Source organism: Chenopodium quinoa, unplaced genomic scaffold (genome assembly GCF_001683475.1).
Source record: "Chenopodium quinoa cultivar QQ74 unplaced genomic scaffold, ASM168347v1, whole genome shotgun sequence".
Lineage (NCBI taxonomy): Eukaryota > Viridiplantae > Streptophyta > Magnoliopsida > Caryophyllales > Amaranthaceae > Chenopodium > Chenopodium quinoa.
The window spans coordinates 19712139-19779029 of NW_018742204.1; the positions used below are offsets into that span (position 1 = coordinate 19712139).

General features: G+C 37.3%; 6 protein-coding genes and 1 non-coding gene across 9 annotated transcripts; 3 read left to right on the forward strand and 4 right to left on the reverse strand.

Annotated features, from left to right (window-relative positions):
* The first annotated feature begins 3852 nt into the window (after positions 1-3852).
* LOC110721755 (ubiquinone biosynthesis protein COQ4 homolog, mitochondrial-like) lies at positions 3853-7284 on the forward strand. Its single transcript, XM_021900948.1, has 4 exons — positions 3853-3998; positions 4503-4723; positions 5745-6239; positions 6783-7284. The coding sequence occupies exons 2-4, from the start codon at positions 4541-4543 to the stop codon at positions 6807-6809; spliced, it is 705 nt and encodes a 234-aa protein (XP_021756640.1). The 5' UTR covers positions 3853-3998; positions 4503-4540; the 3' UTR covers positions 6810-7284.
* A 440-nt stretch (positions 7285-7724) lies between these two features.
* On the reverse strand, positions 7725-10571 carry LOC110721764 (protein SPIRAL1-like 2). Its single transcript, XM_021900956.1, has 3 exons — positions 10448-10571; positions 8703-8973; positions 7725-8078 (listed from the first exon to the last, which is right to left on the reverse strand). Exons 2-3 carry the CDS (start codon positions 8958-8960, stop codon positions 7989-7991), a joined length of 348 nt encoding a protein of 115 aa, XP_021756648.1. The 5' UTR covers positions 8961-8973; positions 10448-10571; the 3' UTR covers positions 7725-7988.
* Positions 10572-12938: 2367 nt separating this feature from the next.
* Positions 12939-23741, reverse strand: LOC110721772 (pre-mRNA-splicing factor ATP-dependent RNA helicase DEAH10-like). Its single transcript, XM_021900963.1, has 13 exons — positions 23504-23741; positions 23381-23427; positions 23199-23279; positions 22602-22818; positions 20936-21347; positions 20474-20677; positions 19458-19618; positions 18308-18493; positions 16803-17034; positions 15721-15920; positions 15203-15337; positions 14059-14265; positions 12939-13408 (listed from the first exon to the last, which is right to left on the reverse strand). Exons 1-12 carry the CDS (start codon positions 23566-23568, stop codon positions 14082-14084), a joined length of 2124 nt encoding a protein of 707 aa, XP_021756655.1. The 5' UTR covers positions 23569-23741; the 3' UTR covers positions 12939-13408; positions 14059-14081.
* A 1297-nt stretch (positions 23742-25038) lies between these two features.
* On the reverse strand, positions 25039-33065 carry LOC110721789 (cell division control protein 48 homolog B-like). Its single transcript, XM_021900990.1, has 12 exons — positions 32907-33065; positions 32768-32812; positions 31751-31806; positions 31521-31670; positions 30861-30965; positions 29629-29728; positions 29201-29485; positions 28291-28460; positions 27972-28100; positions 26983-27070; positions 26735-26812; positions 25039-25860 (listed from the first exon to the last, which is right to left on the reverse strand). The coding sequence occupies exons 1-12, from the start codon at positions 33063-33065 to the stop codon at positions 25384-25386; spliced, it is 1842 nt and encodes a 613-aa protein (XP_021756682.1). The 3' UTR covers positions 25039-25383.
* Positions 33066-33765: 700 nt separating this feature from the next.
* Positions 33766-43830, reverse strand: LOC110721780 (asparagine synthetase domain-containing protein 1-like). Of its 2 annotated transcripts, none has more exons than XM_021900981.1 (14): positions 43683-43830; positions 42774-43092; positions 41937-42115; positions 41701-41833; positions 40179-40439; positions 39900-39997; positions 37909-38020; positions 37688-37793; positions 36086-36179; positions 35423-35619; positions 34869-34968; positions 34651-34767; positions 34407-34463; positions 33766-34292 (listed from the first exon to the last, which is right to left on the reverse strand). In XM_021900981.1, exons 1-14 carry the CDS (start codon positions 43776-43778, stop codon positions 34185-34187), a joined length of 1977 nt encoding a protein of 658 aa, XP_021756673.1. In that variant the 5' UTR covers positions 43779-43830; the 3' UTR covers positions 33766-34184. The 2 variants fall into 2 exon arrangements, with proteins under 2 accessions (XP_021756673.1, XP_021756665.1); XM_021900973.1 differs by having other exon boundaries at positions 37909-38023.
* Positions 43831-43933: 103 nt separating this feature from the next.
* On the forward strand, positions 43934-44005 carry TRNAT-CGU. The gene has a single exon. It is a non-coding gene; the product is annotated as a tRNA-Thr (tRNA).
* Positions 44006-45102: 1097 nt separating this feature from the next.
* LOC110721799 (ras GTPase-activating protein-binding protein 1-like) lies at positions 45103-49203 on the forward strand. Of its 2 annotated transcripts, none has more exons than XM_021901006.1 (9): positions 45103-45251; positions 45790-45977; positions 46300-46606; positions 46708-46919; positions 47000-47183; positions 47347-47468; positions 47588-47647; positions 48454-48517; positions 48639-49203. In XM_021901006.1, exons 2-9 carry the CDS (start codon positions 45792-45794, stop codon positions 48863-48865), a joined length of 1362 nt encoding a protein of 453 aa, XP_021756698.1. In that variant the 5' UTR covers positions 45103-45251; positions 45790-45791; the 3' UTR covers positions 48866-49203. The 2 variants fall into 2 exon arrangements, with proteins under 2 accessions (XP_021756698.1, XP_021756691.1); XM_021900999.1 differs by having other exon boundaries at positions 45105-45251; positions 47000-47207.
* Positions 49204-66891: the final 17688 nt, after the last annotated feature.

Below are 66891 nucleotides of genomic sequence, written 5' to 3' on the forward strand. Positions count from 1 at the left end.
AGTTTTGAGTGGTGGTGGTCACTTAAAAAGGAGTTTTTGAGTGGTGGTTGCCGACAGAAAAGGAGGGGAGGAAGGTGGGTCGCATCACTGGCGTCGGGGGAGGGGGGAAACCGGCGTTCGGCGAGGGGAGAAATCGGCGCAAAGGGAAGGGGAGTAGCAGCAGCCGCCGACGGCTAGGTTTGGGTGATCGGATTCTGGGTTAAGTTTTTTTTTTTAATAATGCTTTTAACCAATTAACTCGTGACACATGTCACTTAAAAAAAAAACTCATTCAACCGGTAACCGATATTTGGGAAATTTGGATTGAAACCCTCAAAGTTCGGATTATTGCAATACAATCCAAAGTTAGAGTAATTATTCTACTAAAATTGATGAAAGTTGGGTTTATTATATCTATTTTTTCCAACAATTTATAAAATCTTTGATATTTGAGAAATGGAATGATAAAGAAAACGGATTTTTCACCAAATGCCGCTGATTATTTTTTTATTCACCATATTCCCATGAAAATTTTCAAATTCACCGTATACACTTGAGTTTCACAAAAATGTCACCAAATGCCCTTAATGACTTACGACAGTTAATTCCGTTAGTCATTAAGGTTAATTATACCACGTGACAGCATGTTATTGGTTATTTTTAAATAAATAAATTAATTATTTTAAAAAGACTTAAGATTTTTTTTTTTAAATAACAACAAAAACCACAAGTAACCCCCATACCAGCGAACCACCTTAGCCCAGCCACCTCCCCACAGCCGCCACCTAGACCAATTTCCCTATCGCTGACGCCTACACCACCTCCTCACCACGCCGGCACCGGCAATCCCCTCAACAATACCCTCTCCCTCCACTTCAACCGTAAAAACCCCTTCTCGAGTTCCTACTTTAGCCAAATATCAAGAACCCACCCTGAAACATCATCCCCGGCAGCCAGCTAGTCCCCTCCCCCACGTTTGTCATTCGCCGCGCCGGAGCCCGGAGCCCAGCCCCCTTTCCCCACGTCGTGCAGTCCACCTTAGCCACAAACAGCCACCCCGAAACCCTAAAAATCAAAATCAAGGGTTTTGATTTTGGGGTTTTTTATTTTAGGGTTTTGACAAGGTGGTTCACTGGATGGAGATGGCTAGGGAAGGGGCGGTTTGAGTTTGCCAATGTAGGGATGGTAGTTTGGACGACGGCGATGGGGAGGGGAGGAGTTTTCGAGAGAGAGAGGAAGGGATTTTAAGATTGGGGAATGAGTTATTAGTGGGAAGCCGACTAGTGGTGTGTCGAGTTAGCGATGTCGTCAACGTCGGGCGTGGGAGTTCAGGCGAATTTTGCGTCGGCAAGGGTAGGGTGGCGGCTAGGGTTGGGCTGTGGTGGGTGGGTTTTTTTATTTAATTTATTTTTATTTTTTGATAATTAATTATATTTATTTTAAAATTTAAATATTATAAATGACAGCCAATCATAAGCTGCCACGTGGCAAATTAAGCCTAAATGGGTGGAAAACATTTTTTGTAAATTCAGGGGTATATGATAAATTTGAAAATTTTCATTAGTATATGATGGATTTAAAAAATAACTCAGCATCATTTGGTGAAAATTCCGTAAAGAAAAGTAATACGCCCTGCTCCCCTGCCCATTATTGGACGATTGTATAAAATTCTGTCCATTTATTTATGGAAAAATTGTCATAAAAAATAAAACCTTTGGGCGATTGTTTTTAAACAAGACAACCTTTTGATTGTATCTGAATAATTCAACCTTTGAGGGGTTGTAATTTTAAACAGGTCATAACCGGATATAACCCAATAAACAAGTTACAATGCTACATGTTGTCGTGTGATTGGCTTAAAAATTATTTCAATCATATATTTATTAGTTGAAGAAAAAATAAGAGGAAAAAAAAATTATCCTTCCCCTACCATGGCCACCAGTGTTCTCCTTCCACTACTCAACCATGTCCACCGCACCATCACTCCCCCACACCGCAACACCACCATTGTCTTGCCACCACTTTACCCCACCTAGACTACTTGAAATCCCTCCTCATTCACCCAAAACCCAACCACAAAGACGGTGAGGTGGGTTTGTTATGGCTTCTTGGTTGCGTAGGGATGGTTTTTATATGGTGGTTGACAGGGGCGGCTGGCTATGGGCTAATGTGGGGGTTTCTTGGTGGTGAGATTGATGGTGTGAGGCAAGTGAGGGGAGGGGAGGTGCAGCTTTGACTGATTATGGGGGAGGCGGTGGTACGGTGGTGCCATGAGAAGGGAGGTGAGAAAAATAAGTTTTTAATTGTAATTTTAAAAATCAAAGTTCAATTTTTTTTTTAAAAAAAATTAATTAATGTAGACAAATTATATGGAGACACATGTTATGAGCTACCTGTTTAACAAGTTATAAGTTTTTTAACTTGTTTAAAATACAACCCCTGAAAGTCTGTATTATTCAAGTATAATTAAAAGGTTGTCTTGTTTAAAAACAATCGTCCAAGGTTGTATTATTAATGACAATCTAATATATATACATATATATATATAAGGAAAAATGGAAAAGAAAAATCCAACCTTTGCACTTTTTCCTTACAAAAATCCAACCTTTATACCCCTCATTCCCCAACAGGTCCATTACCTGTTGATGACCGGTTTTTCTAAGCTATATGCCACGCGCAAGCTATTAATAGGTTAATTATTTATTTAATTATTAAAAAAAAATTAAAAGAAAAAAAAAGAGCAAAATCCCTTTTCCACCACCACCACCTTCTCCTGCCACCACTCCCTCTCCCTTTCCCTCACCTGTGCGCCCAACGAAAACACAACACACACCACCACCACCTTCCCCTGCCACCAACACACACACCCAACCACCAACAAAACCGCACATCCACCAACTCCACCGCCCATCCACCAACACACACGCCCAACCACCAACTCCACCGCCCAGCCACCACCTCCAAACCCAAACCCCGCTAACCGCCCAATCGCCAAAAAAAATCCAAAAACCCCCTTTTCCATCACTACACCTCCCTTTTTCCGACACATCAACCACCTAAATCACCCACCTTCGATTCCCTTAACCTTGAAACCCTCCCTACCTGAAATCTAGCCCCTAAAAACCTTCTCGATCTGCCTGAATGTCACCCTTCGCACTTTTTCGATCCGTCACTACCACCACCACCACCTTCTCCTGCCACCAACACACTTGCCCATCCCACCCTTCGCAAATCGCAAGCCCTAACCCCATGGAGGAAGAGGTGAGAGAGAGATAGAGAGGGAGAATGAGAGTGAGGGAGGGGAGGAGAGGTGAAACGGCGGTGATGAGCGGTGGTGGCGGAGGTGGGGTTGGTGGTTTCAGTGTTTGAGGTGAGAGGAGAGAGAAAGAAGAGTGAGATGGAAAATGAGAGAATTAAAAAAAAAAAATCTTTTTTAACCTGTTTATTAGGTCACAGGTAAAATGGACCTGTTGGGAAAGGAGAGGTATAAAGGTTGGATTTTTGAGGAATAAATTGAAGGTTGGATTTTTGTAAAGACTGGATTTTTCTTTTCCATTTTTCCTATATATAAAGGGGAGTTTTTTCCCGAGTTTTTAGAGACCCACATAGGATCTAATTTTTTTCAGCTCGCCATGTAGGATGATAAATTTTAGTGGTAGCTAATTAAATATGAGATTATTAATTTCTTTTAGAATTAAATAATTTAAATGATACGTAAATAAAAGTGGCGAATGAGATTTTCCAATTTAAATTAATTAAATATAAAATATTATCATTTTATATTATGAATTTATCCAAATATATAACAAATTTTAGCATATAAATATATATAAACATATTTTAAAAAATTCAAACAAATCATATAATCCATTATTTATTAGACAGATATAATCCATTTATAACTGTGGCAGGTCATATGCCCCTACGGCCTTACCTCTCTCAACGTTCTCCATTGAAGCGCAGTCGACGTTCTCCGTTGAATCTAATACTTGTGTTCCCCCATTGAAGCAGCTTCTGAGGTAAGTTGTTTGTTTTTGTTATCATCATATCAATTTCTCAATCTAGGGTTTAATCTAATTTAATTTTCAATGCATTAAGTGTAGGGTTCGAAAATCTCAACTATTGATGCTAAATTCCAAGATAACCAGCGATTATTTTACCAGAAAACAAAATTATGAGCCTAAAATTATGTGATTATTTGAGATAATTGAATCAAATTTGGTTGCTAATGTATTGCACAACCCTTTAATGTTAGGATTCAACTATGAAATTATTAGAAGTCACAAACTTATGGGACCTTTATTTTCTTTATCGATTCCAAACCCACATTTCGGAATTTCTGGATACGTCACTGTGAATGACTGAATGGCACGTAGTCAATGAGAACTTATGATCATGGACTGTTGAAGGAACTTATGTTGATTCATGTAATTATTTTGCCCCTTGTGAATCTGAGCAAGCAAAGAATTTTGGTGTTTCAGCTCCTCCTTCGTCGCCTAACAATGGATTCATTTTTATGGTAGGATCACATTTTGGACTTAGCATTAAGTGAGTTGCTGCCATGATAGGAAGTGCCCGTGTTCGGCTTAGTGGTTGGCAGCAGGCTGCAGTTGCTCTTGGTTCAGCTGTTGGTGCACTAGTTGATCCACGAAGAGCTGATCTCATAGCAGCCTTGGGAGAGACTACTGGAAAGCCTGCTTTTGAAAGGGTTCTTGAAAGAATGAAAACAAGTCAAGAGGGTAAAGTAAGTCTTGTGCTCTTTTTTTGAATTTCTATATTTCTATCAAATATGTACCTCTTTTAAAAATCATTATATCTTATATGGGCGAAACCATTAGTTGTGTTTATCGAGTTTTGTTGAATTATATTTATGTATGTACCTTAGTAGTAATACTATTACTTGATTTTTATGATCATAGTTTTTGCATTATAGCTGTATCATGTATGCCTTTGTGTAGACATTACAAACATGTCCTCTTCTTTGTTTGAAGTGTATAATAAGGATCTATTGCAGTTCCATCTTGAACAACTCCTCACGTAAATTGGTTTGCATCATATTCTCTAGATTTTATTTTAGAACAGTATTGGCAAGTAATACTGTAATAGCACCCTCCTTTGAAATTGACAAATTACCAAGCTTTATCGTGCTAAGAATATACTGAATTTTCTGCATGAAACATGCAGCAAAATGTTTTTCCATGGTTTGAACATTTAACTTATTGCTACTTTGAATTACTGTGTAGCACCCTTGTTTGAATTTGACAAATTACCACTATAGAGATAATTTACTAACAATTTTCTGAATGTTATATACTTTTTCTCATATATTTATCGACGTTTGTGTAATATGATTGTAGAAGGTATTAATTTAGTTATCACACATATTTGACGACTTGGCGAGTCCCTAACTTTGTTGTTTTGTGAGTGTCTAACCTACTTGAGCTGTCGGGGGGTTTCTGTTTTCCTGTGTGCTGAAGTTCGGTTCATACTATGCAATTGAAGTATTGGCGGTGTTAGAACATTAAACCTGACAATTATTATATCATAGACCATCACATAGGCTCTGGCACCCAGCATATATCTGACCGTTCAGGCTTCAGCAGTTCAGCCTCATGATAAAATCAATGGTGTAGTAATTAATCCCTCATCTCCCCAACTTCGATGCCTTGGCTTTCATTGGAGGCTTAATAAGAAAGTTTCTATTTATTACTATTGGCAATGTATATGACTTGAACTTAATTTTGTTGATATGATTTTATTTACAGGCAGTTCTCTTGGAAAGGCCACGAGTTATATCTGCAAATGTTGGGCATGCATGGGACCTCCCTGAAAACACATTTGGGGCTGCATATGCCAAGTTCATGGGATCAAGGAATTTTTCACCAGATGATAGACCACCTGTACGGTTTTTGGACACTGAAGAGTTAGCATATGTGGCTATGCGGGCTCGAGAGGTGCATGACTTCTGGCACACTCTCTTTGATCTTCCCACAAACTTATTGGGTGAGTCAGCTCTGAAGGTAATAGAGTTCCAACAAATGCATCTTCCAATGTGCTTCATGTCAGTCATAGGAGGTACAGCAAGATTCAACTCTAAACAGAGATCACTTTTCTTTGAGCATTACTTACCCTGGGCCTTGCGTGCTGGAATGAACTGCACTGATTTGATGTGTATATATTATGAGCGCCACTTCGACGAGGATCTGGATGTTATTCGGAAAAAATGGGGGATCATTCCTGCTCCTCCCCTTGTTGCTAAGGTTTGAAATAATATATGGCCAAGAGTAACTTTTGTTTAAGACTTTTGATTTCCCCTCATATACCTATGTTAAATCCATCGCGCTGACATTGGCACTTGACAGTTGACAATTATTTAGGACCAAACCATGGAACAAACTTGTAATGTGTACCCAATACCCATGTCTGAGTGAATGTGTCCGGGCAAACATAGAAACGGAAAGCATGTGTAGTGTAGTGTTACCCGGAGTATGAATCTGAAGCTCAAAGGTTCATCTTTGGATTTGTAGTCATAGTAAGACAACTAGAAATCTTTGTTTTAGTATACTGAACACAGCAACCTGAGAGTCCAGGAGTGGCCTTTTTCTCCCACTTTGCAGGGTATTATTAGCTACAAGTCCAGGAGACATGCAGTATCCATTTGATTAGCATTATGGATTAGCAGCCGCTTTAGGCCTCAATTTTTCAACAAGTGCTGCTATAAACAGTAAATTGAATTTTTGAGTGTTGTGTTTGTCCAATTTTTCTCTACTAAATTCAGAGTGATATAATTGTTACTTCATCAGGTTAAACGTTCTGCTCCGTTGATCTAAATGATAAGCGGCAAGACATGCCCATGATATTTGTTATTCATTCTTCAACATGTGGTCACCTGGTCAAGAAGGATCGATATGATGCAACTATGCAGGATATGCCAGGAAAAGAAGGTTTAACGGTTGTAGCCTATCTGGTAGATTTTGCCCAATATCTGCTTCTTGATTTGTTGGTCATCCTTTGTAGTTTGTAGGAGGGCCAACATCATGTGTACTTGCTTAGTTGCTTTAGTACGAGGAATTAAGATCTTCGGGATCAATTTAGATGAAATGGTTCACTACCACTTTTCTTTAAAGGATGGTAAGTACCAACTGCCATAATAAGGGTGGAACTTATCAAGGGAAGTTTACTTGTTATGTACTCCAATACTCCCTTAATTGAAGTATAGGAACTACGTATTGTAATTCTTAGGCATCGTGTTGGTTGCAGCAATAAATATATGAAGTAATTTTTTTTTTTTTTTTTTTCATTTTATATCTTTGGAATAATACTTACCACTTTACTAGTGCTAGTCATCAAGTTATTGGAGCAAATCTTTTTTGGAAACAAGTTTTCCATTTTGAATTAAGTACGTACGTACAACGGTACAAGTATGAAATAATACGAAGTACAATGTTAGAATTTGTTCGATTTATTTGGTTAATAATCTTGAATTTAAAAGGCAAAAGCTAATGAACGCCCCCGGAGCGTTAGATAAGAGAATTAAAGTGCAAATATTAGAGTAAAATTACACCGAATGACGCGTGATTTTGTCAAAAATTTCTAACTTAATAACATTTCAACCAATATAATTTATCCTTATCTAACGCCCCGGGGCGCTCATTAGTAAGATCGATTTTAAAAGCAGGCTTTTAATTGTTCATTTTGAAAGTTAGAGTATAAGGTGCGAACTTTTGGAAGATCTACAATTGATAGGCTCACACAAGTCACAAGAGTTGGCAATGTAAAAACCTTTGATTCTTGGCTACAATGAAGAGTAGGAACAGTAATTCCTTCTTTTAAAGCATTAACAGATTTAGTTTTCAATTGAAATTCTCAGAAAACCAGCAATCTCCAGCTTACATTACATATAATCCACATTTAATTTTAGCATCAACACAGCAGAAGAGAATAGCAACATCCTTTGAAGAAAGAACTCAACACTTGGATATCTATATTTGAATTGGCGGTCATTATAGTTACTGTTTACTATCACCAGGTCCACCAAATAGATAACCTAAAGAAGATCCACCACCTGGGGCATTATGAACCTTGGTTGAAGGTCGGTCCTGCATCCAATAAACCAAGATTTCTTAATCACAGCTAATGCTAAGAGTTATGGTAAATTAACAAGATACACACCGCAAGAAAGGCGAATTCCAATCTGACTGTTTTACTCAATGCAAAGGTACTTGGCATTCATCAATCTTAATTTATACAACCAAACAAGTTCATTTCCAAGCTAGTGAGAATTCAGGCTAATTATATATTAAAATGTCCCAAAAACACAAGGCGGCCAATGCTAGTGACAAACAAGTATCTTCCAGTCTTTCCAGCTAATCTTCGAACTATTCAAAGTCTTAAGAAATTAGTTTTTAACAATAGAAAAGCTCTCCAGTACATTATTTCTTTTTCATTGTTTTAACAACCGACAATTCTAAATTAATTTTTTTTTTTTTTTTTATATACATAATCCCTGTTTATATATCCCTAGTATATATGCTTATCATCAACTTTCTGCAGAATGCGCACAATTCAATAACAAAGAGCAAACAAGGTATTCCCTTAACTTTTGGGATCACCAATCATATTCAAAGAGTTAAACAAGTAGATTGATAGTAAATTCCCAAGGCAAGTGGTTATTATATTTGCATAGAATTTTGGAAGGAAAATATCTATTGCAACAGTCATACCGTGATGAAATTGCCAGTATTCTGTCCATCAGCACGGTGGTAATTATTTATGTTACTATTAACTCCAGCAGGAACCTTCTTGACATTGGTAGGCTGGGAGTTAGAAGCAGCAGCAACAGGCTTTGGTGCTTCTTTCACAACCGGTTCTGCGCTAACATTGGCTGGAGCTTTAGCAGCAGCAGCCTTATGAGCCTCTCCATTTCCAAACAGATAACCCAATGAACTCTGTCCACCTCCACTGCTGACACCACGTCCCATTAGAAATGAACTCCTACAGTGACCAATTGTTAACGAGTTAAGAATCAGAGTGGAATAAAATTGCTGCAACGTGATATCACAAGATGATACGTGAACAAATAGGAAAAGAAAACAACTAAACAAGCATAAGTACAGCAATAGAAAACAACAGTGGCTGAAATAGTCCAAATTCATAAACAACAAAAGACCTATGTATTCTTTGTTTTAACTCTACGCATCAGCCTTTAACATTGTGCTTGAAAATTGATAAATAAGTTGACTCTACTTACTGTGCCAAAGCATGTTATATCAAAATTTTGTTCTGAATGATCGACAAGTATGCTCAAATCCTCCAAAGAGTGAAAAGGGTGTCAGTGGACAGGATACTAAAATACTATAGAACACTTGAACACAAATGAGTAGAAGACTATCATATTACTGCCAATTTATAAGACAGTAAAAATTTCCACCTCAATCAATTCTAAAGCACACTAACTCAAATAAGCAATCTATGAGAACAAATTGGTGTGTGATAATGGGTGGCCAGCGATTTAGTCCAAGTCTGAAATCAGCACAAAGCAACGCGTGTTCAAGAATCATTCCATCGTATCTGTGAACGACTCACTCCTCGTAGTTGGGAAAATAAACCAATAGTAGATATCACCCCTTGTCCAAAAGTGAGGCTCTATTTGATTAAAAAGAGTGGCATAGGTAACAAATTAACACTAATAGTTTGAAATAGAAGTCTTTGGGATGATACCATGAACACCCAAATCGCGTCGAATAACACCCTCAATATCAAATATTTCAACCAATCCGAATACCTCACTGCACGCACCATCCACCTTCTCCGGTAACTCTATAGTAATCACTAATCACTAGTTCACTTAGCTAGCTAAGGCTATCACACTCGAGCACACGGTAAAGTATGTCGTACCAAACATCCATGACGGATCTACATTCTAGATCACACAAAACCACAAATGTATACCACAATAACCAAACAATGGTTATAATTAATATTCCAAAAATCAAATCAACTATGCATCGAACAGCAGTTTCATAATTCATTACAATCAAATTATACCAACAAATTAAAATTGCAAATTGATTTTCTTAACACCAACTCAATTCTCTCCAACAAGCAGTAAAAAATATTAAAATGAAATTCGAGATCTGCCCATTTTCTTTGAAATTCTACAGAACAATGGGAATTTCAAGTCATTTTAATTCCATTATACATGAAATTCACTTTAACATATGAGATCAATAGGGTAAATTTTGTAGGTTAAAATCAACAAAAAAAATAAAAATAAATAAATCATACAAATTCAATTATACAAACTGATGACCAATTAAAATGAAATATAAAAATAATAATAAAAAATCCTCGGGAAATCTAAAATGAAGAACACTAACAACATTTCAAACAAAATTCAACAATGAGCATTACAAATCTGAGAAAAAAAGGGGAAATAATTGAAGAATTAGGGTTAGGAATGGAATACCTGAGGCAGATCTGAAATGGAAGGAGGTAAGAGAAAAGAGAGCACTTTGAAAAAAAGAGAAGGTTACCTGAGGCGGCTGAGTCCAAAGATATTCAATTGGGGTTTTATATAACTTTTGTAACTCACCGAACCTAATTTGTCTTTATTAAAGATTTATGGAATAAATTAAAAAGCGATTGTTGTATATACTCGGATGTACGGTACATTTAAGTGTATATTTTTTTTTGTTACTTCATATTAGATGATATAAAATGAGCAATATTTATCGAAATGAGCAAAAAATACTCTTGGGTGTATAAAACAATTTTTATAAATTAAAGATTGACATATAAAATAGGTAAAGACTAGAATAGACCCGGTCTACAATAACTTATTGTAGACCCAACCTTCTAGTATACCATACGAATGTGATTATATCATACGAAATGTGATTATATAACTACAAAAGTGATTATATCATCCAGAAATTGTTATGTAAATGTATCACTCAAAAAGTGAATTTATCATTATAAAAAGTATCAAATAGTAAATTTTATCGTCCTAAAAATAATTATATAATCTCATTAAATGATTTAATATGAGATTATATAATTCAAAATATGACTCACAAAAAGATAATTATATCGTCTAAAAAAGTAATTATATCATCCAGAATGTGATTATATTATTTGAAAGTGTCAAATTTTGGGTCTACAATAATTTATTATAGATCGGGTCCATACAAGACCAATTGTTAAAAATATTCATCTGTTTCAAAATACTTTCTTCGTTTTTAAATACATTCATTACTCTTACTTTGTATAATTTGTAATTAGGTATGGAGTATTATGTTTATTATGATTTATGAGTGCAAATTTAATAACAATAATAACATTACGAAATAAAGGGAAACAGGGAATGTTATTACTCATTAGTATTAGGTCGGGATTCTTATTTGTACTGTCACACATATATTATATGAACATATGTGTTTTTGTATTATTTAAATTGTATTTGTACACTTTGTATGTTAGAAACGTGAAATTAACAAGTGCAATCTTATTAAATATATCTTGATGTGTACATCTCAAAAAATATATATATATATTTTTTTTAAAAAAAAACCCTTGATGTGTACACATACTTTAAAAGTATCAACTTTTTCATACAAAGTAACTATGATTGTAAGATTATTAAAAACATTAATGATATAGACCTTGCATCAACAAATACGAAGTATGAAACTTTAATTGATGTATAAAAAAAACTACTCCGTATAATACATTAATACACATATAATGATAAGAGTGATACAATTAATAACAAAAACTATTATTTTACGCGGTTAATATTTAAAGTACCCATTTAAAAAGAATCAAAATAAAAATGATTGAGGTTGTTCAAAGATATTTTGTTTGTCCCATTTGTTCATTATAATAGAGTAGGGTAAAAAATGAGTCTTTAATAATATATTATTATTATAAAATATGTATATATATACAGATATACTAATATATCGGTACAACCACGTATAATGTACGCCGTATACATCTTGGTGGGTGGGTCCATAAAGTTTATAAAATGATAAAAGTGGGTGGGAAAATAAATAATTTGAATAATTAAAAGAGGAAAATGGAGGTGGAATGAGCAACAAGAACGTGATGGTAGTAACTGTGAATGTATTTTAGTGGTAAATAGCAACTTGTTGTCACGTCAGATGTTGTCAACGACAAATATAAGATGCTCGATTTGGAAAGATATTAGATTTGGAGCTGGATTAAACTGTTGTATTAAGTAAAAATGACACTAAAGAATTGTAATTTATTTTTCAAATATATATAATTTTATTGAAATTTGACCAGATTCTTTTTTAATCTAATACTCAGTAGTTGTTGGTTGGTTTATATAGGAATTATAGGATATTTGATCCACATTAACATTGACAAAACCTTTAAATAACTGTGGGTTAAATGATACAAGAGTTTATATGTACACCCGGGTGTACCGTACACTCGGGGTAATTTGTTCATTCAATCAACAAATAAGTAAATAATATTATTTGTTCATTTATTGATTAAATGAGCTAATAACCCCAGGTGTATATAACAAATTTTAAAATGAGATGGTTTGATTCTTTTTTAGGTTTAAAGTGACTATTATTCAAAAAGAGATATATTCCCATAGTCCCATTCCAACAAAACCAACATAAAGTTCTTCAACCATGATATTTTGTTTTAAATATTACAAATTTAAAATTTAAAAATTCAAAATTGAGTTTATCTAAAGTATGAAGCCACATAATAGTGGCCAACATACTGTCATGTCAAGTAACCTTGGATGTGTCGGCAACAATTCCTTTCAACTCAACGACCAGATGGTGACAATCCATTCAACTCACAATTTGCATTAACATTTGCATTGCATGCATTTTAACTTATATTAATGCTTAAATATTCAGATGCCCATTGCCCTTTAATCATGCACCTTTCAACTAGCACACCGCCAAAAAAACTGAGGAAAAAGACAATGCTCTTATAATTGTATGTATTTAGACCATATTGCATATTGTTACTGCATCATAGTTACAATACAAGGATAATCTTACTAAGTTAACGATTCGTTAATGGTCTCGTCAAGGGAACCTGTAATCCTTCCTGCAGTTTGAATTCTGAAGTCTTTCGTAGAGTGATCCAATTGAATAAATCAATCACTGTCAATATACTGTCCTTTTGATCTGATTTTCCATGTAACTGCACCATTGAACATACCATATGCCCTCAGCCCCTTGCAACAGAAAATAGCTTGAGAAATGTGCGACCTCACACTCCCATTGAGGCATTAACACTTGAACAAATTTGATTTCCACGAGCTATAAGTGAATGGGTCATGCAGTGTCCGACAAGTGCAAAAGCTGGCAAATTCTTGGGCAGAAGATACCTGTTGCCACTCTAGTTGTCTGATGTAGCATAATCCACTGCTTCTCTGTGAGGGGAATGAGAAACAAATGTACGTGAGTAATAAAAGTAATAGCTTGAGTATACACTATGATGAAGATTATCAATGCAGACTAACTGATTTAGAAGCGCCAGCAATGAATAAATCTCTCTCCCTAGTCCCAAAACTTTTGGCATGGGGATAGCTAGTATAAGAGAGATTAATTTCTAAGATTTTAGAATAGCCACACTTTCAGAACTGAGTTATTGCTAGTGAAAATATCGGAAAGGTGGATACAATGTTATAATAATCATTAATAGATACCTATATTTGCAAAGTTTAGCTTTATAATATGGATATACTAAAGCCAACCATCATAGATCGTCTATAGAAAGCTGAAAGCAATTCAATAAACAATCATAAAACATCTGCGCTGATCATAAGAAGTAACAGGCCCCTGGCTGATGGGCCTGTAATTGCAATAATCAGACTGAGTTGTTAATCAGCATAGAGGACAGTTGTACATCAAGCTTTGGATGAGTATAGGGAGAAAGCCCAGAAAGGTAAGTCCATTACCGTGAAGCTCAAGACCCAGAATTTAAATTAACATATTTCAGACCAGGCAAAGCTCAAAGAATCAATAACACAACAGCAGGGTAAAAAGGTATTCAATGTGCGATAATATTCATAGTTCTGACCTTTTCGTAATTTGGTACAAATGTTAATCTTGTCTGGCATAGAAATGAGGAGCCAGCTCTGTTAACCACATGGGGTCAATTCTCGTAACATCGCGGATATAGTTCTGATTCGTCCTGACCAATTCATTGAATATTATGCAGTCTGGTTTTGCCCGAAACAACACAGAAGTTGGGTGGATTTGCACCATCTGACTGCTTGCCAAAGCCCTATACCCAAAATGATATAAGAAGTAAGCTATCAATGCTCAGGATTGCTATATGGTATAAATAAGTAAAGCGAGATGATGGAAGACAAAGTCCACCATTTAAAAGACAATCTATAAAACTTTTTTTTTTTTTTAAAAAGCTACCCTCCTCATCCCATAATTAGTGCCTTTTTGGGCGTTATTCTAAAATCCTAACAATGTCCTCCATTTAATCTTTTTTTATTACCAAATTGCCCTCATAAACTAATGTCATCCTAACAATGTCTTCATTTTACTTTGAAAGTACAAATTATTAATATATTGATTATTTTTTTCTTTATTAAACTAATGTTAGGAAGCATATGAAATATATGGATTTGCATGAGGATGAAGCATTGGATCTTAAGGGATGGAGGAGGAAGATTTTTGTCGATGACTACACAGAATAATCAACTTTGGTTCATGTAGCTGACTCCACTTATGGGATTAAGGCTTTGATTGATTGATTAATCTCAATATTATGCATGGTTAATTGTTCAACGTGCATTACCGAGTAACATCAATCTCAACAAGCTTTAATTATATTCCTAGGAAACAAATTAAAGATTTAACTAAATAAAACTGTTGCACTATTATCAGTTAGTTTTATAAATTACTCCGTATAATTTTATACTCCACTTTTTCTGATTCTGGCGCATAAGAAATTACCGGGGTACATCAATCTCAACAAGCTTTCATTAGATTCCTTGGAAACAGATTAAAGAGTTAAGTAACCACAACTGTTGCACTATTATCGTTTAATTTTTATAGATTATAATTTTATACTCCACTTTTCTTAATTCTCGTGAAAAATGAGAAAATGAGCACTATATTAGGGGAATAAGGGAGTAAAATATACTTCCAATTTTCCAAGAGAGTAAGACAAAGCGATAGGGAAAAATACTTGTCGAGAGATATACCTATATGTACCATCAGGCTGTTTCAAAGCAGCATTAAGAAAAAAGGAAGCTGCAAGGCATCTGCGAAACAGAAGCATATCCTCTCCACATGAAGCAATACGAAGACCCATTTGCTTGACATGGTCTCGAATTTGGCTGCATTCAATAACACAGTGTAAGAAGCCGAACCATGAAATTGAGAGCACAAGGTTGTGAAATGATGTCCATATATATCAGGCATTGAGACCACCAATTAGTTATTTGGAGACAATAGACACAATTAAATTGGTAAAAGTAAAGATGAGCATTCTCCTTATTGCAAAAGAGTATATACTATATAGCAAATGGTTTATGCACGTTATCGAATTCACAGCATGATCTCATGAGCTTCTACAGTTGACCAAATACAGAGAGAGGCAGTTTGGAAAAGTAACATCAATAAACTGATCTAATAATACCTCAAGCAGATTATTTTCAGATTATTGGACCCAGATAATGCATCTGTCCTCTCACAATATGCTTTGAGAGAAGAGCCATACCTGTGTACATCACGAGCATGTCTAAGCGAGCGACCATTTACAAAGTTCTCTTTGCACCATTTCTTCATATTCTTGAAAGTTTTCTCCTTGCTGCTGTTAGCATTGCCACTCTCCAAGAACTCATCACATGATTTATACACATTAATCAAGGTTATGTGGTCTCCTTCAGGACTTGAAAAACGTTTGATAGCAGTCCTAGCCTGGCCATGAGATCATCAGGATATAAAAGTTGATATAAATTTATATATGTAAAGAGATGCGTCAAAAGGAAACATTTAATACCAATAAAATAACATGAATATGTGTAGAACTTGTGTTGACTTTAAAACTCCATTACTAAGCAGCATTTTTAAGAAACTACAAATTTGGCAATTATTTTTGTTAAGTTTCATGCATGCTTTGTTTCAGATACAACCTTTTAAAGAGCTAAAGAGATAATGCACTCCACACCCCACCTCAGAAATAAGCCACACTGCGAATACCTTTTTTTAAAAAAAAATTAAAATTAAAATTTGATGTCCATTATAGCGCTGTCGGTCAGTCAACGATTTCTAAGATTTAGTACCATAACTAGGGGTGATGATGAGCTGAACCGAGAATGAGTCAGAGCAGGCTCGATTCAATGATATCTATATTCTTTCTTTATGAAGTACATAAGCTATCGTTTCACTTTACTAAACCAATGCGGGACTTAAAGATTCAAGGAAAAAAAAACACCCGAGCCCATTCACGAGCTTTAGAGCCGAGCCAAGGATAGATTGGGCTTTGCTAATAAAGATCCGAACTAAGCCTTGACTGAACTTAGAGCTAAGCTTCATTAGTTCATGGCCAGGCTCCTAACGATAATAATAAGTTACAAGCTCCAGTAGTTGATGGCCAGACTCCTAACAATAATAATTATCTGAGCTATACGTTACAATAACTGCCAAGGAATAATGGACAAGCCAGCAATTCAGTATATCAGCATAAAGCCTCTACAACCACCACAGTAGAGCCATTCACTATGCCACACTTGAATTATTATACTCTGTATTAAAATACAATACATACAATAATGTTCCAAACTGGTTTAACATCCATACCTCTTCTTGCTTTTCACGTGGTGTAAAAAAAATTGATTCAACAGAGAGCACTGAGACAGCTATCAACATTTCTTCCAAGCAGTTGAATTGGCTAGACAAAATGAGAGCCTTAGAATAAATTGGATCCAATGGAAGTTTAGCCATCTGGTTCCCAATAGGATCTGAAAGCTTATACTCCTCTGTTAGAGCCCCAAGCAAGAATAATTCTTCCAGAGACTTCACAATTGCCATCCTGCCCAGATGTACAAGGACCATCCAAAATCATAAGGCTCCATGATTCCTCAAAGAACACAAGTCATACATTCCATTTTGACTTTCCCCAGAGAGAAAAAGAGGGAGGGGGGGGGGGGGGGGAGGGGTGGAGAGTTTAGAGATTGATTGCTAAAATCTTAACATAAATAAAGGACCATAATGTAGAAAAAAATAAAGCATTGTAAGATTTATACCAAACTATTTTGTTAACAGTATATTTTGTATAAGATATGTTTACAAGGACCAGCCAAAGTTAGTGTTGAACTGTTGATTACAAATTACTGCAGGAAGTCTAATGGGGTGGCAAGTTAGCCCTTTGGCTTAAAAAAATTAAGGAGTTGAAGATCCTCATGTATGTAAACATATCAAATTAAACAATCCAGCTAAGATAACCAATGAGTATAAACTCGAAGACTTCACTTTTGTTCTGTTATAGAAGAATAGAAAGCAATACCAAGAAAGCCAAGTGACACTTTTTACAAACCATGCACAACCAAATCAATTTCCATAAGAAACTAATAACATTTATTCAGTTAATCAATAACAGAAACATAAGAACCATTAGAAAATAACTGTGAAGTACATATTGGCAAAATACTCACAAGAACAAGGATACTCATAAAAGTAACCCTTTTAACTGATACCATAGCATAAAAGTAAGAGAGAGTTGAAAGGTGGCTGGTCGTATGAAAAAGTAAGAGAAACAATGTACTCCCTCCGTCCCATAATCACAGGCAAATATACTATTTTGGGTGTCCCAAAATGTTCCTCCTATTACTAAAAATAACACCCAATCATTACTTACTTTTTACCTTTTCCATACAAATTACACACATACCTAAAAAATCATTACCTACTTTTTCACTTTTTCATACAAAATACACACATACCTAAAAAATCATTACTTACATTTTAACTTTTCCATACAATATTCTCTACTTTTTATCAACATTCTTCACTTTTTAGCTATTTCATACAATATTCCTCTATTTTTCCATCCTCCTTAAAAACCGTACTTTTTAGAGTTATTTGCCTGTAATTATGGGACGGAGGGAGTAGATAGGAGTAAATATTGAGGGGTAAGACCGTAAGAATTATAGGATAGTAAAGGGGGTGAGCCAAAATAGGACAAAGTAGAAGCAAGTAGAATATTAATTAAATAAAAAAGAAAGGAAAGAAAAAGAGACCTAAACAGAAAGTGAGTAGAACAAAAAAAAAGGTAGCATAATACACACATATATATCGGTCCTTACCGTGAAGGTTTTTCCATGAAGTCAAAGCCAATAATATCATCAATGCCTAGAGCTTTGAGCTGTAAAATGACATTTGAGAGGTTGCATCGCTTGATTTCTGGCACCGTGGAGTCAGCAAGTTTCTCAAATTCTCTCTCTGTATACAGGCGGAAACATTTACCCGGTCCTTCCCGCCCTGCACGTCCACTGGGAAAGTAAAATTACCAGTTCAGAACTTCAGATAACTGTTCAATAAATTCCGTTACTGACATGACCTAGCTTTAAATACTCTATCTCTATCTTCCTAAGAAGAAGAAGGAGCTTTCACAAGATAAAAGAAAAAGAACCCACCCCGAACAAAGGCCAGTTGGCTAGATAGTAGATACTGACATTTAGTCACCAATAAACGCATTACAGCCAACGGAAACTAAGAGCTTAGCTGCTTAGTAATGAAAGAAATCAATTTTTTTAATAGAAAAGGAAACTAACATAGGTTGGTCCTTATCAGGCTTAGCTGTGATGGCATGGTTTGGTCTTGGTAAGGTGTGGGCATTTGGGGATACCCTGATATGAGGCCCACCAGTGTAGGCTGTGAATAGGCTAGGGTTTCGGGTAGGACTGTAGGAGGCATGACATAACCCAAAGCCCCAAACTTAGCAAGAACAGGTAAACTGATTAGGACAATGCACTGCCCAACATGGTGTAGGCCTTGCTTGTGGCCCACATCTGACCAACCTCCAGACACAAAAGGCCTGACAAAGTCCACTGCCATGCAGCACTGCTATCCAGCATGTATCCAAGTGCCCAACAACACTATATGCATACTAGAATATGATGCTTGGAATAATAGATTCCGGGCACAAGTATTTAGAAAGATTGTGGACCCAACTCAGAAGGAGAATTGGGGGAGCTTTATTCGGAGACAAACATTTTGTGAGAAATGAGAACTTTACTTAGGGGAGGGAGGATATTAGCAGGTGGAATTTATTCAGAAGCCAGAATGACATTAAATGATGATAATTTCAATTAATCTTATTGCAATAAATAAGACAGTAACAACACTAGGGTTCTGAGAAGCAATCATCTCTGATGATGGAACTAAAAACACAATTTTTATGTCTAAATCACAGTAACTGCTTGACCAAGGCAACATTCATCTTGGTGGCCTTACCTCCTTTGAAGAGCTTGTGCTTTTGAAGTAGGAATAATGCTTAATGATTCTATCCCTGTACGTGGATTATAGTTCCGGGCTTTGACCACTCCAGGGTCTACAACATACTTGATTCCCGGTATTGTGACTGACGTCTCAGCAATGTTTGTTGCTAGAATTACCTAGATAAGAAAAGGTAAATTAGGATTTTGAACACAAGGTGTCATGTTGGTATAAACAGGAGTTGCACAATCAGCACAAACTATGCATAATTAAAGATACAAACATGACCACTTCATTATTCATTATTTATAAAGTATTGAAGCTAGAGTCTACACCTCTATGGAGTAAATTTCTGGGCTAACTTTGCAGCCTGACCAGATCATCCTACAGCAATATATGCAATAATAGTGATTTTAACAGTAACAGAAACTGATGTTGGACTGAATCATAGTGGCTTTTAAGTCCAAAACTTCGGAGAATTGTGATATATTCTGCAGCAGATCCATGAGAATCACAGCAAAGTGTATTCCTTAAGAAACGTAACTACACAAGTCAGCAGCAAAGTGTCTTGTTATATTTTTTCCAGGAATACTTCATCACCTAAGCCTTAAACAGCAGAATGCTGCATCACAATTAAATTAAATTAAGTTGAATGCGTTACAAGTTACAACAAATTCTTCTTTTATTTCCATACCTGTGCCAATACAAGATACTCAGACATGGGTAAAGCACCTAGACACTTCATTTCGGGCCACATATATTACTCAAACCAATCGTAAATGGCTGTATCTGACAGTTCTAACAGAGCAAAGTAACACAGCCTACAACTAAAACTGTGCAGCACAAGATTAAAACCGCACTGTAACTATAAGAGCTTGGAAAAGCTTTATCAGTTTACTAACACACACTTCAATAGACATGCTTTAATTAAATCCAGCACAAGTTCTTTTAAATTTTTTACATTAAAGTTATAAATGGTTCTATCCTCTATGAATAAAATTGTAGAGGGAATTCTAAGAGTCAGCTTAATGTACCTTTCGAAATCCGTCTGGCGCAGGCATAAAAGCTTTCATTTGCTGTTCTGAGGGAAGAGACGCATATATAGGAACAGTTACAATATTTCGATTGCCTTCAGGTAATTGTGGCAATTTGTCCCTCACAAGTCCTTCTACGGATTCAATCTCTTCTTGACCAGTCAAAAATACAAGTATATCACCAGGAGCCTCCTCTAAATGAATCTAAATATATAAAAGACATGATCCAATGAAATACATAGCAACAAACAGAACATATGGGGTTAAAATCAATGTGCAGAAATAAGTAGAATGTGGCAAGCTCAAAGTTGGCCCAAATGTATAAAAAGGCTCAAGGCGCACCATGGCGAAAAGGATTTCCCTGCGCCTTAGGCACGCCTCAGTGCGTCTCATTGAATTGAGGCACACTTATAAAATAGTGAGAGAAAAAACAGGCAAACAAATTATCAGTATATACGCTACCTGAAATATTGTCACCATTGCGGCCTCAACATAATCCGTCTCAGCATGTAGTGTATAAAATACATCAACAGGGAACTGTCTTCCCTGAACATGAACAGCCTTTGCGCCACCAAAGTACTCAGAGAATATACGTGCGTCTAAACTGGCAGACATAATTATCAGCCTTAGAGGAGGAAGTTTTGCAACTTGGCCTTGCTTGAGTGGGCTAGCCATTTGAACCCCATTGGCTTTTTCCAAATTAGTGTCATTATTTGAGTTTGCTCTACCAACTGACTCATTTGCAGATTGAGATCTAGCTTTCTGAACATTTTTTAGCAAGCCCAGTAACACATCAGTGTGAACTGTTCTCTCATGAGCTTCATCAACAACAATGACTGAATACCTAGATAGACGAGGATCCAATAATGCTTCCCTGAACGTAAGCAAGGATCACATCATTTAATAGGAAGACATATCTGGGCAACAATTTTGCATAATCTATAAGTAGATGGACCATTCGAAGCTATCTCAAAAATGTGATTACATGACATTTCAATGCTAGACTGCACAAAGAAATTTACTTATAATTTACTTGACCATCTATTTCTTTTTCTTTAATCTTTGATCAGTAGGAGATTTTTTAAACTTTTTAGCAGAGGTGTTGCCATCAATAGGACTTGCACCTTATAGATATTCAAATCTCAGTCTGACTTGTTAAATATAGACATTGAAGTATTGAACCCATATTCAGCCCCTGATTTTCAATATTTTTTTTTCCTCCTTAAAAAAAAAAAAAAAAAAAAAAAAAAAAAAAAAACTTAGCTTTATTACTTGAATACATGTGCAACTATACCCATATCATATCAAACTATTCCCTCCAATTGTATCATCAGTTTACTCAACTTTCTCATTCCATATTATTAGTCCTTATTGTATTGTAACTAGTTAGTTTTAAATATTAAAGCAATAATGAATAACTTTTTTTTTTGAAACAATAATGAATAACTTCATAATATGTGTGCATATCCTATAATCCTTAAGGGAGAAATTAAAGTGGAGTGAGTATTATCCAATTCTTCTAGGGAGACAACCTTAAGGATAAGAGAGATCAACATTCAACATCTGCAACCTTAACCCTGAGACTAGAAAGTAGCTTTTTACATCATATACATTCACTATGAAGGCTCCTCCAATTTGAACATGATTGAGACTACTCTGAGAGTCACTAGTAGCAAATTTATACAATGTTGGATTACAACAGACTATATTAGGCATCTCCTACATGTGCTAATCACTTCTTTGTGAAGTTGCATGAAATTGAAATGTAATCTAGAGGCAACTTTATAGCCAAGGCATGAGCCTCGATGGGAGAATTGGTAAAAGTAAGGCATAGCTTGCTCTTGATATTCTCATAAGGAAAGGTTATCTACAGGGAGTTCCTTTCTATTCTCCTTGTATCTCTTTCTCACAATCTTTCCCTTTCCCTTTCATGAACCAAATGCTCCCTAAAGTCATTCTCAATAATCGACACATTAAGGCTACGTTCAAATTGACTTATTTTGTCTATAATTACCTTACTCAAGTTATTCAGTCTAAATTAAGTCAAGATAAGTCAAAGAGAATAGGATCTAAATAGCACACACAAATGACAAACCAGTAAGTTAATTAGATAGAAAATTAAAATTACCTTAATAATAACCCATCCGTCATGTACTTGATCCTCGTTGATCCACAAGTCATGTCATCAAATCTAACTGAATATCCAACTCTTTGTCCTAATTGCACACCAGACTCCTCAGCCACTCTTTTCGCCACAGTAACAGCAGCAACACGCCTAGGTTGAGTAACCCCAACCAACTTTCCATCATGGCAGAACCCAGCTTTGAACAAATATTGTGGCAATTCTACAATAACAACACAAATTCATCTACAAACAATCACAAAGTATAACTCTTTACACTCCATTCTCCAAACACAATTATAACTTTCAATACTGCAATATATATTATACAACTATTTCAGCCAAAAGTAAGTAATTTTTCACAAATTTCTCTAATTCTCTTTACAATGGCCTAATCCATGAAAACCTAACATACATTCTAATTCCTTGTTTCTTTATTTAAGTCACTGTTTCCATATTACACCGCGTGTAACATTACACCCTCTCACATCGTATGTGGAGCATGTGAGCTTTTAACGACTGTAATTTCACACCCGAATGTACAATCGAAACTGTATTTTTTCGACATCAAAGACAGGAATAAAGGGTAAACAAAAAACATACGGGTAGTTTTGCCGCTTCCAGTTTCACCAACAATAATCAAAGTATGATTATTACGAACTTCCTCCACTAGCCTTTTCTCAACTACAACCACAAATTAATCAATTTCTTAGTAAATTTTCAATCTTTACTCAACAAATTAAAAAAAAAAAAAAAATCAAAACAAATTAAAATTAAAAGGGTACCGGCAGCAATAGGAAGAGATTTTCTCTGCTCCAAAATCTTTTGCCTCCTGCATAAAATTGAATTAGAACTCAAAGAAATCAAAATTAGAAAAAGAGTGAAAAAAAGGGAGGAATAAGAAGAACCTGGAATCATTGTTGGAAATAGTGCCATTAGTTTGTTTGTAGTGTGAATTAGCCATTGACGGCATCTTCGACCACCACCGCCGCAACTACCGCCTGAAACGGGCGTTGATCAGCGAGTGTTACGGTGTTTTACAGGCGGGAGCGGCGCAAGTAGCAGTAGCAATAGCGCCTCTTTCAATTTTGTAGAGAAAAAAAATTAAGGCTTGAAAATTTTAAACAGCAGACTAATAAATGAGTATTTACAGAGTGCCAAAGACAATTAAATATTGATGAGATTTGAACTCTGATTTATTAAGGCGAATTGAACTGAACTTAAAGTGAAAAGAACAAATCTAATATAACGGGGATTCTCCTTTTATGATAGGAAGGGAGATGAGGAGCTGAACCCAGGTCACATCTAGGTGAGATGGAGGTACTAAACATCCCTTCATTCCTCACTTGTGTTTTAAATTAGGGAAATTGAAAACCACATAGGATAAGCATAACAAAGACTTGATAAACACACAACTAATTTTATAGTGTAAAGAGAGGCACAAACGTGACAAGGGCAGTGATGTGAAAGAAATTTAATCTATGTTTTTGGGTATCGCTTGTAAAATTTTAACCAATTAAGCTAGTTGACATCTACATACTGTGTTAAAAACAAAGTTATACTAAGTATAAAAAATAATAAATCACAATTATTGTCCGTTATAATGGGTAAGTATCTCAAAGGGATATTGTTGTCATTTTAAGTAGGTAAGTGAGGTCAATTTGTAATTTCAGCAATAACAAAAGTTTTTACTAAATTAATGGATACATGAGAAATTTCAATAGAGATTTCAGATGGATGGTGGACAATTCAGTGAAGACGAAGAAGATGAAGGTGTCGATGAAATGGTGGGAATAGTTTGTATCGGTGAAAGGTGAGTGAGGATGAAGAATATGAAGGTGGTGGAAAGCTTGAGATCCTTCAATGGAGTTGCCATGGGAAGGATGAAGAAAAAGTAAAGAAGATGAAGGTGGATGGGAAGAGGAGGAAGAAGAAGGAACAAAGAAGATGACATGACGTTAATGTAGCGAAAGATATAAAAAATATTAATAAACGTACTTCTATTCACATGTGAGAAACTTAGGCTCACTTTATACTAACCTAAGGCATCAATTGAACCCAAATGTAATTAAAAGGCATCAAATTTTAGCACGTCGTGAAAATTTAAAGAAAGTATATCTTATGATTAACTTAATTGACAATTTTGTGTCGCTTGTTTTAGGTGTATTAGACAATTAGCTATTAAAGCAAACCAAGTTTTTTCTCTCATCATCATGGGATGTGAACATAATTATCATAATACTATTTTTTATTTTTAATTTATTCAGAAGATTTTACTTGTAACAAAACCTCACAAGTCACAAATGGAGTGGAAGAGAAAAATTAGAAGCTTGTTGAAACTACTGTCGCTATTGCTATTGCTATTACAAGACTTCCCTTTGTTTGAAAATGAAAGGCACACAGTTCAGGTTTACAACGGAGTGTTGTTGACAAAATTGCGCTGTAGGTTTCAGAGTGCGTTCATTAGACGATGACTTTCTAACAATGAAGCTTTGAGAGTAGTATAGAGGGAAGAAGGTTGCTATAGCCTATAGGTAGGGAAGAGTAGAGACCAATATAAAACACTGCTAAATTGGGTAACTGATGGAATCAACATCTTCCAATGGATCTCGATCCTTTTATAAACAGTAAAACACATGTATTACTATGAAATTTTTTACGAGTTAAAAGGCAAACAGGACAAAAAAAGGCTGCAAATAGATTTGAAGATTTTATCAGCCTTCAGATTTTCACTTGAACAAAGTTAACAGGGTAATGGTGTAAGATACTTCGTATGATGCTATAGTTTTCAAGAAGCTGCTGTTTTAGGCAGACTTTGGTCTGTACTCCAGGGAAAATACTTTGCAGCAGCAACTACCAACAAGCTTACAACACTAATTGTAATTGTACTAATAGACACAGGAACATAGCTTTTTCCTGAGCTTTTGCTGGTTTTTTCGGTGCTGGACTGAACTTGGTGCAATTGCAAAGCAGAACTTTTTGTGAATCTGGAGTATGAATCAATTTCTTTCCTTGTTAATGCAGGTTTTAGGGAATTCTTCACTGTCTGGAAATGTCGATCACTCACAATGGTTGCAGATATATCCTCCCTCAAAGCTACAATTCCAGCTTCTCTACAAAGGCCCTCCAGCTCAGCACCTGTAAATAGATCAGTGCCATCTGCTATTTGTTGAAGATTGACATCAGCTCCTAGTTTCATATTTCTTGTATGCACACGTAGTATCTCATATCGACCTTCCAAATCTGGAGGTGGAACATAGAGTACCTGCAGAGCAGAAAAGTTCAGGAGAAACGAACATAAAATTCTACAGTAGAGAAATAAATTTATATTCCAGTTGCTAAGTGAAAGATGTCCTGTCTACAATTACTTATCCAATTTGGAGACAACTGCAAATGTATATCAAATTGAACAGGACATTTCACTTTGTTCAGAGGGCCTTCTGACAGTCTATCAATTAGGCCATCTGAAAGTTTGGCTAATCGAGTAATGAGCTGAAGAACGAACTTTTTTTTTTTTTTTGAGTAAGCTGAAGAAAGAATTGATGCAATGTAAAGCTGACTTTTATACACATATTCTACCAATTTGTTTCCGGCTTCTGGAAAAAATATTAGCTCACAAATTCTGCAATTGCACATACCAGCCACGCCCCACAGTTTCTACCCTCCCATGAGATACTCAACAACAATTTCACAGCTTATCCAAAGCCAATTTGCCGACACCTGTAATATGCCACTTGACTATATCATTTTCCAGTCACTTCTCTAGTAATGACTAGTGTATTCCATCGTAAGATCAGCTCTGATACACCCAGAAAAGATATATATATACTATATAATAAAAGCAGGCAATGATTTACCATACAGGTAAAACCCTCGCAAATTCATGGATATAGCCAAGACTTGGTTCAGTTGAGAAGGGGAGATGGAAATAAAAAATCTGACCAAAAGCTTGAAAGGAACATATTGCACAACCTAAACCATGGCCCCCTCCCCCTTTCCACGTGGATCTCTTCATCTCAGTGAAAATTCAGAAACCCTTTTAAATTTGTAGGACTTGTTATATTATAAATGAATTACTCAAGTGGTATCATCTGTCAAGAGTTTAGCTTTTTATGGAACTGTCTGCGAAATATATTTACCAAATCAAATCGCCCTGGACGCATAAGTGCAGGATCAATTGCATGAGGTCGATTTGTGGCAGCCAATACAAGTATTCCCTGAACAAGATAAAATGGAAAGTTCATCAAGTCAACAGCTCAGAAGAAATGAACAATATACAAGAAAACATTAAGTGAACATGCTTGCAAGGAAATGAATGCTGGAATGAGCTTTGCTGAGTTGTAAGCAGTAAATGCACATATTGATATATTTCAAGACCATATCATACTTTTGCCAGCTCCAAACCATCCATTTCAGTCAGCAATGTTGACAGAAGCCTCTCTCCAACAGATATATTGCCACTTGAACCCCCACCTCTGGAAATGAATCATCATAAAAAAAAAATCTAACGGTTAATATTAAACCACACTTAAGTTTTTAATAAGCTGATATAATGCCACAAACACATGTACCAAACAGATTTTTTGAGGGCCAAATCACAGTTTAAAAGGCGATTATTGTCAGGAGAGAATAAGAGTCATCTATCAAAACAGAATGAGTCCACACTTAGCTGTTACTTCTTTAAGAGTTACAGTATAATAACCTTTCTCTAGTTTGCATTAGGCAACACAGTAAGATAAGGAAGGTCAAGGCAAATATTTTACAAAAGCTTCTTTCAATCACCAAAATAAATAAATAAAAATAGATACATCACATGGTAAGAACTTCAGATGGCAATTTTTAGTTAGGTAACCATATCATCATACTCGCTGCATCATTTAGATAAAAAAGAGACAGAAGATAGCCCCTGAAGTTAACCATAAAATCCTCTCATTTTTGGACCTGCATTGTTTTACACTTGTAGGCTTGTAGCTCATTAAGGAAATTGACCCTAAAACAGAAAGGATGGAACCTATGGCCCATATGGTAGGCAGAAATAATGGTATATGAAAATATGTAAGGGAAGCCCCATGTCAATGTCCACTGTAATGCCTGTCCTTCCAAAACAACTATTTTCTTTCATAAATTCTCAATACCACCTCATAAGAGGTGATGGATGATAATTGGAACTTGTAAAGAACAACACATACAACATATTTTAAAAAGTTATAAAATGAGAAGGGAAAATCTTTCTTTTAATGCTAAATAGCCTCATCTATATTGACAAGAGAATGAAAGTCATATATAGTGGATACTCCAGGTACTATATATAGTGGATGATGACAAAGCAATAAGTAGACACAAATTTCAAGCAAACCCCAGAGACAGTATAACAACCTCCTTGCAGCAATGACATCAGCTTCGTCAAAGAATAAAATGCTAGGTGCTGCTAGCCGTGCTCTCCGAAATGTGTTCCGCAACAAAGCCTCACCTTCACCAACATACATTGAATATAGCTCTGCACCACTATGTGAAACAATTATATAAATGAGAACCTGTTTTGGTATAAATGTTCAACATCAATTTAGAATTTTGCAATTAGTACTCAAGAAATGTGAAATTATACAAAGGAGAAATGCTCTAGGTTAGCTGTCTGATAAATGGTATCACATAACAATTTACAAATGTGAGATTGGCATATTGAAGATAACCATACCTCAAGGAGAAAAAAGAAGCTTGTGCTGCATGAGCTGCAGCTTTAGCAAGGGTGGTTTTTGAGCATCCAGGAGGTCCATGCAGAAGAATCCCTCGAATAGGAGATACACCCATCCTTGAAAAAGCACCAGCATGTTTAATAGGCCACTCCACTGCCTGCCGAAGCTTTTTCTGCAAGGCAGCATCACCAGAAGAGAGTAAGAGACTACAAGAAAATCCAACAAAATCTAACCTATAATATCCTGATAGCATCCGTCTCAATATTAAAGTCAAGCAAGCAGTTACTGATCTTCCTAGCACTAGAAAATCTTTTTTGATGCCAAAAAATTCCGAAAAGTCATCAGGCCTAATAAACTATCCAGATATTATCATGCAGAGTAACTTGGAAGTCTTAAACCAACATTTAGTTTTAAGGGAAACTTTATCTTGTCTATCCACCATTCTACAACCCTTTCTGACGCATATAGCTTAAATTTACAATTCTCATGTCTCTAAGATATAGTCTATCACAAAATGTTGATTCAAGATATAAAAACCAGATTCAAGCAAGACACCTTCGTAAGTTGCTGTTTGTTTGATCAATGGATTTTGCATATTCGTAAGGTACTTTCCTGAGTAGCATCCTCAATTATGATCCAAATTGCCTAAACAAGTACGCTGAGGGTCATTAAGAGCAACAGCTACAAGTAATGTTAAGACATATTAGATTGCCTTTAGCTTAAGTTAATTTATTCCACATATAATTTCCTCAGCAAAATCTGTTCCAATGTCTGCAATGAAATTAGCTAAAACTAAATTTGTGCTTCTTCTACATCCCTTGCTTCCCCATACTGTGTTAAATTCAATCCACCTCTAAACATAATAAAATTTTCCTGCCAAGCAGAAAGTAAAAGTTCATCCAGTATACCGACCTTCAGCTCATTTAGTCCCCCGATATCATCCCAAGACACCTTAGGGATTTCTACAGTGACACCTCTTGTTATGCTTGGACCAACTATAGATCTTGCAAGCTTCCAATCATCCATTGTGATGCACCACATATCATCATTTTCCACGATAGCTTTTGATCTCTGCACAGCAGACATGGCTGCCTCACGACATAAAGCTTCCAAATCAGCCCCAACATATCCATTACATGACGCAGCTATTGCTTGTAAGTCAGTACTGGGATCAAGTGGAAGCTTCCTGGTATACAACTGCCAAAAAAAAAAAAAAAAAAAAAAAACGTAAACAACATCTGTGGCCAAAGCATCCAAAGAAGTGGTCGCGATAGATAGTCAGCTGTCTATTGATCTAGCAAATGTAGATAGGAAGGATAGAAGGTCTTATTAGAGCTTACCATCAATATTTGAAGGCGCTCATACTCATTAGGGGTTGTCACCTCAATTTCAGCATCAAATCGTCCTGATCTTCTCAGTGCTGGATCAATAGCATCAATCCTTTAGATATTAGCAACTTAGTATTAGTAAGTATATGTAAATTAACTGAAATGCTAAAGTAAAAAAGACCCTGGTGATAATGGTGTTCATCTTACTACAGCTCCATCGTGAAATAACAATATGTATCAAGTAGTAAACCACATCAGTAAATACCAATTTCCAATATCAATAGAGCATGTAATTTATACATCAATCCTTTAGATATAAGCAACTTAGTTTTAGTAAGTATATGTGAATAACTGAAATGCTACAGTATAAAAGACCCTGGTGATGATGGTGTTCGTCTTACTACAGCTCCATCATGAAAGAACAATATGTATCAAGTTGTAAACCACATCAGTAAATACCAATTTCCAATATCAATAGAGCATGTAATCTATGCAGACACAAGAAAAAAAAAAAAAATCCAAGCCAACATATCCATCGTAAGGTTCTTATCAGCTTCTTTTGTGTTTCCAAAAACAGTTGCCTAACAAATACAAGGTGCAAACTACAAGTCTACAATCCAGCTCTATATGGAGGGGATAATAATATGTAGACAGTTAAAAGATAGACGAACAACATCCATAGTCCATACTGAGCTAAATATGTGGCAACATAGAGCATAATATTATGTTTCATAGAGTTCACACAAACTACAGTTAAAACAAATGTACCATATTGGTTGAACACTTGAGGTAACATATGATAGGAGATAATACCCCAAAATTTGCCAGACCATATAACGGTATGGCGACTTTGACCCAAGCCAAGAGAGGTTTAACTAAGAAGAAGAGAATTCAGGATATGTGCAAAAGATTGGACAAATATACTTGTTTTTACTGCACTCCAGTTTGTAATATGACAACTAGTCAACCAATGCTCTGAACATAGTATTCCTTGAAAACAAAAACTGTAATTATTGCGATAATATTCAGTATATAATCTCCACCCAGCAATATAATCTTAAGCAATGATCCCAACACCAGAATGATCAAAGAGATTATTTACAATCAATTTTTTGGACAGTTTTTAGCTACTTGCCAGGAATAACCGAATAAGACTGAAATGGTGGAGCAAGGAAATAAAAAATAGCATATAGGAAGATTTAAATACACGGCATGATAGTATAGATATCGAAGTAAGGGATAACCTGTTAGTTGATGCTACAACAACAAACTGAGGTGCAGTTGAGGTGGGTCCATTTGAATCCATAAGCGTAAATAGTTGGGAGGCCAATCGAGTATCTTGCTCTCTTCTGCATTTAGTTATTTATTGGATAATAATCAAAGTGTGCAGCAAAATAAAACTATCACTCTGAGCAATCACAGGACAGACATGACTTTAAAGTTTATGCTAAATGGTATCTTTAAACTCAGTCTATTAATCACATCACATCAGCATTCTTTTATACCACTATATATGTCCTATCAATAAACCTTCCAATTATCCACAGAAGAGCATAATACAAACAGATATTCCCACTGCGCAGCTACATGACGTTCTCGATAATGGATGAGAAACATAGTAGAAGAAAGACTACTTTTTTGGTGACATAAATCAAAGTAGGCTTTTCATTTGCATATAGTTATCCAGCTTTCCAGAATTAAAATAATTACTCACATTGAAAACAAGTAGCTTATAGATAGAGGACTTAGAGGCTCACATGTCTCTCATTTAATTCCTCTATTATTTTTATCTATTAGAAAAGAGTACTTATTTAGGGAAAATAGTTGTAATAAGTATCAATACTAGCTGAATGCTACAAGCTAGGTTTAAGTTTATAAAAATTGTATTCTTTTGTTTCACATACCTGGAAGCACGACGAGGACAGAGAGCATCAATCTCATCAATAAAAATGACAGAAGGCTTGCCTGACTTTGCATGAGATGACGCTTCTGAGAAAGCCTCACGAAGGACTTTCTCACTTTCTCCAACATGAGCTCTATGAACAGTATGTGGACTGCAACAAAAACAAGAGCAAATTAGAACCCTTTTTATGAAAAACAATAAAATATACATGAGAGAACACACTTTCACTACCTAATAACGATTAGCTTGGCATCACATTCCTTGACCACAGCACGTACCAAGCTTGTCTGGCAATGCAAACGAAACACATCAGTAGCCAAATATATCAATGAAGTTGATCGCTTGTTTAGAGCTTCAAAATTAATTTGAAAAATTCTCACTAGCATATACTACTATAGGGTCACTTAAGCAAGAACATCTATGGATGCAGCTACATCAAAATCTCATTATAACCTTTCCCTACCAGTTGGTCAAACCCAATGACCTCAAATCTTTTTCATTTATCTTTCACTAAGGCTCTGCTTTTTTCAACGGAAAGCATTTTCTAGAGTTTTTTTTTTTTTTTTTTTCATTTTTTATCGTTTGTTTATAAAGGGTGGAAAACAATTTTCCCAAAAGGTAGAACATAGTTTTTCCACAAATGGAAAACATTTTTCTTACATAAAGTAATGCTATATTTTCCACCCTACTCCTAACATCCGTTTCCTCTCCTCCCAACCATCTTCTCCCTTACTATCTTATTTTCCTCTTCGACTCTTCCTCTAGTAATTTTTTTAAAGGGAGGAAAGCTAGTATTACAATTATGTTTTTCCTTTAAATTTTTTTCTATGGAAAATCATTTTTCCCAAAACTGTTATCCATCACAACAAATGGAGCCTAAGCAACATTTTTTTCATTTCTGCTAGAATCATGCACTTCCCTCAAATCCAAAATTAGAACTATGCCAACCCCATAGAAGGATTCCCATCACCCTATCATTTGCTTAGGTGACAACACCAATGAGTACATCGGCTACCCACAATTCATTTAAAAATCCCCTCAAAACAAGACTTTCGACGTAATTCCATCAATACATACAAATAATTTCAATGCCCTCTTTCATAACAATCTTAATTTACAAACTCCCATTACCAAGAAAATGAAACACACAACTTTCACAATAACAATCACACACCAAAATCAAAATTCGGGTGAAACCGCGAAAAAGAATTCAATCAATTGAGGGAAAAGGGGGTTAGATTAACTCACCTTACCGGTGCCCGGAGGACCATAGAGCAACAAGCCGCGACGCCACTAAAAAAAAAAAAATCAAAAATTAAAATTAAAAAATTGCAAAAACATAGAAAATAATCTGAAATATAATTGAGAAAGAAAGAAAGAGAAATACTTTGAGACCAAGGAGTTGAGCATGAGAAGAGTAGAGCAGAGGAAAAGCGATGAGTTCACGAAGAGCTTGGAGTGCTTCAGAATTTCCAGCGATTGATTGTTCTGCTTTCCAAACTTCATTTTTGATTGATTCATTGCTGGATTTGGTACTTTCCTCCATTGATGTTCTTCAGAGTAGAGAGTGAGTAAAGTTTGAAGTTTTGGCGCAGGGTTTAAAGGCTTGTGAATTGTGATGGGGTTTAAGAGCACAGTGACATTGGTCACTGACTCACTGATAAGTCATGCGACTAGTGGTCTTGTAGGCCGATGTCCCGTATTCTTATTGGTTTTTCGTTTAGGTCCTGTTTGGTTTGATATGGAAAATCAGATAGGGTCTAAACTCGTTTGAAATATTAATAGTCAAGTGTGTAAAATATTGCAATTATTATTAATTAGAGGGAGTATTTCAAGTTTGAAAATGATAAATAAAAAATAAATTAAAAAGAAAAAAACACTTAAGATGTTTACAAAGCTCGTTGGTTAGAGGTCTAAGACCATCTCCATTTGTGAGACTCAACTTTGAGTATTGAAATATAAAATGAGTTGTTTTTTTTTACCTTCAATGGCGATACTCAACCCACTTCTCAATTTAGCAACTCATGTAAAGTCTTAATTTCCCAATGCTGAGCCGCGAGACAGTTAAACCGATTTCAAACCGACCCGATTTAATACCGAACCGATTTCAAACCGAACCGAATCCGAACTGTCAAACCGTTTTGACAGTACTATCTCTCACACATATGCTTAATCAAAGAAGACCTAATTCTCTTTTCCCGAAAAAAAACAAAAAAAAAACAAAAAAACTAATACTCTCATAGGGATTAAATTTAACTTAATCTTTTAATTAATTTGAGTACTTTGATTCTTTGTGTATGCACAAGCATATGTTTGTCACTTAATGATCACTTGAGAATATGGCAAAAAAAAATCCACCAAATGGAATTTGCAACAATATGAGGCATTGAGGCCACCATGTAGAATTTTCCAAAATGATTTTGATACTAATTGAATATGGTTACATTGTTCAACTAATCAATGGAAGTTGGAACCTTTGAAAATACAAAATTCAAGGGCTATAAAAACCATTGAAGCAAAAATTTGTCATGCTCCACAGAATTTGATGGCTGGAAAATCACTATGCATCTACACTCGTATGCAAATCTTCAATGGGAACCAAACAGAGAACATCTGCCAATCATTCACCAACGCCATCAGCACGCTCACCAGGTAACACGAGATCTTAGCTCGATGACTTGTGGAAGGCTACACTGCCAGCAGATGCTTGATTTGCTGCACGGTTGCTGCCAAAATTCTTACGATTTGATTCTTGTGCTATTCTGGAGCCAAACTGAAGCAGCACAGAAAGATATTAGTTCATCTACCACTCTACCAGTGCTGAAATTACATTAGTTCCACCTTTGAAACTAGGTAGTTTATGCAGTCTGTGGTATACTTGCATTACCTGAATAGCTCGTTTTGGCTGAACTGCTGCTTCATGTAAACCAAGCAATCTAGCAACCTTAACACGGAGAAAAAAGATGGTTTAGTAGGATAATACTTAGATTCAACTAGATTGTGAAAGGCTACACCATGTTAACAACTCAACAAAACATGAAAAGTCCAAGCAATTGGACTACTAATTGATACAAAAAAGCATATTAATAGACAGCACTAGGGATTCAGTTCAGCATAAAAAAGGCATGCACCTCTCTCAAAATTTTTTTATCACCCTTGCCACTTGGCTGATTGAGGTTCGCGATCTCCCATAGTGGAAAGTCAAGCAAAATCCTTATGACGTCCTCATCCAAGAACGGAAATCTTGCCTGAGGAGAATAGAAAAGAAAATGCTGGTTGATAGTTATCAAACGACAATTATTTCACGTGAAAACTGAGAAGTTGGAACTCGGAAGCAGACTAGCATTACCTCTTTTCCATTGTCAGCAATACATCTATCATCTCTCCCAAGATTTCTTTTCCAGATTCTCTGCATGTCCAACTTCATTTCTTCATGTAGGCCAAGCCAACTGATCATAGCATAAAATTAAGTAATACAACAATAAGACAACTGGAAAAGAAAGGAAAAGCATAGAGTCTGCTTCTCTAATTCACGTACTTAAGGAAGAGGAAGGAGATAGGAGATGAAGAGATCTAGATTCTAGATTTTAACTTGTTTTATTTTCAAACTAAAAATACTTGGGGACAATAAACCATAAGTAGAGGAGCCATTGCACTTTACTTGCTTTTACAAAATTGAGGAGACTTATGCAGATGTTCAAAATTAGAAGCCAATAGAGCATCATTTTTTCCACTCTTGTGTTTCTTACTTATTACTCCTCCAATTAATCAGATCACTGAAAGAAAATGCCAGAAAATATTTGCACCACTCCTAATACGAGGGTATTTTCTTGGTAGCAAGGGGGGGGGGGTTGCTAATAAGAGTAAGAGACATACACATGAAAAGACGGGAAATAAGACTACCTGCTATTTCTGTATTTTGTTCTATGCCTACCATATCCAGCACATTGCTCATCAGCACCAGAACCAACTAGTAATATTCTTGCTTCAGACTTGTATCTGAAGCGCTGATAGCCTTCATGCGGAGCAGAAGTATCTAGTTCATGCACCCAACCATCACCACCAGAAGCCAACCATAGTGCTATACCAATATTCAGGTCCTGATCATTAACCCAGACAGGGGGTTAAAAAAAAGGTAATTAATAAAGTTAATGAAATTAATTAAATTTACGTACAAAAAAAGACAAGACACTTGCACCACATAAAATAATGGTCCAGCTCCAGCATATAAACAAATAAGGCTTTCATCCATATAATAGTAGACTAGAAAATTCTAAAGAAGCCAGCAAGGTGCGTTTTATTTACCTAACTTTCACTAATCTGAACTTATCCAAACTTTTAGTATACTATATGAACTTATCATAACTTATTATAGATGTAAATTGAAATTAGGCAACCCTTATCAGAACTTAATTTTCCTAAACTTATATTATCTAAACTTATTTGTCGAAAAATAAATGAAAATTAGGTGAACAGAATAGGACCTAAATACATAAATTGTAGACTCAGAACAAAAATAGTCTTTAAAAGTTCTATATATAGATAAAACTGATAAAAATAGAGTACCATGTAAGTTTTTGCAGGGTTGATTAGAGCCATAACTTGCTTCATCTCCATGGTTAGATTTGAGAGATCGGCATCAATCTCCACAAGTCTCCACCTGTGTTCTCCAAACAATTGAATATTACGAACATTTCTCGCAAAGTAAATGTAGGAAAGTTAAATACAATTACCAATATTGTAAAGAGAGAAGAATCAAGTAACCAATGGACTCAAACAATCAATTATGTGGGCAATGTGGCTTTATTTGACGTCAATGGAATGTACATCTTAAATGAATGATCATGCAAATAAACTCAATTATTCTGCTAATCTTACAAGATGACCCAAACCATCAGAATTAACAGGAATAATACCCCTTTAATGATTTGTACAGAGTAATAAAATTTACAGTGGATCCTAGTAGAAGAATCTACCTTGAGAATGGCTGATGTAGCTTTTATATGGTTTCTACGGAACAAACATACGCGAACACCATTATGTTATTTGATAATGATCATATCCCAAGGTAGGGAAATAAAAAAGGCCAAGTATTAATATCATAATGCTCAAAACCTTATTTTATAAATAAAACAAAAACATGATGTGATTATATAATTCTGTCAAACAAAATAAATTTGCCATGTCAGCTGTTCTACAACGAAGATTTTCAAGCCAAGGACCTTCATCTTACTTTTCTTTGTTGCTATTAATCTACTTATAAATGTGCATTCAACTTTGTGACTGTTACTTTTTGAAAAAGGTACAAGAAGAGAGTTAGCAGATCCTAATCTGTCAACACAAGTGAAAGAATAATGTAATAGACTAGGATTTTCAGGTTATAAGTTCTATTGAACAAGAAATGTAAAGATAAAAGCTTGAGTCTTTGATTGATAATGGCAGAAATTTGGATACCAAAAGTGATAGGTTAATAGCTTTAGGCTATTAATCTCTTGATAACTTTAACCAATCACTCTCTTAGTAACTTGAGGTTACCATTCTCTCAACATATTTCCTCACAATTCACATAATGTCCTACTGCCTTCACTACTAGTCTACTACACTTTATATACTAAAGCCACATTACAAAACATTAACCTAATATTAATTGTTCTTGTCCTCTACTGCTTGCATTCCACATTACAAAACATTAACCAAGAACATTTATATAGAATGAAGATAGTAGGATGCAAGTCCTACTACCACAAACAATACAGAGAAAGCCAAAAGGATTGTGATGGAAATAATTTCTACAATCTACATACAATGAATTGTGGTCTTCTCTCCCTTTTGTTTAAAGGCCCAGGGTCTTGCTAGGTAAAATGAATAGTGTCTACTGCTTTAAAAAACTAAGTGCAATCGCTGCAGAGAGCAGTCTCAGAATACTCCATTTATATATCCCCTCTCAGCCCTCCAACTCACCTTGCCTGGTTCCAAGAAGGTAATTATTCAAACTTTTTCAATTTAATTTCATTGCAGATAAGAGTTTGTTACAATACGAAGCAGCTACTAGATAAAACAATGCATTCTAGAGAAGCTAAATAGGAAAAAGAAAAAAAAAAAAAAAAAAAAAAGAAAGAAAAAAAAAAAGGGATGGTATCTTCTTTTCCTATCAGGCTATCATTATACCTTCTCAAAGGTGCAATTCTTTCCAGTTCTTTCAGTCCTGCTCTAGAAGTAATTCGATCAGGAGCTGCTTCGCCATTGAAGCTGACATTTAGCAAATCAATGTCATCTGCCATCAAAGCACTAGATAATCAATCAGACATCCAAACTAAAATCCACAAATCATAATTACAATAAAGACATTGTAGTTTAATGACGCCTCCTAAGATAGACTAGCCACTTACATCCGGCATCTAAGCATTCATGCAGTATTGCAGCCAGTATCATGGAATCTAACCCTCCTGAAAATAGAATAGCCACAGGAACAGAGTTCTCTCGTCCATCATGCAAAGCTTCCTGCTGATTAAAATTTAATAAAAAAAAGAGCTAGAGTTAAACACTGCTGCCTTCAAAAGTTAAAAAAAAAATAACTAAGTAAAAAATTAAATAAAAAGAAAAATAATGCTGCACCATAAAAGTAAAAGCCGTCATCTCTGCAAGTACGTACTGCATACCAAAGTATTTTAGTTCATTTGCGACCAACTTCCTTCATCGTAGCTATCTAAATACTCCCTACATTTGACTGTGATTTCCCTCCTCTTTGTTTGACAACTTTCAACAATTCTAATTATCAATTAACTTACATCCATGATTTATTCCTCTGATAGTGGTTATGAGCTACTGATATTATTTCAAATGTATAAATCCACTTTTCTTATTCATTTTAAAAGACCAACTTGGACAACAAGTGTGAAACAGCATAAATATTCTTATTAGCTGGCTTGTCTGCAAAGCCATGACTGATAACAACCCACTTAAGGCATTAATGATCTAAGAGAAAACCAGCTACCGGTATTTCACTCGATACTCTGGAGCATATGTTCGATATGTAGTGGCTATACTATAATTTATTATCATCCAAATCTTCCTATCTGCCACAAATTACATCGACAGTGCCACAATTTATCCTTCCTAAAGAGCCCTGCGGTTCATAATCCTCAGAGCCTGGTCTCTTAACAAAAACAATTTGCATATTAGAGAGCACAAAAAATGAGAAATTGGCAAGAATAGTTACATGAAATATGGAATCTGATCATTTCCAGTTTTGTAATTGTTCATCTAGCTATCTTTTTAACTTCCCAATTACATGGAAAACAATGCAATTGTGTATGAAGGAAACATAAATGTCCCAAGTGGCACACATAGCTGAATTGCCAGAAACCAAACATCAAGAACCGTCTAATGATACAACCAAAGCATCAGAAAATTTAGGTAAAACTCAGTGCATGTAAATGTTCTAGATTTCAAACTTCAAAGTGAATTCAATCCTTCTTGATCTATGATGTCCAAAGTCCAAACAATTGTATCTAGTTAGAAGCCAAACATAAGGGCCTCATTAACTTTCAAGTTTCAACAGCTAGATAGAATTGAATGAAACATTCATAAGTATAAACCGCGATGCAAATTATAGTGCCTTTCCACAACCATGAAAAAGTCCAGCAGATCCTAGGAAGATGTGACACTATGGGAAACTGAATACAAAAGCATGGCCAAAGAACTCAGATCATGTAGGTCAAACCTTAATTTTGAAAGAGGATATTATTAAATACTTGATCAGAATGCCATTTTAGAGAACAGTAATTAGATATTCAAAGCCTGAAAATGTGTCAGATAGTCCATGATTGCCTAAGTTCCTTTTTTAAGCTATCTCAAATTTATTGTTTACTACAAGTACTACGTATAACTTGCGGTAGGAGTATTTCTTACTCTTAGATAACTGTTCTAGAGACATTCCGAATTGTGTTAAGTCAAAGATAAGTATATAACTCATTGTGGGAAAGTAGTATATTTCTGACATTATTTAAAGTGGACAAAAGAGCTTGCTCGTGATAATTTATTTATTATTTGGCAACAGGATGAGTGAACAGGGATTGTCACCAGAATGGCCACTAAGAACGAATGAGCAAAAATTCCACCACAACTTCAAAGTAAAACATCTATATTGCATCAGCAAAATATGCCACTTTTCAAATGATTATTGTCTACTAATAACTGAAAATTTTATGTTCTGATTAAAGTCACCTAGCCACATAACTACATGAGTACTACAAACAGAAACATCTGCAAGGTACATTCATAGCACGTCAAGAGCAGAAGATTTCACAAATAAGTAAATAGACAATGTCAAAGAGAAATTTCTTTAAGGCAAAGAACTAGAAATCTAACAGTTTAGCACCTTATAAATTGTATTTTGGGTAGAACGTCGTGTGATGGATTTTCTCAGGGCAGCCAAGACCCTGTCAGCTGGTGAAATAGATGAAGAGTGCAATGTTCCTGTAGTTATCCACAAACAGTATAAAGAGACAACAACGTTAAGAGTCAGTATCTAAACAACACCACAAAAAATCAAGCAAGAAAAGAACAAAATTAAATTGTTTTAGTTTTAATGTCATTTATCAGTTTTCACAGGCAAGATTGAACACTTTGTCCTGAAATCCAAATACTAATTACATACCATTGCAAGATGCTGAATGGATGTCTGAGTTCCCTAAAAGTGACGAGCAATTGGAAGAATTAAACTCCATAAGCTTAGGTTCAATCAGCTTTCTTTCCCACTTGATCAGATCTTTTAGCATATAGTTCATCCATTCATGTTTTCTGATTTTTCCAGCTAGACAGGCACCAGCTTCTGTTGCATCAACAGCAATACTGTACACCCCACAGGGAAGCTCTTCCCAGTATGTAATGTTACTAGCTCTACCTTCAACTTCAGAATCTAGAAAATGGATTATATCAGCATAGTGCAGCACAAGTGGAGATGCAGAGGATAAAAGAGCTACTCAGCAGAATCAACCAAATGCCACATGTGAAAAACAACTAGTATGGAATGCATTATTAAGGAGTAGAAATTATGTAGATTGATGTACTAAACAGCCTACAGGAGGGGCATTATGGGTAGTCTAATATCATTCTGTTAATAGTCATCAGATTTAGTATAGATAAGGGAAAGAAGCCATAGGGAAAAGGCATGCTGAATATTGCTAAAAAGTGGAGAGCTCCAAACTCTCGAATGCTGGTTAGAAAGAGAACAAGCCTCTCGAAAGCTTCTACTATCTTTCTTATATACAAATTTTAATGCAAACTTCATCTTCTTCTTCCTCTGAATTTCTTCTTAATTTTTCCAGTTCAAAGCTTAATTAGTCAAAATAATCATTTTTCATCTCTTTGGAACCATCCGTGTATGCCAGTTCATTACAGTTGATCAATAAGATACAATCCAAATGACAGACAAATTGGAAAACTTAGATTTAAGGCCCTCATATACAGTAGATAATCATTCATAGAATAGACTCCTACAATCTCTTTTGAGTATCTGGTGATAGTATCTTAACAATCCTATTGGTAAAATAATCATTTTCCTTTTAATTTAAAAATCCCATGAATCCTGGAGCATTTTACGCCCCTTTTCTTCCTTTAAATATTAAAGAAATTATCAAACCATTGGAACGTTGGTTGTCCTAATAAATCCCTGTGACTAAAGCATAAAATGGCTCCATCAAATTATCTTCTGACATAACATAAGATGGATCATCAAACAATTCATCAATAGCATATTAGATGAATTCAGAGGACAACGATTACATGGATTGAAGTGGATTTGAATTCAGATACACGTGAATTTTAATGACATTCAAGAAACAGAAAAGGATTAAAAAGTAATTACACATCTGTGCTCAACTTGTAAAGATATAAATAGGTTTTTAATTAGATTTAACACAAGGTCACATAGGATATTAAAATTAATGGCATTTTTTATACTCCACATCTTGGACATAAATTGCACCCTCAATCCAGACAACAGTAGTTATGCTGTTATGCAGACACCACTCAAAATTGAAGATCTACTTCTAGAAGGAAAAATAATCCATAAACAGCACAGCTATTACAATCTGTGCTTAAAGCAATCCTAATCAAGTGGTAATGTCGTAATGTCTTCCAAGGAGGTAACAGAAAAGAGAATCAAGAAGCAACATTACCAGGCTCCTGGGAAGTACATGCTGGTGATACAGAAGATAGAACAAGCCGAGAATCTTCTGAAGTGGGCCAATGAACAAGAAGACTCCTCCTCCCTAATGCATCCCTGCCAAACCACAAAGTCCTGGAGGCAGCCTAAGACCGATGGGCATGATTCAAAAATGAAAAATTTAAAAAGGGAAAAAGCAGCATGACTCCAGGAAACTGCCAAAAGGAACTTACCAGTCCAAGAGGATACCTGCCAATATATTGCGGCCCATGGCCCCTTAATAGATGAAAGAAGTTCGGGGATTGGTTTTCCGCTACAGCTGCTCACATTTTCATGGGATTGGCAACAGCAACAGTCTTCCAAAGACTGCAAAAGGACATTAGTATCGTTGCTGTCACAGCTCACATAAAGCCCATCATATATTTCACCTTCAAAATGGATACACGCATAAGTCAGAACACACATATTCATTGCATATAATAGGAAATGAAAGCAATTCATCTTTCAATTGAAATAGAACAAAGCTTTGCACTTTGAGTTTACAGAATGCAAGCATCTTATCGCTATACTCCCTAACCAAAAGATGAATTTACCAAATTATAAGCATATAATTATGTAATTGATTTTTTCTATCAAAATCAATATAGAAAACTCAGAACACTGCTGCAAGACCACTTATTTTGCCATCGAGGACAACAAAAGAAGCACATAAAGGTCAGTGGACAAGAGAAGGGTACAAGCAAGTTTGAAAAAGAATATAAAAGGAAAACGTCTTCACTATCTCATCCAAAATTTAATAGTTCATCCTCAGTAAAATTGATGAAAGGCAATAATAATTGACAAACTCAATCTTATCATCAAAATGACTTAAGAGTTTAGACCTACAAGACATATGGCAAGACTTGAAATTTTCAAATAAGCTACCCACCAAACATCAATATCTACTCAATATTAGTTTAGACAAGTGAACAACCATGATTGTGTTTGCTTAATCATTGATGTTCACTCGTCTACACTAATAAAGATTTTGTCTATCATTGCTCGAGCCCTTTAATCTACAACAACAATACATAAAGTTGAAATTACCATTATATATGAGGACATTCCCAGTTGCACTGACTAACGGCTGCACAACTGGCTTTGTTCCCCTCAACTGTAATACAGCACCAACAAAGCACATCTCTGCAACAGACTGCTGCATTCCACTCCCACTGTCTCCATCAGAAAAGGGTTTACAATCACGCATAGCACGCAAACAAGAGATTTCCCTTTCAGTTTCCTTGTCCCTGGCAACATAAGAATGTACTTCTGCATCCTTCACTTCAAGGATAACCTTTTTGGTCCCCAAACTATCAGGACCTCGTCTCCGTAAACCGGCTTTCAAGTCATCAATTGCAAATGTATACTGCATCCAGTACAGCAAGTAGTCCTCCCATTAGTACAATATTTTTCCACATAACCAATAAGGGCAGCAATCTACCATACGGTTCATTCATATAGCATTACCATAAACAAAATATGCCCCGCCCCAACCCCGGCCCATGATCACCACTACTCGATCAACAAAATACTTATTCCACCAAACACCATACTAAATTCACAATTAAAACCCCAATTCGATATCTTTTCATATAACTAATATAAGGGCAGCAATCTACCATACTGTTCATTCATACAGCATTATCATTATCAAATTGTGCCCCGCCCCAACCCGGCCCATGATCACCTCTACTCAATCAACAAACTACATATTCCCTCAAACACCATACTAAATTCACAACTAAAACCCCAATTCAGCAAATATGTCGAGAACAACAAGAAATAATAATATTTTGAACAGCAACAACAAGTCAACAACCCCATCAAATTTCCTTAACTAAATGGGTTTTTTCTATGATATGCAGAATTATTAGTGCAAATTGAAGCATAAACAATTCAGTTCAAAACTACCCACCAAAAAAATATAAGAAAGAAAGGGAGTAGAAATAACTTAACTTGTTCAAAAGTAGCATCTGAAGATGATTGTTGAATGGTATTAATGGAGGATAAATCAAAGCAAATGCCATCTACTATCAATGAAATTCCACACATTTTCTCTTCCTTTCTCCTCTCTCTCCTCTTCCACCTTCTCCTTTCTACTTGCCTTGCTAAACGCAGTGAGCTAAAAACACGCTATTTTACAAAAAAATGTAATAATGGTAAATTGGTAATTATATAATATATTTGAAGAAAAACTGTTAACAAATGCCTCCATAGCATAGTGGTAGTGCGTTCGCTTCGTAAGCGAGAGGTCGCGAGTTCGATCCTCGCTGGGGGCTCTGTTTTTCGGATTGAATACGGATTAGAAATTTTTTTCGAAATTTTCAACAACCCAATAAAAAAAACCCATCGACATTTTTTTGTTATTGACACTAACTAGTAAAGCGTTTTGTTCTATAACGAAAATAGCAAAGCGTATTCTTCTATAATGAAGATAGTGATCATACTTACAAGTATTTTATGCATTTAAACATAGTGAGTTGAGACTTAGAGAATAAAGAATACACGAAACTTTCTCCACGTAATTTAAAAAAAAAAATTTACAAGTATTTTATGCATTTAAGCATAGTGAGTTGAGGCTTAAATGCTAAAGAATACACGAAAATTCCTCTATGTAATTCAAAATAAATTATAAATCTTTTTTTTCATTTAAATAAATTTCATATTTTTTTTCCACCGACTAAATAAATTGAAAACGCGCTTTTTAAAGCAAAATTGTTTTTGATATGTTATTTTGGAATTCTCTCTAGTATATTTTGGAAAAAAAAAAACACCATGGTTTTCTTCCTCTTCTGTTGAATATAATCAATGACTTGTTTTATCTCGCTATAAGACATGACCATCTTATGAAGTGTAATGCGATGTTTCACGAGCATATAAACCCTATTGAGGTTAATTGTTACTTTGTTTAAGATGAGATCAAATTAGACAACATTGTTACCCTTACATCTATCATTAAATGGCTAGTCAATTAATGAACATTCTACCAAGATTCACTAAAAAATCGCAATTCTTAACACACTCACAAGCAGCGCATTCAGGAATCTAGAGGTGATCAACAATGGTCCAACTCACCCCAATCCAAAATGTACGAGTTGAACACGCGTAAAACACAACTTAGCTCAACATCTAAGTCCAACCCAAGTAAAATCTAATTTGGCCCGATAAATCCGACACTATACATATTTGAAAACACAATTTTTATACCCAGGCTCAACCCGACCCAAATTTTTTTGTATTCACCACCTCTCCTCGAACCCGAGGGTAGGGTAGTATCAAGATTGGTACGACGAGTAGGAGTAATATCTTTTGCACTTGGTATAAAAAATTTCCTTGTTAAACTTAGTTTCTAAAATTAAGTGAGGCTTTAACCTAGTAGCTCTTGCATATATATATCGAGCAGCCTCGTCTCGTGACAAGTCGCTTGGCAATACACTCCGAAAATACGGAAACAACGTTTTCTCGTCGCTTCATTGTGTTCTTGAATCTACCATTCTACTCTGAATTTCTCAGCAGCTTCTTCAGGTTTGATTTATACTTTTTATTAATCGAACATCAATTTCTCAATCTTGGGTTCTAATTCAATTTGATTATTGAACTGTTGTTTGTAATTTTGATTTTTTTTTTTTTTTCTATTCAAATCTTTAAGCGAGAAGAATTTGATTTGATAATTGAGTCAAATTTGGTTGTTAATGTGATGTAAAACCCTAATTTGTTGATGTTAGGACGGAACCATGATAATGATCTTGGTTTAGACTTTAGAGTTCGGCCTGATTGAATCTAGGGTTTAGTTGTAGTTCGTGTTCTTTAGTCCACAATGTAAGTAGATGATAGTTAACAAATCTGTGTCGGTGTTGCTTATTGTATTGTTTGTAGATCTTGTGTTTTCTGTTTGAAATACATATTCAATTGGTGTGTACTTGAGTGCTAAAACCCTAATTATAGAGATATGATTTTGATTCATGAATATGATATTGGGTTTTGATTGACGATTCCGATACTGGGTTTTGTGTATGTAATGTATTGTTGTGATTGATTGTGTATATTTGATTGGATTTTTCAGAGATGGCTGCACAAACGGATGCCCCTTCCTCGGATTTCAGTGCTGAAACGGTGGGTAATGCCTTTGTCGGTCAGTTTTACAAAATTTTGCATCAGTCGCCGGAGCTTGTCTACCGGTTTTATCAAGATTCAAGCACAATGAGTCGACCAGGCCCCGATGGAACATTGGCGACTGTCACTGCCATGGAAGTAAGACTCTCTTATTATATCTTCTTGGATCAACCAGTTATCTGAAATGCATAAGTAATAGGTCTTGTAATGACTTTTATTGTATAATATTGATTGATAGATAAAATTCATTGAATTAATACTTATGATGTATAATCATCTAATGTGGTTTAGAAAACTAGAAATTCTGTTATTTTTGCACTTTTTTCTCCTTGACTTATTATATACTATATGGTTATAGTACTATCTTTGTGGCTTGGTTATTGTTCCATTAAAACTTAGGGGTGTTTGGGGGTATTTTGTTTTCGTTGGGCAATATGATCTAATGCAATTTATGTTATAGGGAATTAAGGGTCTTATCCTCTCCTTAGATTGCACCGATTACAAAGTAGAGATATTAACAGCTGACGCACAAGCTTCTTACATGAATGGAGTGATTGTATTAGTGACTGGATGTTTGACGGGAAAGGACAATGTGAGGAGGAACTTCACTGAGTCATTCTTTCTAGGTCCTCAAAACAAAGGTGGTTTTTTCGTACTCAATGATACTTTTAGGTTTATTGAAGAAGACAGCACGCCAGAGGTTAATTCAGTGGAAGAGAAGGATGTTGATAAAAGTGCACCAGCCTCTCCTGTGATTCCTGTTGAAGGTAAGCTTTTATTTCATCACTGTCATAATTTTCTTGCCTTTTTGCTTTTATGGAGAGGTTGTTTCTGGTTTCTGCAATGCTAATGTTGTGCTTCATTACAGACACTACCGAAACCTCAAACGCTACTGTAAATCATGCTCCAGTTACAGAGGATGTGGCAAAAACCAACATCTCCGAAGATGAACCTAAATTGACTGTCACTCAGAAGGCTGTTCCTCAGGCCTCTGTTGACTCTGGTCTTAAAGTCCAACCAGTGGCCGAGACTTTGTCTAATGGTCATGTGGATGCTCCTAAGAAGTCATATGCATCACTTGTAAGTTTTTGTTTCTATGTAATTATGTTGGGTCTTTATTAGTGATGATGATCACTTGTTAATTTTTTGAATTAATTCAGCTTAAAAATGGGAACGAGGGTGCAACTAAGGCACCTGTGCACAGACCTACTATTGCTGCTAAGGCTCCAACTTCAAAGGCACCACAGAAGAATGTAGCCCCCTCTCCTGCGGCACAACCAACTCGTCCTGCTGCTCCAGTGTCTGCAACTGTATCTGAATCTTCTGCTCCTAATGGAAGCAATGGTAATGCCACTGTCCAATCCGAAGGTACTACCGTTAAAGTGTCAATTATTTAAACTTTACTATGTTTTCCCATTTTTGTCTAATATTATAAAATAGAATAGTAATTAAGATATGATTAATCCTTAACTCTCCATGATTTAAATTTTCCTTGAATATTGTGCAGAAAAGGGGCATTCTGTATATATTGGAGATTTGCCTTTCGATGCAACTCCGACTCAAATTGAGCAGGAGTTCAAAAAATTTGGACGTATTAAACGCAATGGCATTCAAGTACGATCAAATAAGGTATGTAATTATGAAGGCGTATTTTCTTCCTTATAAGCACCTAATCACGATGTACTTTTAGCTATTTTAAGCACGTTATTGATGAAATCTCTTTCCTTCCGTGCTTCTGCTTGATACAGGGTTATTGTTTTGGATTTGTTGAGTACGAAGATGCCGCTGCGAAACAGAAGGCAATAGAAGTATATTCTCAACTCTGGACTCTGTTTGTCCTTGTTTCTTTTTGCACTGCCATTCTTTGCTTATAATTAAATAACTGTTCATGAACTAGCTGTTGGATATTAAAATTTCCAGCATTACTTACCAGCTTGTATAATGTATACCACTGCTGCTCTAATAGCTTCCCATGTTACGTCTTTTATTAAACCAAATACGTGGGTTTTTTCCTATTGCTTTTCCCCCTCTTTTGCTTATAAATAAATATCTTTTGGGGTATTTATGAATTAGCTAATGGATTACTTGGAATATTAAAATTTCCAGCATGAAATACACATACAGATCGGATACCTGCATGATTACTTGCCTGCTTGTTTACCCATGCAACCCCTGTATGTTACGCTTTTGTTTAAGCTTTTTTTCCCATTTGTTGGGAGAGAGAGAGAGGGGGGGGGGGTTGAGATACATGTACATAGTTTTTTTTTTTTTGGGGGGGGGGGCTGCCTTGTTTTCAGAAGTTTTAATGATCTCCTTCTAACTTATCTAAGTAATCTTCTCTACGGATAACCTTCCTAGAACAATTCAATTATGCAAGGCTTAATTAAATGAGCAAATGAACTTAGTTGGGTCTTTAGGCTGTAGTGCTGTTCCTTGTTCCATTTTCTTTATTTGATGCAAATCTATCTCTTTTTTTTAAAAAAATTATTATTTTATAAGAATATTCTAATCATTATGTGTGGATTCATGTACTTCTGCAGTTTCTGCTATTAGCAGCTGCAGAGATTCCTTGTTATGTATTGTCTATTTCTGATATGTTGATTTAATTTTTCAGTTGGGCTACATCAATATTGGTGGGAAAGAAGCTTTCATTGAAGAGAAAAAAACGAGTACTAAAGGTAAGCACATCTTGCTACATTTTTGTGTACTTTGATATGTAGTATACAATTTTTGCTGTTGGGGATTTTACCAAGTTAACAAAATTTGGTTGTTAATCTGATGTTCTATTGTTCTCTGTAGTTGTCAATGGTGTGAGCACGTATCCCTCTGGGCGAAATGGCTTCAGGAATGACGGTTTCAGGGGTCGTGGCAACTTTTCAAATGGTGGTCGTGGATATGTAAGAAGTGACAATGGCAGGCGCAATGGGGAAGTTCCTTCTCGAGGAAACCGTAATGGGGATGGATTTGTTTACCATAATGGTGGTGGAAGAGGCGGCCGCCAAGGGGCTGCACCAGCACCCAAGTAGGAGTGATTTTTGTACCATATCCCCTTTCGGTGTTGGTGATACATAGAGAGATTTTTGTAGTGAGTAGGACGAGTCTCCTCTTGATTCTCTTTCCTTCATTAGATCTACGTCATTTTCAAATAGGCAAAAGTTTCTCTGGAGTTTTAGAGGGAAAGCTAGAAAAATCAATTGTTATTACTAATATTTTTATCACTATTATTATAACATTATTTTTTCAGAGGATAGGTAGGCTCGTAGAAAACGTTGATGGGCAATTGTCTGAGTTTGGTCTTATGTGAATTGCTATATTATCAGCATTCTTGTTCGTATTTACGTAATCTGTATTATTTTTCTCTTAAGTTTGTTACTTGATTTATTGTGCTGCTTTGTAATTCTTAAGTTTAGGCTTTGTTAGGCAATACAATTATAATTACTCTGTTTCACTAAAATCGCAACAGAGTTTTAGAACAATATGTAGAGAGGAGATGCAATTTCACTTGCTATCATTAAAGGGTTACGAGCTTATGATCCATATAATAAAGCCCCTCTACTTATCTGTCGTAGCAACCCAGGCTACCACCATCCCCACCATCCGTGGCTACTTGAGCCAGTCACTAATCAGCCGTCGCCAACTATGTCACTCTCTTAGTAAGTGAACCACTAACACCACCACCAAAACCCCTGGGCATCAGCTGGTTCCACTGTCATATAAGTTTTTAACCTAACGACTACAATTATCATCAAGTGATCCAACTATCAATTACTAGTTTTGGTCTGGATGGTCATACACTCATACTCAAATTTGACAATTGAAGTCCAGATTTGGAGTTTTATTACTCATATAAAATCCACCATAACATTTGCTAACAGATTAGATCCCTATAAACTCAAAAATGGCCAATAAAATGAACTTATTACATTCATAACAAACACATAAAATATCAATTTTTGTGTAATTTATAATGTATTTGTATGTAACTTAAAATATAAATAGTCAAAATGAGTATGTGGCTTCGCTTGATGAAGTCTTAGTTATTTAGACTTATATGTTGAAACAACAATAAGTACAATAGATCAATAGCTAATATGATACCATGCCTCCAATTTCATATTTAGGAATTAGGAGCCTGGGAGGTGAGAGCCATACCATTAACATTAAGGCCCTATTCAATTTTTATTCTCTTATAGCATTAAAACTTAAAAGTTTAAAACTCTTATAAAAATTTAAAATGAAATAATGAATACTTAAAAAAAATTAAAAAAAAAAGGGAGAAATTGATAGTGGAAAAAAGAGTTAAAGCCAGTCATGCCTCATGCTTGCCTGCTTGGCATAGTGCATTGATAAGACTTACATTTCATAACCTTAAGAATTGTTCCAACTTCCAGTACATTCAGTAAATGTGTAATTTATTTAGTATCATCTCAACTAAGGGCTTGTTCTCTTCCGTTAAAATTCAATTCAGTTCAATTCACTTCAGTTCAGCTCAGCTCAGCTCAGTTCAGTTCAGCTCAGTTCAGTTCAGTTCAGCTCTTAATTTACGTCTAATGATATTGCTAATGATATAAACAATTTCATTCTTTTAAGCTTTTATTACAACGACGACGACGACGACAACAACAACAATAATAATAATAATATTAACAATAATAATAATAATAATATTAACAATAATAATAATAATAATAATAATAATCAATAAGTAATAAATAATAATAATAATAATAATAATAATAATCAATAAATAATAATAATAATAATAATAATAATAATAACAATAATAATTGAAATAATAATACTCATAATAATAATCAATAAATAATAATAATAATAATAATAATAATAATAATATGTACATTTGTATATACACATATGTATAGTAATAAATAATCAATAAATAATCAAAGATCACTAATCCATAGTTAAAAATCACTAATTAATAAATTCAGTTCAGTTCAGTTCAGCTCAGTTCAGTTCAGTTCAGTTCAATTCAGTCAATCGAAACAGGCCCTAAGGACTTGGGCTTCATATACTAGGCCTTCAAAAGATAGTGAGGTTGGACGAGCCCTTGTTAGACGAGCTATCAAAATTGACCATAATTGTCACAGCTCACAAGCTATCATACTCCATACCTTTTCTCAAAAGTTTTTATTTTATTTTATTTTTTTAATTTCTTCAAAATAAAAGTTTTACTTAAAAAGATAGTTTTTGAAAATGATCTTCATGCACAACCTTTATCTTATTTTCTCATGTCATGGCAGACTCATAATAATCTCATCCAATCGATTGAATTTTGTGCAGGAATTACTGCAATAAGTGATTACTCTCATATCAACCAAGTCCACGTTTATAGGGACGGAAAGAGTAATAACTAATAAGTGTTGTTTTAATTTCCCAACTAAATGATCAAAAAGTGTGTGAAGAGGACAAGTTGGAAGAAGTATACAAAAATGGTAAAAATGGGTGGAATAAGTGTGGGAAGGTGGAGTGTGCCACCTAAGACACTGACAATTGTCGCAATACACAAGTTGGAAATCAAAATAGAGATGTGTTATAACACGTGGCTTTTGTAAATGTCGGGAATCTTAATCTTCGTTTTCTTTAACTTATTGCTTATTTGCCTTGCTGTCGTTAATCCGAGGATTGGAGGACGGACCTACTCTAGAGTACTTCACCCACACAACGTTCTTAACAAATTTAAATACTTATAGTACATTTTTTTGTACTTTTATTGTTATTATTACCTATAAAAAAAATAGAACAACTAATTAACAAAGATTATCATCAAGAAAGAATTACTACTCCTAATTTTATTAAATGTTATAGTTTGACTAAACATGAATGTTGAGATATAAGTTTAATCATTAATTTATTTAATTATAGGTTAGTAAAATTATAAGAAAATTGATATTATGAAAGTATACATTATAAGGGTCTGTTCTCTTACGTTCAGTTCAGTTTAGTTCAGTTCTGCTCAGTTCGGTTCAGTTCATTTCCAAATTTCCTTCTCTTATAAAATTTTTATTTCCGTTTAGTTTAGTTCAGCTCAGCTCAGTTCAGCTCAGTTCAGTTCAGTTCAGTCAATGAGAACAGACCCTAAGTTTATAACGAATCCAACAATGTATTATAAAATTAGTGAAAAAAGTCATATTATAACACTATGGAGTAAACATTTTTCTCATCTCGATAAAAGATTTCAAATATAAAGATATTCCTCATTCTCTCATAGTGTTCAAGCCACCCAATCTCTTTCTAACCCTTGATTATTTACCACCTTAATTTAGAGATTTAGAATCCAACTCTACCTCTCAAGGTTGGGTGGCGGAGATATAAGACTGGTTACCTCACCTACACTTGCATGAATTTCAAGAATAATATGAGAAATATTGATTGTTGAGTTACATTGGCTCTGATACTATATTAGATGATGAGCAACTCTTTAATTAATTTTCTATCATTGATTGCGGTGTACTTGTTGATATATTGATTGATTTTTATATCAAAAAATTGTCATTTCACCATTTGGCTTAAGATCCAGAAGAGTTTTAAGTTAACTTTAATTAATGGCATGTTCACTTTAGCTGTCAGTTCAGTATTTTTCTTCTATCATAAAATATTCAATTCAGTTTAGTATTTCCTTCTATCATAAAATATTCAATTTAGTTCAGTGCAATTTAGTTCAGTTCAGTTGAGCTTCAGTTCTATTCAGTTCAGTTCAGTACAATTCAGCTCAGTTCAGCAAATGTGAACAAGCCCTAAACACACCATGTCATTGTCAAGGTACATAGAGAATCCACGTGATATACTTTTACATAGAGAGAGTAAAAGTCAATTATGCTTTTTAAATGATAATACGTCGTGCACATATTATAGAGTAATATGATAATATATATATACATATATATATATGTATGTATGTATATATATGTATATATATACATACATATACATATATATGTATGTATGTATATATATAGGGGAAGACTCTTGTGAGAATTTTTCTTATGTGAGAATTTTTCATATGTGAGAACACTCTTTATGTTCTAAAAGTGTGTGAAGAGGACAAGTTGGAAGAAGTATACAAAAATGGTAAAAATGGGTGGAATAAGTGTGGGAAGGTGGAGTGTGCCACCTAAGACACTGACAATTGTCGCAATACACAAGATCCAAATTGTCGCAAAATTTTTACTCGTATGTTCTAAATTTTAAATCTGATGTTCTAAACTTTTCCTTAGGTGTTCTAAATTAAATTAAATGTTCTAATTTAGTAATCACATGTTCTAAACCATAAATTAGTTAAGTTTGATGTCATAAATTTTAAATAAATTGTTCCAAAATTTTAACTTATATGTTCTAAATTTTAAAACGTGTGTTCTAAGATTTTTAATTATATGTTCTAGATTTGAAAACGTATGTTCTATTTTTTTTTACACGTATGTTCTAAATTCTTTACTCACACTTTCTATATTCTATATCAGTTTGTTCTAAATTTTTATTCACATGTTCATAATCTTAAGTCAGATGTTCTAAATTTTACTCATATGTTTAAAATTTCATAAAGCAAATTTTTAAAATTTTTAATCACTTGTTTTTATTCTAAAATCAGATGTTCTAAACATATTACTCACACAAATGTTCTAATTTATTACTCATATGTTCAGAATTTTAATTTGAGTCACATGTTCTAAATTTTAACTCGCATGTTCTAAAGTTTTACTCACATGTTCTAAATTTTAAATCAGTTCTCATATAAGTATGTGATTAGGGGATTTTGCTCCTACCAATCGGAATGCGCCACGTGGGCCAATCAGGTCCTGCCAAGTGTCCCCCATTTGGACCTCTCAGGGCTTGCCACGTGGCACACGCTTATTCGTCCACCCTGGACTTATTATGTCATGACACGTGGCATACTCCATGCCTAATGGAGAAGCCGGTCACCTAGGCCCAACTTCCGAGGGAAGCCCAATCAGCCCAAGGGTAACCTAAACTTAGATTGGCACGTTTCCCGAGGTTATAAATACCTCCCTTAATCCTCATTAAGGGAGATTACGCAGATTACACACATTAAACACTCTCACCTAGAGAGACCCAATCACTTTAATTTCCGCATTAATTACTCCTTAATCAAGTACTAACTTGACCGTCGGAGGCGGATCTCCAATCATCCGGAGCATCCGTTTGTTTTGCAGGTACAGGCGTCCGGTTCCAGTCTCGGAATTGTAACTCTCCCGCAGGACATCAGAAAACCCCGAAACATCTTGGCGCCGTCTGTGGGGAGAGTACTTCTGAGATGGCACCCACGTTTGTACCGGCTCCTGAAGAGAGACGTCCCCTGGACGATCCTCTAGTTCAGTCGGACCACGATACTGAGAATGAATTTGAAGTTGAAGCTCACACAGCTTCAGACGGGACCCTAAGGGCCCGACGTACCCGTCATACCGAAAGGAGGGAACGGGAACATCTTCAAACTGGAAGCGAGCCAGCAGGCGCACTGCCTGTTCGGCAGCAGTCGACTGATGGGTCTGCTCCCATCACAAGGAACGAACTCATGACCTTCATGAGGGACTTCAAGGGAGAAATTCAAGAGTTGATCAACAAGAAGCCGCCTGCTCTGGACAAGGAGCAGTCGGCTAAGAAACCCTTCACTTCACGGAAGAGGAAGCCAGTTCAAGGGCGAGAGGCGACCCCTCATCCTAAATCTAGGAAGTGGGAGCCACCTGCCCTTGATTTCACAAAATACCATTTTCCTACTCCAGGAAATAGGAAACCTGTTCGTCATATTCAGGCGGACGGGTCGAGGAAAACATACACAGACGCTCGGCTACTGCTAGAGCAGAAGAAGAGTGACCGATTGTCAGAGTCGGCCTCTACTTCAAACTTCCAAGACAATCTGCTAAATACCTCGATGAGGCATACTCAGTCGTATCATGAGGGTCAGTCAGGCGGCACCTCCCGTCAGTCCGGCTTTCATAGCGACCAGGCGGTACCAAACTTACCGTTTGTACCGCAACAATAGTATTTTTTACAGCCACCTCCATTTGGTGGACATGCAGCAAAAAATGTCCAACCTATGGACTGGCAGCTACGGTTGCTTAGACTTGGTGAACAGCCGTCGGCCTTCTCCAAGGAAATTATTGAAGCCGCTCAGCCGGCCAAAGTGAAAAATGTATTAGTAGGCGCCTATGACGGCATTACTAACCCAGAAGACCATCTGATGGCATTCACCAACGTGATGTACCTTCAAGGGTTGGATGATCCCACTTGGTGCAAGTGTTTCCCAGCGACTCTCAAAGGAATCGCACAACAATGGTTCGGCAACCTGCCGACTGGTTGTGTAAATAACTTCAAGACGCTTGCTTACTTATTCACCTCCAACTTCGCCACGAACATCCCTGCGAAGAAGACGACCCTTGATTTAGGAACAATTCAGCAAGGCGAGAAGGAGGGGCTTCGTTCTTACATCAGGCGGTTTAACCTGATGAGAATACAGATTCAAGGGTTACCGGATGAAGTAGCCTATACTGACTTTTTCAGAGGTCTCAAAGACGGGTCGACCTTCAAATTTGATTTGGTCCGAAAGAGGGTGGAGACTCTTCTAGAGGCCTTGATTGAAGCGGAAGCCTATATACAGGCGACTGATCTTTTTAGTACGGTAAAACAGTCAGACGGGAAAAGGTCCGACAGAAGCAGTCGTCAAACAAAGACGAGAAGAGAAAAGAGGTCTGGGCAACTGATTCCTCTAAACAGCCGTCCCAGAAGAAGAAAAAAGAATTCAAACCATACTCCCCAAAGTATGTGTTTAACAAGGATAGCCAATTTATCCTAAAGGAAATCAAGGGACGGATCTCAATTGAGAAGGCGGTCCCCATGAAGGGTTCTGCAAACAATCGGAACCAAGAAAAATTCTGTGATTATCATGAAGATGTTGGTCATCACACCAATGAATTCATCACTCTCATGCGGTATCTAGACCGCCTGGCTGAGCAAGGTGACCTTGGCACTTATGTCAAGAAATCTGCGGGGAACACTTCCTCGAAAAAGCAGTCGACCAAAAAGAATCAACAGGCCGACAGCTCCGATACAGATGATGCAGTCGTCTACACCATTGCAGGCGGCTTCTCAGGAGGCGGCCCCACTATTAGGGGCAACAAAGACAATATCAGACGGTTAGATGTAAATTCCGTTCACCAAGAACGGCCCTCCAAATATTCATTTCCTGAGATTTTCATCACTGAAGAAGATCTAGGAGGGGTAAGAGGGCCGCATGACGACCCTATCGTTATTGAATGTAAAGTGGCCAACCAGAGAGTTGGCCGAATCCTCATAGATACCGGAAGCTCCTCAGATCTCATCAGTAGCAAATGTCTGTCAAAACTAAAATATCAGACTGATTGCATACATCCGGCATCCCACCCTTTAGTAGGGTTTGGAGGAGGAGTCGTCCACCCAGTGGGACGAGTGGATTTACCCATCCGCCTGGGCGAAAAAGGAGAAGGACGACACATGGTAGTCCGGTTCCTGGTAGTAGAAGAACTCTCGGCCTACAACATGATTCTAGGACGACCAACCCTGAATAATTCCAAGGCTGTTATAATCACATCTCTTATGTTGCTCAAGTTTGAGAGGGATAATGGAACAGTCGGGTCCCTAAGGGGAGATCAGAGGATGTCCCGAGAGTGTTATCTCTCGGATGTCAAGCCCACTGTTATGGCCACTGGGTCGAGCGGTGGAAAAATAGACCTTGACAATGTCAAGGAGAGTGCGCCTGTTCAAGAAGCAGGCGGCAAGAAGAGAAAGGCATCCCAGACAGGGGCCGCAAGAAAAGACAGAAAATAGAAATCATTGGCAGAGGAGCGGTCGGATGAATTCCGCCCTCAGCCAGCTGGTGAGCATACGGACCTGATCTTAGATGACTCGCGTCCTGACAGAACAATCAAGGTTGGGACGACTGCTCTAAGGGACCTGGGTGACGACTTTCACAAACTATTGAAAGAATAAAAGGACATCTTTGCATTCGAAGTCCATGAAATGCCAGACATTAGTCCTGATCTGGCGGTACATAAACTGTCCGTGGATCCAAAAAAGAAGCCGGTACGGCAGAAGAAGCGGAACCATGGCGAAGAAAGAAGTCAGGCGGCAGCCGCCGAAGTTAAAAAATTACTTGATGCAGGGTTCATTCGGCAATGTTACTTCCCATACTGGGTTGCAAATGTGGTGCTTGTTAAAAAGCCGAATGGCACCTGGCAAATGACTACACAGACTTAAACAAGGCGTGCCCCAAAGACAGTTACCCTCTGCCTAAAATTGATAACCTGGTCGACTCAACAGCCGGCCATGCTTTGATGAGCTTTATGGACGCCTACTCTGGTTTCCATCAAATTCCTTTATGGAAGAAAGATCAGGAGAAGACGGCCTTCGTCACTGATCAGGGGTTATAATGTTACACGGTCATGCCGTTTGGTCTTAAGAATGCCCCGACCACTTTCCAGCGAATGATAAACACTGTGTCCTTTGATCAGATTGGGAGAAATGTCGAGGCATATATTGATGATATGATTGTCAAGTCTAAACTTCAGAAAGATCATCTGTCGGACCTCCGAGAAACTTTCGCCACACTCAGGCGGCACCATGTCATGCTCAATCCCAGGAAATGTTTCTTTGGAGTTGAGTCTGGGAAATTTCTCGGGTTCCTTATCAATCAGAGAGGAATAAAGGCGAACCCTGAGAAGGTGCAGGCGGTCATCGACATGCAGTCGCCTCGTACCATCCGAGAGGTTCAGAAGTTAACAGGTTGTCTGGCGGCCTTGGGAAGATTTCTAAGCCAATCAGGCGACAAATGCCTATACTTTTTCCAGGCAATTAAGAAAAAGGCAAGGTTTGAATGGGGGCCGGATGATGAGGCGGCCTTCTAGAAATTGAAAGTTCACTTGCATTCCTTGTCGAGGCTGGTCAGCCCTTTGCCCAAAGAAGTACTCTACATGTACCTGGCCGTCTCTGATCATGCGTTAAGCGCTGTTCTCCTTGCTGAAAGAGACGGTTGTCAGCTCCCGGTCTACTTTGTCAGTCACGTACTGAAAAATGCCGAGTTGAGGTATCCCTTAGTGGAGAAATTTGGTCTTGCACTCTTCATGGCTGTTAAAAAATTGAAGCCCTACTTTTTGGCACATGCAGTCGTCGTGTATATAGACCAACCTATCAAGCGGCCACTGACCATCATGGAGTCGTCAGGCCGAATGATCAAATGGGCCATAGAAATACAGAGCCTCGAAGTTACCTTCGAGCCTAGAAAAGCAGTGAAGGGGCAAGCCTTTGCTGACTTTATTGTTGAGATGACTCGTCCTCCTGACTCTCAAGTTCCAGACCAAGTCTGGAAGGTATATGTGGATGGAAGCTCTACTTCAAATGGTTGTGGAGCAGGCGTCATATGTCAGTCGCCAGAGGGCGACAGGTACGAGTATACTCTACGCTTCAGTTTTCAGGCCTCAAACAATGAGGCAGAATATGAAGCTTTACTAGCCGGAATCCGCATGTGCAAGGCGGCAGGGGCAAGAAAAATAGACGCTTGTTCCGATTCACAATTGATAGTGAGTCAATACAATGGTGAATACGAAGCAACTCATCCGGCCATGATCAAGTATTTACAGGCGGTCCGACAAGCAGTCGGCTCCCTTGAGGATTTCCATCTGACCCAAGTGCCGATATCAGAAAACAACCAGGCGGATGCACTTTCAAAATTAGCATCATCCGCCTCCTGTGATACTCCTCGAACTGTTTTTTGGGAAGTAATGGAGAAGAGAAGCATTGAGGAAGACCCTATTGGAATCTTAGACAGAAGCTCAACCTGGATGGATCCAATCAGGGCATATCTGACAAATGGTACCCTGCCGGATGATCATCAACAGGCGGCAGCACTGAAAAAACGAGCAACCAGTTTTGAAATAATAAAGGGAGAACTTCACAAAAGGGGGTACCTTCAACCCTTCTTAAAGTGTGTTACTCCAGAAAAGGGGCGAGAGATACTAGATGATCTTCACTCTGGTTACTGTGCTTCCCATATAGGCGGTAGGACGCTTGCTCAACGGGCAAGGCGGCAGGGCTACTTTTGGCCTACTTTAGAAGCAGATGCGATGGAGATGGTGAAAAAATGTGACAAGTGCCAAAGGTTTGGCAAACTAATTCACCGTCCGGCTACTGACCTCACTACCATTCATAGCCCACTACCGTTTGCTAAGTGGGGCATGGATATTCTGGGTCCATATACGCCTGCTACAGGCGGAAGGAGGTACATACTTGTTGTCGTCGACTACTTCACTAAATGGGTAGAGGCGAAGGCTGTAAAGGGAATCAAGACGAAGGATGTAATTTCATTCATTTGGAAAAATGTCATCACTCGGTTCGGGGTTCCCATGTCTATGGTTTTTGATAATGGTCCCCAATTTGAGACGCCTGTTCTCAAAAGCTGGTTGGGTGATCAAGGAATTGCACACTACTTTGCATCTGTCGGCCGTCCACAAGCAAACGGCTAGGTAGAAGCCTTTAATAAAATCATCTCAGACGGTCTCAAGAAAAAGATTGAACGAGCAGGCGACCTATGGGCGGATGAATTACCACATGTTCTCTGGGCCATTAGGACGACTGAAAAAGGGGCGACTGGAGAAACTCCATTCCTCCTAACTTATGGTGCGGAAGCTGTTCTTCCAATAGAACACTACGAGCCGACTCTTCGAGTAATGCTATATGACGAAGAGGCAAACTGGGAAGCCATGCGCCTGGAATTCGACTCACTTCCTGAAAGGAGGGGCAATGCTATCTTGCGCCATGAAATTTACCGCCTGAGAATGACTAGATCATACAACAAAAAAGTACACAGGCGTCCACTCAAAGTGGGGGACTTTGTACTTAGAAAAATGGAAGCAGTTGGAAGGGCTAATGAGTCTGGCAAACTAACTCCCAACTGGGAAGGACCCTACCGAATCTGTGGAGAGGTCAGGGACGGTACCTACAGTCTTGAAACACCAGACGGCCAACCGTTGCCTCGAACTTGGAATGAAGATAATCTTAAGAAATATTTCTTTTGAATGATATAAATAGTCAAGGGCTACTTAATAAAAGTTTGCATACTTAATATTCAATTTTGTACTAAGAGGGGCACGCCTACTAACAAACAGTCGGCTACTCTCCATACTCAGTTTTCATTTTTACTTAAGAGGGGCATGCCTACTGACAAACAGCCGACTACTCTCCATGTTTAATTTTTATTCTTACTTAAGAGGGGCAGGCCGCCTATACATTTACAGTCGCCTACTCTCCATTGAGTATTTCACTTTATCATCAGAGGGGCATGCCGTCTGTACCTTTACAGTCGGCTACTCTCCATTGAGTATTTTACTCTATCTTCAGAGGGGCATGCCGTCTGTACCTTTACAGTCGGCTACTCTCCATTGAGTATTTTACTCTATCTTCAGAGGGGCATGCCGCCTGTACCTTTACAGTCGGCTACTCTCCATTGAATATTTTACTCTATCACCATAGGGGCATGCCGTCTGTACATACAGTCGATTCCAAGACAGACGACCACCCTCCTATACTTAGCTAAAAAATGATGGTGGCCTGGCCGAACCTGTGCCTAAATAGACAGCTGCCCTCCTCTTACTTAGCATCTGCGTCCACCAAAGGACTAACCAAGGCCACAGGCCGAATGATCAGACTAGGCGCCAAGCCAACTGATCCAATCTTCAAAACTAATACGACCTGTCCCAAGATCATAGTAGGCGTCCGGCGGCATCCCTCCGGATGAAATTCGTCGCAGAGAGAAACTCCCTTTTGGGTGGAACATTGTTCTATAAACTAATTACACGGCACCTATACGACTGTCCCCAAGGGCAACCACGTAGCCGTTTTTGAGACAAGGATAACTCTATCACTAACCAAACCAGTGGTAGCAAATGACATCTGAGTCAGATGACCGCCTGTATTACTTGGGATAAATGCAGGGGGTACCTCTTGAGTTAATAGCCAACAAACATTGGCGAATCAAAAGGTTCAGCCGGCCTCCGCCGCCTGGTACCTTTACTACTCAAGCAGGAGTGACGGCGACTGAGTAACACCAAAGTTAACTCATAGTCACTCTCTCAAACTTAGTATGGAGCCTAAAAGGTATGAGTCGTCCGCCTGTTTTAGCAAACAGGGGCTCTCAACCACTACTCCTGCTAGGTTAACAACCTATGAGTTAAAAGCCAACAAACATTGGCGAATAAAGGGGAACAACCGGTACCCACCGCTTGATACCTCTACTACTCAGTTACTTGGGGACTAGGTAACAATCATGTTTACTTGGTCACTCCTTAAAAATTTAGTATGAAACTAAAAAGGTGTTCATACAGCACCTGTTCACACTAGATTAAATATGGCGGGGAACAGTCGGCCTAGACGGCCTAAAGTCTCTAGCCTAAAAACATGACAAGTAGGAAACCACTTTCCTACTTGGTTAATTTTACAAATGACCGATTGGATAAATGGCCGACTGATCGTCTAGCCTGGAAACAGACAACCAGTCGTCCAGGGGCATAGGCGGCGTGACTAACTATCCGTACCTATCTGCAACTATCGGCCATGTAAAATAGTCGGTATAGTGTACAATTGGATATCAGAATATTCAATACTTAAACAAATTTGAAGCAAAACAAAAATATTCATTAAAAGGAAGCCGGTCATTAAAGACCGTCAAAATATTCAGAGCCCCGGCCCCCTGGCCGGGTAAATACAAACAAACGGCACGCAGGCCGGGGAAAGAAGACATAAAGCTTATGAAGGGGGCAGATCTTCAATATTAGCAGTTGCCGCCTAGTCAGCACTCTTTTTGCTGGACTCGGCTTTAGCTGCATCCTTCTTCGATGCATTACCCCCAAGCGGCACAAGCGCCACTACCGGCTGCTCCTCCTCCTCCAACGCCTCTTCCTCAGCAGCCGCCAGGATCTCTTGATTATATCTATCAGAACACTGGCGGTACGTTTTTTCCCAGGAGGCAAAGTCGGCATTGGGGAAGAGGCGGCCCCAAGTCATGCGCTGGATTTGAGCAGAGTCTTCCATCATCTCCCGGACCAGCTCTTTCTTTTCTTGCTCGACCTTTTCCGAGAGCTCCTGAGTAAGACTCTTCTCCTGGGTCACCAGGCGTTCCTTTACGCTCGCCAAGGATTTCTCCAAGGTTTCGTATGAGGACATCTTTTGGTGAAGAGGTCTCAGCTCGGTCTTGAGGTTGTTGATGGTCGCCTCCAGCTCGCTATTCCTCTTCTGGGCCGCCTCTAACTGAGCCCGGATAGCGGCGGTAGCCTGCGCCTGATAATAAAGAATATCAATTGTCAGAACTTCATTTTGGGCAATTTGAAACATTGCCTTATCACAGTCAGAGGCGGCCATAGCTTTTGCAGCCTTTACCTCTTTGTTCTTCCGGTCAAGCGGCTTGCGAAGGCCGTTCATTCGGAGCAGGGCCTAAGTAAAAAGGGGAACAGGCGTCAGTTTCCAAACAAAAAACAAAACAGGCGTCCTGGAATTCAAATACTCAAAAATATGCTAAGTATACCTCAGCAAGGACCCCTGCAATCCCGTCTAGGTCAAGGGTGCCGACACCCCTGACCGCCTCCCTTTCAGCTGGAGGTACGACCTTGATCATAGACTTGGCCACTTCGACCAAGTCAGGCTCCTGAGGGTCGGTTGCATCAAGCATAAACAAACGGATTAGACCTAGTAAAGGAGGGAGCAAGTCTAAAATTTACAAGGACAATTTCATACTTCTAGGTGGCCCAGCTGGAGTTTTAGAAGAAGTGGTCGGCTGTTTCTCAGCCGCCGCATGTTTCCCGGAAGAACCAGGAGAGCTCGCAACAGTCGTCCTCTGGGCCTTGGGGTCCGGCTGTTGGGAAGAAGAAGCTCTTGGAGCGCCCGTCTAAAAAAGAAGAAAAGAGTCAGTATATGCATAAACACAACTCCAAAAAGAGGGTGAAAGGTTCGAAGCCCACCAAGGGTGCCCCCTTGTTGGGGGAGTCGGTTGAAGACTGTTGCATGATGGAGGCCCGCAACATGGCCGCCGCAGTCTTGGAGGCGGTAATTTTGCTCATGGCGTCCGCTGCAAAAACAAATAGCAAAGTTAATAAAAGTCATAACAAGAAATGCACGGAACAACAGAGTATTCGACAGGCCGGCTACCTCTTGAGCACCGACTGCTGAGGCCACAGGCGGCCAAAAAGTACTCTTCGTAGAGCCATTTGAAGCTCGGGACGCAGTGCAGGGGTACTTGCTCTCGTACCCCTGAAGTAGAGTTCACCTTCGACTCTACTTTGAAGAGTCCTTTATCTAGGATCTCTTTCTTAGCCTTGGGGGGAACAGGCGGCATGCTGCGGCCGCCTGCAAGAAGGGGCGGATTCCTGTTCCACCTGTTAAAGCGCTTGTTCAGCTCTGTGTCTGAACTCTCAATGATAAGGAAGGTGCTTCGCCAACCCTTCCATTTGTTTGCTTTACCTCTCGTCATGAGGTAGCCCCTGTGGCTCGTCAATTGATACCAGCCGGTACCGCCTGCCTTAGGGGTCCGGCTGAGGTAGTTCATGTGGGCGAAAGCCTCGAAGTTCGGCTACACCCCGTGCAGTTCGCACCCGGCCACATAGCCGAGTACGTTGACCCAGGAGTTCGGGGCTAACTGCCATAACCCCAACTCATACCCATCCAAGATCCGCTGAACAACCGGATGTAGTGGGAAGCGCAGCCCAGCCTTGATGGCCGCCTCGTAGCAGCCAAAGCAGGCGCCATCATAACTGGTACCAGCCGGCCAGACGACTGTGTCTTCTGGATCCGGCACGAACACTAAAAAGCCGGGGCCCATTGTGTGGTTTGCGATAAAGCTCCCCACTTTCTCTTGCATGGCCGTGATCCGGCCCCGAGGTACCATGCAGTAGTAGGGGGTGTTTTGCTCTCGGTGAGAGGCGGATGGCTCCGCCCAATCGTCCCCCTTCTCAACTGCGTGAGAAAGCCTCGCCTCTTGTAGGCGACTGTTTTTCTCTTCTGTGTCCAGAGAAGCATGGCCAGAAGAGCTAGACTCGGATTCGTTCTCTGACGAGTCCGAAGAGGACGACTCCTCCCCTCTCCCGGAGGGGCCCGCCTTCTCTCCTTTAAAAGGAGCAGGAGAGAATGTAGAATTGTCAACTGTAAAATGGGAAGGGGTCACTTTGACTCCTCCCTCAGAACTGCCGGCTTTCAAGCCGCTTTGTTTCACTTCCACATCTGGCGCCTGGTCAGATGTTTCACTAATCGGCACCCTGTGGGAGGAGCCGTCTAAGTTTGAGATCCTGGCAGTCTTTTTTGTTCTGGCCATCATGCTCTGCATAGACACAGATACAGTCGGACTTTGTATAAAGGGCAAAGATGGGTCCAGAAAAGGGCAGGCGGCACTCCTTGTCCTAGATTCAGCCGTCCCCGGTGACCGGCTGATCACTAACCTAGGTCGAGTCGTGTGCTTCCGTGGTGCCATTTCAAAAAAGAATAAAGTAAAGAGAAAATTAAGAGTAAGAGAACCGACGGTTACCTGAACGAGTGACGATTGATGAAGTTCTGAAAATCCTTTGCAGTCGGCTTGTCAGAGCAGGCGGTAGGCAGAAAGGGTCCAAAATGTCAGAGCAAGTTCAGGGGTCCGAATGTTCTCTCACAAAGTTTTCAAGTGTGAAAATGACCGAAGTTAACACTCCTTTATATAGGCGAAGTGAGAAGGCGAAGGGTCACTTCCAGAATTCAAAATTTTGGCGGGAGAATCTCTCGGCCTCTCGCCGAGTGACACCTGTAGCAGGCCGTCGCCTGTTACAGGGCGACACCTGTCACAGGTAACACGTGACCAGTCACGTGCCACCTGTGAGGGGCAAATGATTAGGGGATTTTGCTCCTACCAATCGGAATGCGCCACGTGGGCCAATCAGGTCCTGCCAAGTGTCCCCCATTTGGACCTCTCAGGGCTTGCCACGTGGCACACGCTTATTCGTCCACCCTGGACTTATTATGTCATGACACGTGGCATACTCCATGCCCAATGGAGAAGCCGGTCACCTAGGCCCAACTTCCGAGGGAAGCCCAATCAGCCCAAGGTTAACCTAAACCTAGATTGGCACGTTTCCCGAGGTTATAAATACCTCCCTTAATCCTCATTAAGGGAGATTACGCAGATTACACACATTAAACACTCTCACCTAGAGAGACCCAATCACTTTAATTTTCGCATTAATTACTCCTTAATCAAGTACTAACTTGACCGTCGGAGGCGAATCTCCAATCATCCGGAGCATCCGTTTGTTTTGCAGGTACAGGCGTCCGGTTCCAGTCTTGGAATTGTAACTCTCCTGCAGGACATCAGAAAACCCCGAAACAGTATGAATTCTCACATATGGACCTATTTTCACCGGATCCCTCCCCTATATATATATATATATATACTTGATTTGTGTAAAATTTGATCTGTATTGGTAAAAGAATGTTAATAATATAAGAAATGATTTTTTTTTTTTTTTTTTGGTGTTTAGAGAGCCATAAGGGCAAGTGATGAGAATCGATAGATCCCAAGATATCTTAGGATCGGGAGGAAAATTTTAATCATTTGAGCTATCCTTTACTCTCAGTTATTATTTCTTTTATAGGTAAATGACATTATATATATATATATATATATATATATATATATATATATATATATATATATATATAGCATCAATAAAATAATACAATCATCTTATAAAACCAATTTAAAGCTGACCAATCCAACCTATCAAGATATACGTAGATTACAAAAGGAGAAATGTAGACCGTTTGATGAAAAAAAATCAAGGGCTGATATTTGTTGATGACATTGCAAAAGAATAAAGTACTGGTAGTATAGTAATCATACAATGATGATGAGAGAGAAAACGCTGCGGCTAGGAGACGGGTTAAGGACACGTGGTTGATGCTCGTACTTTGCATTCCCACTTGACACGTGTTTATTATTGCCCATTCTCAAGTTTTTTGGACGCGTGTCATACTATCTGCGACTTCCCAGGGACAGCCCCACGCTATTTGCTTCTCTAACATTTTTTTAATTTTTTTTTAAAATATAAAATATTTCTTGAAACTCTATTTTTTTAAAAAAAAAAATTACTGCAAGAAATAAAAAATTAAGAATTTCTACTCGATTTACTTATTGTTGGAAATGGGGTTCTGGATTAATTATATTATCTGATGTAATTAAATTTTATTATTAGGTAATAGATGTACAGGGATGCTCAACGTGTCATGGTATCTATGTAGCCACGTGGCATTTCTAGGCAATTTCCTTACCTAATTGAAGGGCACTATATTCTCATTCTTCTTTTTTTTTTCCCCTATTATCAAAAACATGAAGTGCAATAATTTAAACGGGATTTACCATATACGTTTTGATCCCATGTATTTCATGAGTTTTTTTTTTTTTTTTTTTTTTTTTTTTTTTTTTTGAATAACGGATTTTATGAGTTGAGTATCACCTAAAATGTTTACTAACCGAAGGTAAAATTACTACAATTTAAAACACTCTATTTATCGGTTAATCTTAGGACGTGTTCAGCGCTAGCTTTTGAGTAGCTTTTAGGTAGTTTTTAGTGGTTTGATCAAGTCAAACCACTACTCAACAAAAAATGTGAGTGTTTGGCAAAGTAATGGTTCAAGTAGCTTTTAGTGGTGGAGGTAGCTTTTATTAAAAGGTAGAATTATTAGCTTTTGAAGTTAGAGGTAGCTTTTGAAGTAGCTTTTGAAAATTTAATGTATAGTTTTAAAAATAAAATATTGATTCTTAAATGTAACAACTAGTCAACCACTACTTTACTGAACGATCATACCTAAATTATCTTTTTTCACAGCTAACAGTTTATTGACAGCTAACAACTATCTCCACAGTTCACAGCTATATTTTGCCGAACATGCCCTTATAATGATGTGCTTGTTTTTATTTTGCAGACCTTTAAAATATACTTTAACCATCAATACTTTTACTTACACGTTAATTATAATT

Coding starts and splice junctions, on each gene's coding strand:
- LOC110721764 (XM_021900956.1), bottom strand. CDS start 8,960: ATGGGACGTGGTGTCAGCAGTGGAGGTGGACAGAGTTCATTGGGTTAT. Junction 8,079..8,702: donor ATACTGGCAATTTCATCACG/GTATGACTGTTG, acceptor TATTGGATGCAG/GACCGACCTTCAACCAAGGT.
- LOC110721755 (XM_021900948.1), top strand. CDS start 4,541: ATGATAGGAAGTGCCCGTGTTCGGCTTAGTGGTTGGCAGCAGGCTGCA. Junction 4,724..5,744: donor AAACAAGTCAAGAGGGTAAA/GTAAGTCTTGTG, acceptor TTTTATTTACAG/GCAGTTCTCTTGGAAAGGCC. Junction 6,240..6,782: donor CTCCTCCCCTTGTTGCTAAG/GTTTGAAATAAT, acceptor TTACTTCATCAG/GTTAAACGTTCTGCTCCGTT.
- LOC110721799 (XM_021900999.1), top strand. CDS start 45,792: ATGGCTGCACAAACGGATGCCCCTTCCTCGGATTTCAGTGCTGAAACG. Junction 46,920..46,999: donor AGAAGTCATATGCATCACTT/GTAAGTTTTTGT, acceptor GAATTAATTCAG/CTTAAAAATGGGAACGAGGG. Junction 47,648..48,453: donor CGAAACAGAAGGCAATAGAA/GTATATTCTCAA, acceptor TTAATTTTTCAG/TTGGGCTACATCAATATTGG.
- LOC110721772 (XM_021900963.1), bottom strand. CDS start 23,568: ATGCCGTCAATGGCTAATTCACACTACAAACAAACTAATGGCACTATT. Junction 22,819..23,198: donor TGGAAGCGGCAAAACTACCC/GTATGTTTTTTG, acceptor TTGTTATTGTAG/AATTGCCACAATATTTGTTC. Junction 15,338..15,720: donor CATGCTCGTGATGTACACAG/GTATGGCTCTTC, acceptor TATTGAATGCAG/CCAAATTCGAGACCATGTCA.
- LOC110721789 (XM_021900990.1), bottom strand. CDS start 33,065: ATGGAGGAAAGTACCAAATCCAGCAATGAATCAATCAAAAATGAAGTT. Junction 31,671..31,750: donor GCCAAGCTAATCGTTATTAG/GTAGTGAAAGTG, acceptor TTTTTGTTGCAG/TCCACATACTGTTCATAGAG. Junction 27,071..27,971: donor GATGTCATTGCTGCAAGGAG/GTTGTTATACTG, acceptor ATTCATTTCCAG/AGGTGGGGGTTCAAGTGGCA.
- LOC110721780 (XM_021900973.1), bottom strand. CDS start 43,778: ATGTGTGGAATTTCATTGATAGTAGATGGCATTTGCTTTGATTTATCC. Junction 40,440..41,700: donor ATGTACTTCCCAGGAGCCTG/GTAATGTTGCTT, acceptor TCCATTTTCTAG/ATTCTGAAGTTGAAGGTAGA. Junction 34,969..35,422: donor ACAAAATACAGAAATAGCAG/GTAGTCTTATTT, acceptor TGCTATGATCAG/TTGGCTTGGCCTACATGAAG.